At 38.8% G+C, this 72,089-nt stretch overlaps 3 long non-coding RNA genes across 5 annotated transcripts; all 3 read right to left on the reverse strand.

Annotated features, from left to right (window-relative positions):
• Positions 1 to 42: 42 nt before the first annotated feature.
• LOC126989086 (uncharacterized) lies at positions 43 to 5,624 on the reverse strand. The gene is made up of 2 exons (XR_007742862.1): positions 4,770 to 5,624; positions 43 to 231 (listed from the first exon to the last, which is right to left on the reverse strand). It is a non-coding gene; the product is annotated as an uncharacterized LOC126989086 (long non-coding RNA).
• Positions 5,625 to 5,870: 246 nt separating this feature from the next.
• Positions 5,871 to 12,732, reverse strand: LOC126989087 (uncharacterized). 2 transcript variants are annotated; one of them, XR_007742863.1, is made up of 3 exons: positions 12,303 to 12,732; positions 11,033 to 11,105; positions 5,871 to 5,926 (listed from the first exon to the last, which is right to left on the reverse strand). It is a non-coding gene; the product is annotated as an uncharacterized LOC126989087 (long non-coding RNA). The 2 variants fall into 2 exon arrangements; XR_007742864.1 differs by lacking the exon at positions 12,303 to 12,732 and adding an exon at positions 11,543 to 12,137 and having other exon boundaries at positions 5,875 to 5,926.
• Positions 12,733 to 19,846: 7,114 nt separating this feature from the next.
• On the reverse strand, positions 19,847 to 28,284 carry LOC126989085 (uncharacterized). 2 transcript variants are annotated; one of them, XR_007742860.1, is made up of 5 exons: positions 27,592 to 28,284; positions 26,161 to 26,243; positions 24,692 to 24,775; positions 21,741 to 21,801; positions 19,847 to 20,494 (listed from the first exon to the last, which is right to left on the reverse strand). It is a non-coding gene; the product is annotated as an uncharacterized LOC126989085 (long non-coding RNA). The 2 variants fall into 2 exon arrangements; XR_007742861.1 differs by lacking the exon at positions 27,592 to 28,284 and adding an exon at positions 27,300 to 27,387.
• Between the last annotated feature and the right edge of the window lie 43,805 nt (positions 28,285 to 72,089).

Below are 72,089 nucleotides of genomic sequence, written 5' to 3' on the forward strand. Positions count from 1 at the left end.
GGATATTAGCTAAATGGGTTTGGGGCAAGATAAAGTCATAGGTGTAGCTCTTAACTTTATTTATAAGACTTCATAGTACAGATACAGTTCACATCTTCTGTGACTGGCTTACAGAACAGTCCCTTGCAGAGAAAAGTACAAGTCATCAGAGTTGACTAACACGACTTCCTTCCCTCGGCAGAATTGAATGGCTGGCGTCTCGGTCTGCCTGCCTGCGGGACACCGCACACTCTGGAAGAAGAAAGAACACCAAGATGTCAAGTTCCTGCATAATCAGCCTCTTAGTGAAGGAAATGTGCTCTATTTATTTAATAAATGATTGACAAAAAAATAATTTTGTATTTATTTTAGAAAAATTATATGGCTCACTTTTTGCATATGTTGCAATACTATGCAATAAGTATATCATGCAATAAGTTAGCCATAAATATGCCCTATATATATATATATATATATATATATATATATATATATATATATATATATATATATATATATATATATATATATATATATATATATATATATATATATATATATATATATATATATATATATATATATATAATATATATATATATATATATATATATATATATATATATATATATATATATATATATATATATATATATATATATATATATATATATATATATATATATATACTATAACATATCAATATAGAAGAGGAATGGAAAATGAGATGAGTAAAAGAAGGGAGAGTAAAAGATGAGTCAAAATGAGGGAGAAAATGAGTTAAAAGTAGAATCAAAAACAAGGAAAAGTTGAGAGGAGGAGCTTGGAGAGAGAGCAGAAGAGAGGAGTGGTAATGAGAGCATAGACGTATAAACAATTACCAAAACGCCAAATGAAATTAAACAAATATGTCAGCAAGAGAAGCCTGAACCACACACAGAAAGAGAACAGAGGTGAAATCTGTGACAGCCGAAGCAAATTTTACATAAACTACAAGACGTCCAGCTAAGATAGGCAGAGAGAGAGAGAGAGGATTTATTGAGAAGGGAGAGGATTTATTGAGGAGAGAGAGAGAGAGAGAATTTATTGAGGATTTATTGAGGAGAGGGGATTTATTGAGAAGAGGATTTATTGAGGAGGGGATTTATTGAGAAGAGAGGATTTATTGAGGAGAGAGAGAGAGAGAGAATTTATTGAGGAGAGGATTTATTGAGAAGAGAGGATTTATTGAGGAGAGAGAGGAGATTTATTGAGAAAATTTATTGAGGAGAGAGAGAGAGAGAGAGAGAGAGAGAGAGAGAGAGAGAGAGAGAGAGAGAGAGAGAGAGAGAGAGGATTTATTGAGTAGAGAGAGAGGGGATTTATTGAGGAGAGAGAGAGAGGATTTATTGAGAAGGGAGAGGATTTATTGAGGAGAGAGAGAGAGAGAGAGAGAGAGAGAGAGAGAGAGAGAGAGAGAGAGAGAGAGAGAGAGAGAGAGAGAGAGAGAGAGAGAGAGAGAGAATTTATTGAGGAAAGAGGATTTATTGAGAGGGGATTTATTGAGAAGAGGATTTATTGAGGAGAGAGAGGAGATTTATTGAGAGGATTTATTGAGTAGAGAGAGAGGGGATTTATTGAGGAGAGAGAGAGAGAGAGAGAGAGAGAGAGAGAGAGAGAGAGAGAGAGAGAGAGAGAGAGAGAGATTTATTTAGAGAGGGGATTTATTGATTAGAGGAGAGTTATAGAGTAGAGAGAGAGAGAGAGAGAGAGAGAGAGAGAGAGAGAGAGAGAGAGAGAGAGAGAGAGAGAGAATTTATTGAGGAGAGAGGATTTATTGAGAGGGGATTTATTGAGAAGAGAGGATTTATTGAGGAGAGAGAGGAGATTTATTGAGAGGATTTATTGAGGAGAGAGAGAGAGAGAGAGAGAGAGAGAGAGAGAGAGAGAGAGAGAGAATTTATTGAGGAAAGAGGATTTATTGAGAGGGGATTTATTGAGGAGAGGAGATTTATTGAGAGGATTTATTGAGTAGAGAGAGAGGGGATTTATTGAGGAGAGAGGGGATTTATTGAGGAGAGAGAGAGAGAGAGAGAGAGAGAGAGAGAGAGAGAGAGAGAGAGAGAGAGAGAGAGAGAGAGAGAGAGAGAGAGAGAGAGAGAGAGAATTTATTAAGGAGAGAGGATTTATTGAGTAGAAAGAGAGGGGATTTATTGAGGAGAGAGAGAGAGAGGATTTATTGAGGAGAGAGAGAGAGGATTTATTGAGGAGAGAGAGAGAGAGAGAGAGAGAGAGAGAGAGAGAGAGAGAGAGAGAGAGAGAGAGAGAGAGAGAGAATTTATTGTGGAGAGAGGATTTATTGAGGATAGAAAGGATTTATTGAGAAGAGAGGATTTATTGAGGAGAGAGAGGAGATTTATTGAGGAGAGAGAATTTATTGAGAGGATTTATTGAGGAGGGGATTTATTGAGAAGAGAGGATTATTGAGGAGAGAGAGGAGATTTATTGAGGAGAGAGAGAGAGAGAGAGAGAGAGAGAGAGAGAGAGAGAGAGAGAGAGAGAGAGAGGATTTATTGAGGAGAGTGGATTTATTGAGAGAGAGAGAGGATTTATAGAGGAGAGAGAGAGAGAGAGAGAGAGAGAGAGAGAGAGAGAGAGAGAGAGAGAGAGAGAGAGAGAGAGAGAGAGAGAGAGAGAGAGAGAGAGAGGATTTATTGAGAGAGGAGATTTATTGAGAGAGAGGATTATTGAGAGAGAGAGGAGAGAGGAGAGAGAGAGAGAGAGAGAGAGAGAGAGAGAGAGAGAGAGAGAGAGAGAGAGAGAGAGAGAGAGAGAGAGAGAGAGAGATATGATGAGAGAGAACATTTATAATCTTAATTACCAGGCACACCATGAGGCACTCAACAGGAGAGAGGAAGTCCTCCACCTCTTCAAGCTAACCTCCACAATGGGTTGAGTAGCTCACTCCTTCAGACACTTCCCTAAGGTATAAAATCTCCTTCAACGAATGTATTTTCCTCCCTTACTGACGTACAGAATCTTCATCCTAAGAGCTGCTAAAGAAAGGTTACTAAGGTAGGTATACTTAGATGCCTCACTCCCTCACATCAGATATTTCCAAAGGCCAAAAATGAGGTCAGTTAAGTCTTATTGAATGTTTTGGCAAGTTCATGGTTCAGAAGAATGGTCACACTACCACCAGGGTCATTAAACTACCCCTGGAAATGCCCCAAACTCCTCCGAAAGCCTTTTCAAATATGTGTTTTTCAGGTTCATGGTACAGAAGAAGGGTCACACTACCACCAGGGTCATTAAACTACCCCTGGAAATGCGCAAAACTCATCCGAAAGCCTTCTCAAATGTGCATTTCTTCTGTTCATGGTACAGAAGTCACATTACCAGAAGGGTCATTAAACTACCCCTGGAAATGCCCCAGACTCCTCCGAAAGCCTTGCCATGTATGTGCTGCTGGGTGCAATACAGGCTTTGGAGGGACCCAAAACTTCTCGGGTTTAACTCATAATACTTTGCACAGTCCCAACACTTATTTTTCCCTCTCATGTATTACCTATAGATAACATAGGAGAGGGAGGGAATCCAACACCCAAACAGACTATTTGAAATGGTTATACTGAAGTCGTTTGATCCTAATTCTGTCCTTTCATGGGTTTTTTCTTTATTTCCAGGGGTAGATTTGTGACCTCGATGGTAGTTTGATCCTTCCTTTGTATCATGAACCTAAAAACACAGATTTGCCAAGGTTTTCGTAGGAGTTTTGAACATTTCCAGGAGCAGTTTTGTGGCCCTGGTGGTAGTGTGACCTTTCCTCTGTACCATGAACCTATAGAAACACACATTTGTCAAGGATTTCCTAGGAGTTGTGGGCATTTCCAGGGGTAGTTTTGTGGCCCTTGTGGTAGTGTGACCCTTCCTCTGTACCATGACCCTGAAGAAACACACATCTGGCAAGGCCTTCCTAGGAATTGTGGGCATTTCCAGGGGTAGTTTTATAACCCTGGTGCTGGCCTAACCCTTCTTCAGTTGCATGAACCCAAAAAACACTCATTGCAACCCAACTGATCCCCTCTTTGGCCCTTAGAAATAGCTGATGTAAGAAGCAAAACTGTCTTACTATACTGTCCAAAGTCATGCTCAAGTTGGTGGCAATGCAGACCCCACAAGACCGGCACAAAGTCATCATTATCCTTGACGGTGAAGGCCTCAGTCATCGTCAAATAGCACAGCCGATTAGTGTGTCCATCTCTAACGTATGAATGGGTCTGCAGACATGTGGCCACAGGCTCCACTAGTGACAGGCCTCAAAGCCTTGCAGCAGATTTTTAACAGTGTAATCACAGCATGGGTGCATTATTAAATAAATACCTATCATCGTCCTATATCGTATAGCTATGGTGCAGTATGTGCTTTACGTATTAATTTTGGCAGATATTATAATTCTGTATACTTTTACTGGCAATGAATAGGGACCATTAAGAAACATGATCCCCGCTGCTACCACTGGGTTAACCCTTCAACTAACACGCTGTATGTATCCCACCATTGCCTGAGTGTAATGGGGGAGGAATGGGTACCTTGGGGAGGGCCTGGACCCCATTAGAGTAAACCCCATTGATTCTACTGTTTGGCAAGTGCAATTTAGCTTCTCCTAAGGGTTTGGCGGCCCCAGTCAAGTGCGATATATGAGGTACAGTCAACGTTGAAATGTTTAATAATCAGCCCCTTTAACCTAACCTATCCAAGAGCCAGGAAGGAAGGAAGGAAGGAAGGAAGGAAAATTATTTAACACTCACCAATGGAATGTCTGTCTGTCAGTCTTCCTCTTCCTCTTCTTCTTCTTGTCTCTAAAGATAAGTAAAGATATTAGTACAGTTGATAATTCATTTTTTGAGGTCATTATAAATTCTTTTCAGGCTAAAATTATAGAAAGAGAGAGAGAGAGAGAGAGAGAGAGAGAGAGAGAGAGAGAGAGAGAGAGAGAGAGAGAGAGAGAGAGAGAGAGAGAGAATCAAAACAATTCACACATACAATAGCCCTACAATAATAAAAAAATTTAATCATAACTTTAGTAAAACAATCTTTGAATGCATAATATATAACCTAACCTTTGAATATAGTGCATAATAATAATAATAATAATAGTAATAATAATAATAATAATAATAATAATAATAATAATAATAATAATAATAATAGTGTTAATGAAAAATTATGCTGGGCTTATGAACATACATGTACAGGTGCAGAAAATATTAGCAGAATTCTGTACCGTCCTGAAACCCTCACTTAAGGGTAAGGTCAGGATAAGTTAAGGTAAGGTTAGGATATTAAGGTAAGGTCAGGATAGGTCAGATTCAGGTTACCTTGGAGTGAATTACGTTTAGGGGATTATTTTAAGGCAAGTTTAGGGTAATTCAACTGTAGTTTTAGGTAAGATGAGAGTGAATTACATTAGTTTAGGGTCATTCAAGACAGAGTAAGGTTACTTTAGGGTGAATTAGTAAATTCAGGCTGCTTATGACAGACTTTCGGCACTTAGGGATCCTTTGTTTTGATCGTTACCAATGGCGCCGATCGATGCTATAGTTTTCCATGTGAAACTGGCCTATGGGGTGGTGGCGGCTGCAGAGGAAGCGAGAGGGGTTGAGAGTGTGGCTAATATATTGCTCACATAATTAATGGAAGCTGAGATTCCGGTGATGTGGACTCCAGCAGCCATTATACCTCCATGGGAGGAACCAACAGACGGAGAGAAGAAACAACTGTGGAAAGGAGAGGAGGAAGAGGAAGGGGATCAGAGAATGAAGGGAGGATTAGGCAGAGAACAGATGTAATTAAGAGGAGGTAGTATAACGATAAAGGGAGGAGGAGAAACAGGAAAGAATTATTGACACTCACCAACTGATTCCTCTGTATCCTCTTCCTCCTCCTCTTCTTCTTCTGGCAGTATCTGCAGATCAAGTGAGGGATTAATAGGCTGTATAAACATTAACATGCTTTTGGAAATAATAAATTCTCTTCACTGTCTAAATTCAACACAACAATAGTTCGCATGCATAAAGTTCATACACAATTGTTTGTAAGCAAATGTTTGTAAGGGATAAAGTTCGTCTGAAAAAAGTACGTACGCTGAGGTTCGTATGGTATAAAGTATGTATGTAAATTATTCGTAACGACAAAAGTTCGTATGGAAAAGTTTTGTATGAAATTGTTCGTAAGCAAAAAGTTTGTACGCAAATTTGCATCAGGGATTAAGTTCATCTGACAAAAATACTTAAGTAAAAGTTCGTTCGCTAAAGTTCGTATGCAGATATTCGTATGGTATAAAGTACGTATGTAAAATATTCGTAACGACAAAAGTTAGCATAGAAAAAAAAATCATGTGCAATTATCCGTGCAAATGTTCGTCAGGGATAAAATTCTTGTGTGTAAAGTAGTACGGACGGAAAAAGTTTGTGAGCATGTTTGTATGGCAATAAGGGCCGCTTTCAGTCGTTTTGTTTGTTTTGATCGTTACCTACGGCGCCGATCGACGCTATAGTTTTCCATGTGAAACTGGCCTATGGGGTAGTGGCGGCTGCAGAGGAAGCAAGGTGTTGAGAGTGTGTGGTAGGGTGCGGGGCTGGGCTAACCCCGCAGCCGCCACTTCCCCATCGGCCAGTTTTGAGTGGAAATTCTAAAGCGGCGATCATTGGTAACGATCAAAACAAACAAAACGACTGTGAAAGCGGCCCTGAGTTGCTATGGATACTTGCGACACGAAGCTTTTCTATACGAATTTTTGTCCGAAACCCATGAAAAATGGGGGTGTCGCTAAGAGCCGACCCTGCTGACAACCACCATCACCTCCGCTACCAACAACCAACATCATAACCTTGCACTCTGCCGCCACCGCCCTCATTAACGCAAAATAATACACACTGACAAGATGAGCCACTGCCTCCAGGAATTATTTCAAGACTAAAGATCTTGTCGCCCAGTACCTTAAAAAGTTTCTTACTGGACCAGTTTTTCACCACGGGGAGACCTTTTGGTCCCCCAGTTATGTTAAAAAAATGCACACACACACACACACATTTCTCTCTCTCTCTCTCTCTCTCTGTACAAACTATTTCCATGCGTACTTTGGTCCTAGAATCAAACGAACTTTACCATACGAATTATTGCCATACAAAGTTTTTTTCTATTCCATACGAACTTTATCTCTGACGGATATTTGCGTACGAACAGTTGCGTACGAACATTTGCATACGAACGTTTTCCATACAAACTTTTACGTGTACGAACGTCTTTCTACCGAACATTTGCACGACGAACATTTAAGCTTACGATTTTTTTCCTTTACGATTTTTTCCCATTACAAACTTTTGACATGACGAACTTTATACTCTACGTACTTATGGCAAACGAACTTTATCCTTCGAATTATTGCCAGATGAAGTTTTTCTATACGAACTTTTGTCCGGAACCCGTGTCAGACACAGGAGTAATGCTTCCCTTTTTTGGGGAGGCATAACAGCTCAAGTATTAATGGTGACAGCTACTGAAGGGAAGATAGATAGATAGATAAAGGATGACAGATAAATATAAATAGATGGCTTTTTTGGGTGTTTGCAGGGGTCACTGTCCCTTTGTGGAACAGAGGAAGGGTCATACCACCACCAGGCTCATAAGACTACCCCTGGAAATGGCCTAAATTCCTACAAAAAATGTGTCACGTGTGTTTTTAGCTTCACGGCACGGAGGAAGGGTCACACTACCACCTGGGTCATAAAACTACCCCTGAAAATGCCCTAAACTCAAAGGAACACAAAGGAACACAAAGGAAGAACAAACAACAGCAGACCTGCTGGTCCTTACGAGGCTGTTTGTGACAAGCTACACTAACTATCTAATCAAAGGTGGAAGATGAAGGACAGCAAAGGCGAAGGCTCCTCCCCACCCCCCATCCCTCCAGCCAAAGCTGGCAGGAAAGGAAAGAGAACCATGCAGCATGGAAAAACTGCATGGAAATTATGTAGGAAAGAGGAAAGAACTACCATTACTGCTACCACAAACCGGGCGATAAAAGCGGACAAAGACACCAGTATTTGAAAGAACTTAACGTTATTACGACAATGAGTAATATCTTAGTTGCTGGTTGGATTCAAAATACTTGTCTAATCTATTCTTGAAGGCCGTAACTGTTGTACTATCAACGGCATCACAGGGAAGAGAGTTCCAAACATTAACAACTCGATTGAAGAAGAAGTGTTTAGCTTCATGCGTCGAGAATCTTTTACCACTTATCTTCAAATTGTGATTTCTTCTTGTTCTATTTGATCGATCAATTGTGAAGTAATCTTCCGCATTAATATCACTGAATCCTTTAAACATTTTAAACACTTCTATTAGATCGCCTCGCATTCTTCGTTTTGATAGGCTGAATAAATTTACTTCTTTAAGCCTTTGTTCATATGACAAATTTCTCAACCTAGGAATCATCTTTGTTACTCTTCGTTGGACCCGTTCCAGCTTTACTATGTCTTTTCTGTAGTAGGGAGACCAAAACTGTACACAGTACTCTAGACGGGGTCAAACCAACGAATTATATAGTTTTAATATTACTTTTTCCGATTTATTATTAAAGACTCGTCCGATGAAGCCAACCAATTTGTTTGCAGTTTTAGCTACCTCTGAACAATGCTGACCGGGCTTTAAATCGCTTGATATAGTGATTCCAAGATCCTTTTCTTTACTTACTGCAGAAAGTTGTTGGCCATTCATTACGTACCGAACGCGATTGTTATTTTTTCCGATGTGCAACACTTTACATTTGTCAACGTTAAATTTCATTTGCCATTGACTGGCCCAACGTGCAAGTCGATCTCAATCTGATTGTTATGCTTCTTCGTCGAGTGTCGCAGTTACTTTACTAGCAATTTTTGTGTCATCAGCAAATTTTGATACTTTGCAAGTGAGCCCATCATCGATATCATTAACATAAATTAAGCAGAGCATGGGGCCAAGCACTGATCCTTGAGGTATGCCGCTTCTGACGTCGAGCCAGTTAGATGTAACACCATTTAGAACTACTCTCTGTTTCCGCTCAGAGAGCCAGTCCACAAGCCAATTGTGAATGTTACCCGAGATACCATGCGCCAATAGTTTGCTGAGCAATCGTTGGTGGGGGACCTTATCAAATGCCTTTTGAAAATCCAGATATATGATATCAACTGATCTGCTTTCATCGAACACCTCAAAATATAATGAAAAAAATCAAGTAAGTTAGTTAAACACGAACGTTTAGTACGGAAGCAATGTTGCGAATTATTTATCATATTATTTTCTTCGAAAAATTTCACCATATTGTCGCGAATGATAGTCTCCATTAACTTACAAATAATCGATGTCAGGCTAATTGGTCGATAGTTTCCTGGATGAGACTTGTCCCCCTTTTTGAAAATTGGTGTGACATTTGCAAGTTTCCAATCTGACGGAACTTTTCCAGCTGTTAAAGATTTATTGAATATGATGGAATAGATGGGAATGGAATGGAATGGAAGGGAAGAGAAGGGACAGGAAGGGATGGGAATGGAAGGGAAGGGAAGGGATGGGAATGGAAGGGATGAGAAGGAAAGGATTGGATGGGATGGGATGAGAAGGTAAGGGATGGGAAGGAAGGAAGGGATGGGAAGGTAAGAGAAGGATGGGAAGGGAAGAGAAGGGATGGGACGGGAAGCGAAGGGAGGGGAAGGGACGGGTAGGGAAGGAATGGGAAGGAAAAGGAAGGGATGGAAAGGGAAGGGTTGGGAAAGGAAGGGAAAGGAAGGGAAAGGATTGGATGGGATGGGATGAGAAGGTAAGGGATGGGAAGGGAAGGGAAGGGATGGGAAGGGATGAGAAGGATGGGAAGGGAAGAGAAGGGATGGGAAGGGAAGAGAAGGGATGGGACGGGAAGAGAGGGGTAGGGAAGGGGAGGGAGGGAAGGGAAGGAAGGAAGGAAGGAAGTTAAGGAAGAAAGGTTAGGAAGGGAAGGGATGGAAGGGAAGAGAAGGGATAGGACGGGAAGGGATGGAAAGGAAGGCATGGGAAGGGATGGGATGGGAAGAAATGGAGTATGATATTCCCAAACACACACACACACACACACACATATACACTCACTCACCCACCCAGATACATACATATTCAAAGTGTGTGTGTGTGTGTGTGTGTGTGTGTGTGTTATGCTCCTGAGACTTCCATATAGTTGTGTGTCACTTTCATGAGGTGCTTTTCCTACTAGTGTTTTTAGGGCGAGTCCATTCAAGGCACCTGTGTACCACCCCATACAAGCTCGAAGTCTTGACAAATGTGTGTTTCTTTAGCTTCATGGTACAGAGGAAGGGTCACACTACCACCAGGGTCATAAACTACCCAAGGAGATGCCCCAAACTCCTATGAAAGTCTTGACAAATGTGTGTTTCTTTAGGTTCATGGTACAGAGGAAGGGTCACACTACCTCCAGGGTCATAAAACTACCCAAGGAGATGCCCCAAACTCCTATGAAAGTCTTGACAAATGTGTGTTTCTTTAGCTTCATGGTACAGAGGAAGGGTCACACTACCACCAGGGTCATAAAACTACCCCAGGAAATGCCCACAACTCCTACGAAAGCCTTGTCAAATATGTGTTCTTGGGCGGCGAAATGTCTCATAATACGACCCTAAGAGCCACCTTGCCACCAGGGTCTGACCACCAACTGACTCCAAACCAACCTCCTCTCTTTGAACCCAGTCATGATTAGGACCACCCTATATATGGCAGGGACTTCACTATTCTGTACAACCGCTCCCACAACATGTCACGCTTGATGGCAGAGTCCCTTTTCATATGACAACTCTGCCCCGCACTGTGACCTGACATTGTACCGAGGGCAGCTGTGTGGCAGGAACTAACAGGAAGGAGAGAAGACTGAGAGCTGGAAATGGAAATAAAAAAGACCGAGAATTTTGCACAAATGGAACAATTGCAGGAAGAAAATTGGTGCAAGAAGATGAACAAGGAAAATAGTTATAAAGTTAACAACACTCACCATTTGATTCCTGTGTGTCCCCTTCATCCTCCTCCTCCTCCTCCTCTTGTTCTTCCTCCTCTTCTTCTTATGTCTGCAAATTAAGTTAGGAATGAGAACTGTATAAACACTGAGTCAGGCAGAAGTATGGGGCCATCCAGTCCCCATTAAAGCTAATGATACATATATGGAAAAAATTAACATCTATATATAGTGAGAGTTATCACCTTCATATCACAGGTAAAACTCCAGAAATACACCCACCAACTACCAGTGACAATGGAGCTGTGCAAAGCCTGCCCCATTTTTACCAAGGCAACCTGACCAAATCTAACCTAACCATTGAGTAAATAGAACGTTAAATGGTAAAAAGCGCTCAAAATAACGGAAAAGATGAGTAAAAAGATGAATTAATCTAACCTAACCACATCTGATTTCTGGAATAACACCCAAATAGTTAGGGATAAATGTCAAAATAATTAGGCTACCCTTTCTTCAATAATCCCTTAATGATAACAGAAATACTCTAACCTATCACTGCCGCTGCCGATGTCAATGGAGGTGGAATTGGTGGAGTGGACATGGCGGCTGACCCCAATCACTGCTGAGGGTCTAACACCATCATCACCACCACCACCATCAACACTGCCATCACCACCACCACCACCATCACTGCCATCACCACCATCAACTCACCACCACCACCATCACCACCACCATCATCACCACCACCACCATCAACACTGCCATCACCATCACCACCACCACCATCACTGCCATCACCACCATCAACTCACCACCACCACCGTCATCACCACCAACACCTGTCACCACCGCTGTCATCACCACCATCAACTCACCACCACCACCGTCATCACCACCAACACCTGTCACCACCGCCTTCATCACCACAAACACCTGTCACCACTGCCGTCATCACCACCGCCGTCATCACCACCACCACCATCACCACCGCCGTCATCACCACCGCCGTCACCACCACCGCCGTCACCACCACCACCACCATCACCACCGCCGTCATCACCACCACCACCATCACCGCCGCCATCACCACCACCACCATCACCACCGCCGTCATCACCACCACCACCATCACCACCGCCGTCATCACCACCACCACCATCACCGCCGTCATCACCACCGCCGTCACCACCACCATCACCGCCGCCATCACCACCACCACATGAAACAGATTTTCCAATTTTCCCCTCTTTCCACGCCCTGATTTCCTGTCCCTCCACACCAAAATAAGGGCAAAGGATCCACCTACCTTCCCACAGCATGGCGCTTCCTGGCACTTTATAATAACCTGAAAAACAATGAAAATATATCCCTGTCTCGGCAGCCTTCCCAGACGACAGGGAAGATGGAGGCCGTGACGTCATCATAGTGTTGGAACTTTAACACACGACTACCTTAGAACTTGACGACGGATAAATAGAGCAAGTTCACTGGTAAAAACACGCTCAAAATAACAGATAAGGGGAGACAAATAAGATCAGGGTATGCTATTAAGTATTAACGAAAGAACAAAACGATACACGAAGGGAAGGTTTGCATCAGTTAAGTCTTCAGAACACTTGAACTCGGGGCATAATAACGTGTTTAAGTGTGCAAGGTGACGTGGATAAGTGTGGAAAAGTGTACAAAAGTGTGCAGAAGGATATGAGAAGCGAGACAGAGCGGGGAAGGTCAAAATATTAATAATTTTCTCCTCTCTCTCTCTCTCTCTCTCTCTCTCTCTCTCTCTCTCTCTCTCTCTCTTGTCTATTTCTTTCTCGTAGTAGTAGTAGTAGTAGTAGACTGGACCAATTTTTTCTTCATCAACGTTGTAGTGCGAGGATGGACTAAGCTTAATTAAGGTGACCTTTCTGAGACAAAATCCGGGGACATTTTCGGTGGATCCGAGGCTTAAAAACTTCCAAATGTAGCGTTTTTGTCACTGAAAAACCAAAACGGGGACACTGCCGGGCTTAGTACCATTCATGGAGCAGCATTCAAAAGTCTCTCACCCTATTTGGTTGATTGATTGATAGTTTATTGTTGCAAGTAAAAAAATAAAGGAGAAGGGAGTTCCTTAGCTATATACACTGCGCCGAGGTCCACAACTATATATACGTAGAGTTTGCTCAACATTTTCGTGTTCTTTTTTTATCTTTGAGTCACAGTGAAAACCGGGGACAGGTCACTGAAAACGGGAACGTCTGGTCACCCTAAATAAGCTTCCTGCCTTCCTTCAGTGGTCCAGTGTTACACGACTGACTCCTTGAAAAACAAGCTCGGCCGTGTATTTCCCTCAACTCAATATTAACTATATAGAAATGCAACGTTCTGGAGCCATCGGATTAACGTAGAATCACTTAGGTTTAAGGACAGACCACCTATGTCTGGACCATGGGGTCTGTGTGGTCTGATTTTCTATGTAAATCTATGTAAATTTAAATCCACACAGCTCCGGTAGCTATGACGTAATGTTTAAATCTCCGCTTACCCAATCAGCTGATCGGTCACCTCAGCGCGTACACTACTGATATATCGTTTCCGGAGTCATCACACTCGTACAGAACATGTTTATTGCATGACTTGACCTGACCTAGCATACCGAGACACAGGGATGGATGAAATTCTCTAATATATAAACTTACGAGAAAATAACAAGTTTTTTTCTCTCAGAATGGCAACACCCCCGCCAATAGACTCGATCGCTCGCCATATATAATTCTTCCGCCTCGTCATTTTTTTTCTTTTTTCAGCTTTCTCGTCCCCTGCATGCATAATATTTAATGCTATACTTAACGGCAACATCAATTAAGGGCTGATATCGAATTAAGCCGTGCTGGGAAGAGAGAGAGAGAGAGAGAGAGAGAGAGAGAGAGAGAGAGAGAGAGAGAGAGAGAGAGAGAGAGAGAGAGAGAGAGAGAGAGAGAGATGCTGACTTTAAATGCTGACTTCAAATATCACTTCTTCATCGAGTCCGAGCCATGCTGAATGCTGAGAGCCGAGATGCTGACCTTAAATGCTGACTTGAGGATATGTTAGCTGACTTCAGATATCACTTTTCTTCATCGAGTGAGCCATGCTGAATACCGAGAGCCGAGATGCTGACTTTAAATGCTGACTTGAGGATATGCTGATCGACTTCAGAGATCACATGCTAAACTCAAAGCAAAGTCAGCATATTATATTTATAGCATATAATTGGTATAGAAAAATCAGTCATGCTGAGTACAGACTGACACATCATTGAATGTTTAATGCTGTCATGCTGATAACTTGACCATCCTGAGTTCAAAATAGTCAGCATTGATACACAGACTATGCTGAGTGGGAATTAACAATAATGACTTAATAAACCCCTATATGCTGAGCTCAGATGCATGGAAACTAACACATGCTGACTTAAATGCTGACTGATTCTGAGCCATGAGTTTATTGACCTTATAACACAAATGCATGCTGACTTGAGGTACGTGTTGGCCGATCGATCGACATCAAGGATACTCAGCACTCAGCATAAAACTGATTTTCACTGCTGAACTAATTAACTATAAGAGATGAAGAACCCTTAGAATATATATCATTCTAGATCTCTTCCTTTCCTCTATGAAACACATAGGAATGTATAACTATCTCCTATAAGTCACCCTAAGGCCCTTGCTCATGGTACAAGATACAGTAATGTCTTTGATAAACTAACTCAAAAGATGGACAATTGTAACCTATATGAGTGATAATATATACTGAACAAGCCCTCTTTCCATTATTTTTGCAGTATTAAGGAATATATATCAAGCTGCTAACTCATCCCTTGCTCATGGTAGAAGATTGTGATATGTCTTTGATAAACTAACTCAAAAGATGGACAATTGTGCCTGATATATATATACTGAACAAGACCTCGATCCATTGTCTATGTAGTATTAAGGAATATAATTTATGTCAAGCTGCTAACTCATCCCTTGCTCATGGTAGAAGATTGTGATGTCTTTGATAAACTAACTCAAAAGATGGACAATTGTGCCTGATATATATACTGAACAAGACCTCGATCCATTGTTTATGCAGTATTGAGGGATAGGTATATCAGTTTCCTAACTCACCCCTTGCTCATGGTATCTTCCTAAGGCATTGCTAGACTTGTTTTTATATGCCAAAGATTGAGTACATTAAGACCTTCTCAAAGTCTTACCCAAGAGTTAGTGCTTGATATAAAACTATGCTCATGATAATTAAGGCTTCACAGATGTCGACACTGACCACACCCCATGGTAAGACACTTAATGTTAGGTAATTATCAAAACTAACACATAATTAATGGTTTTGATCCCCCAGAAAATAAGGTAGCTACTGGGGGGGGGTCTGGAAGAGGCTGATCGAGGGTCTGAGGGCTTGAGCTAGGGGGCTTCAGGTAAGAGAAAATACATATAATTAATAGCTTGGACATCAATAATCTAGACCAACCCTTGCTTATGGTAGCTTTCCAAGGCATCGCTTATAGACTTTTTATAATATAGCAAAAATAGAGTACCATCAAGGCTTTCTCAGTCCAATTACTCAAGAATTAGTTCAGTGCTTGTTATAATATTGTTTTCTCGGCCAACCCTTGACAAGGCTATTAAAACTGTTCTTGACAATGCTAGTAATTATCTAACATATACTGGAACCCTTACTAATGTTACATAACAAAGTGGAGACTTAATTGCTGGGGATATTTGATTCAGTTCCATATTAATTCTTTTTGCTCATTGGAAAGGTTAATTAAAATGTTACCACCAGTATTATGCTAACACACTTGCTAGGTTAGGTTAGGTGACCAATTACTGGGGGCCTGAGGGTCTTAGGGCTGACATGGGAAGGGAAAACACTTATATTTAATGTCTTTGACCCCCAGAATAAAGGTCATTGGGAGCTGAGACTGGGGGTGGGACTGCACAGGGGACTTGAGGGGGCTGGGTACATACTGTTTGGCCAGGTAAATCATTCTTCTACATCAATCCTCTGTTATTTTTAAGCTTAAGAACTTTGACTAAAAGCAGCTATGGACCTTCAACTGTAAGGACGTGGCAAATTCTATGAGTCTGAGGCCTCTTCAAGCACTCAAAATCTCTCTTTAAATAGTTTGGGGGAGATAATTCATTCCTTTACATCAAGCGTGTTATTTTTTAAGCTTGAGAACTTTGACTAAAAGCGGTGCTGGACCTTCAACTGTAGTGACATGGCAAATTCTGTGTTTGAGGCCTTTTTAAATAGTCAAATCCCTTCTTATATGTTGTTTGAGGAGATAATTAATTCTCCTATGAACTTACATGGCAAATTCTGAGTGTACGAAGCCTTTCCAAATAGTCAGTCTCTTTAAATACTGTATGGGGAAATAATTGATTCTCCTACATCAACCCTTGCTCAATGTGATGCTTTAAAGCTTGATATCTAGCCAGAACTAAGCTTTCAAGGGTTAAACATGGCAAATTCTGAGTGTACGAAGCCTTTCCAAATAGTCAGTCTCTTTAAATACTGTATGGGGAAATAATTGATTCTCCTACATCAACCCTTGCTCAATGAAGATCTCACTCACTTTAAAATATTCCGCCCCCCAAAATATACATACTGGGATCAGAAATCTATGTGGTTGCAGCTATCCACTGGCTATGAAGGGTAAATTTCACTCACCAAAGGCCGCCGAGTGGCTTAACCCGGTAGCAGGGACGGGCCAAATTTGTGGCTTTACCGTGTAGCAGCGATGGGCCAAATTTGTGCCATGATTTGAACCCCCCAAAATAGATGATACATAAACTTGTCACAAATGCTGATATATATTATTATGAAATGGTTTGCGTGAGTGATGATTTTTTCCCATTTTTCCCGCTTAGAGGGACCATTAAGAAACATGATCCCCGCTGCTACCGGGTTAAAACTACCCACATGCTGTCCAGAAGACCACCTACCAACCCGGACTCTAGATTCTAGGATTAAAGATGAGCTCCGGGAGGGCAGCATGAGCCAATGCAAGATGGCACCACTATAAACACTTGCCTGCACCAGAACGGGCTGGGCCGACCATCAGGCCCCACCGGGAAGAAGCCTTGGGCCGACCATCAGGATCCACTGGGAAGAAGCTTACCGGAGCAATAGGCCATGACGTAGAAAAACAAACAAACAAACAAACAAACATATTTGACAAGGCTTTCAGGGGAGTTACAGACAAGGGTGCTTTTATGACCCTTCCTCTGTACCATCAACCTAAAAAAACATCATTGAGAACCCAATTACTGACCTTTTTGGCCTTGGAAATATACAACAGAAAATACAAGACCCAAACAGTCCCCTCAATAAACAGACATACAACTGAAATTTGTGCCATGATATAACCCCCCAAAATAGATGATGCATAATGTGATCACAAATGCTTTGATATATAGTATGAAATGGTTTGTGTGAGGGTGATTTTTTCTCATTTTTCTCGCTTAGAGGGACCGTTAAGAAACATGATCCCTACCACCACCACCACTGGGTGAAATATGTTAGGTTGCAAATATTTCCACGAGTCACTACATCACTTGAAGGCTTTCCATATACGCTGTGTTGCTAGTATTTCCAAGGGTGGTTTTACGAGCCTTGACACCGTGAGAAGGCTAACGTAACAGCCACCCATGACAGCCTGACCCATACCCTTAACCCCTTCAACACGAGAACGCGTATACTGCGTCCTTGCGTGCCCCGTACCATATCCGAGGACGCGCAACCTGCATTCTGGCGCACTTGACCCAATATACAAGTTATTTTATCTCTTTATTTATACTTACATCTCAACATTATCAATTAATTTATGCTTCTCTATGTGCACCATTTAATTCTGCATGTTTTCATATATTATACATGATGATTGTGTTGAGTTTATGGCTGAAAACTTGTTATATTCAATAGCGACATTTGAAATTTGGCGTGCAAGGCGAACTCGGATATGGCGCGGGGAGCTGGTTTGGCCCAGCCGTAGTGAAGGGGTTAACAGCCGTGGGAAATTGCCGTCTTGAGATCTCAAAACAGTGCCCGCCAGACTCAACGTCATATGGTGGTGAAGATTTTAACGCAGGTACACAAAGACGCAGAGACGGACACTCAACCCTAAGGTGGAGACGTCAGCCGAAGATGTTGACGTAGCGATCCCAGACGCAGGGACGAACGGTCAACCGTGGGGTCAAACATCAGATATCAACCCGTTTTTTCAACCTGTACATATCTGCTGCCGAATATGGATGAGGGAAATATATTTTAAACCAATTTATTTTTTTCCTGTTACGTATATTTATTTCATAGAGGTCAGAGTTCACCACCCGTACTGCACGCATGGGTGGGTAAAAGACATGTATATATATAACCGTACGTGTTTGAGGATAATCTCCCTCCATAGTCAGGATTCACACATGACTAGGTTACGTATGGTCATTGTTTAACACTTTCCAACTTTTTTCTAGTTATTTATTGAGGTACAGGGTGGGGCAAATCAAATGCCCGAGTTTTGAAAGGCGCGAGCAACGGCTGTAGTGATGATGGTAAGATGTGTGTGGTCTCGTTGCGACCAACAAACACCGCCGTTTTCAGAAGCAGCCATGCCTTGGTCGGGAGAACATCGCGGCTTTGCAGTGCGCACGTTTCTCGAAAATGGCCGTTCTGTCGTCGCCACTCAGCGCTCCTTCCGCCTGCACTTCAACATTCCACGTCATGGTCCCATCCCTGATGGCAAGGCAATCAGGCGTTGGATTGAAGCATTGGAAGAAACTGGTTCCACAAGAAGACCTAGGGGTAATGGAAGACCAAAAACGGTAAGAACGCCAGAAAATGTGGCCTTAGTTAAAGCAGCTGTGGAACAGTCACCAACACGCTCTGCCCGGAAGCATTCACTTGCATTGGCCATATCTAACCGATCTTTCAGGCGGATATTGCGTTACGATTTATCGTTCCATCCATACAAAATAATGATTGTTCAAGAATTGAAGCCTACTGACTTTGAAAATCGCAGGAATTGCTGCCAGGAAATGTTGAACCGCATCCCCGAACCGTCAACTTTTTTCAGCAGTGACGAGGCCCACTTCCACCTTTCTGGAAACGTGAATAAGCAAAATTATCGCTATTGGGCTGAAAACAACCCAAGAGAACTTCACCAGAGACCGCTCCATGCCCCTAAAGTTACTGTTTGGTGTGCAGTTTCCAAATTTGGGGTAATTGGGCCTTATTTCTTTGAGGAGGATGGAAGATCTGTCACCATCAACTCTGAACGTTATCTTGCGATGTTGGAAGACTTTTTTGAACCGAAATTGGAAGAATTAAGTGAGGAAACAAATTTGGGAGACATCTGGTTCCAACAAGATGGAGCAACAGCCCACACTGCTCAAGTTGTAATGGTCAAATTGCGACAGATGTTCCCGGCACGCCTGGTCTCTCGGAGGGGTGATGTCGAGTGGCCCCCACGCTCACCTGATTTGAGCATTTGCGACTTCTTCCTGTGGGGATATCTGAAGGAGAAAGTGTTCAGAAGTCGGCCACACAATTTGGAAGAACTGAAGATGCGAATTCGGGAGGAAATAGCGGCAATACCACTTGAGATGTGCCGAAGAGCAGCAGAAAACTTCAGACATCGCCTTCAACAGTGCATCGCTACAGATGGCCACCATCTTCCTGATGCCATCTTCAAAAAGTGATCACACAAACGGCATTGTATACTGATTCGAATAAAACAAAAAATAATTCTGTAAGTATTGTTTTACTTTTCCTAATAGCCTATCAAAACTCGGGCATTTGATTTGCCCCACCCTGTACAAGCCTAACAGAGGTGTCCCCATATAGGCCTGAACCCCTCTCTGATACCTGGCCTGTACTGCTGCTCTCAAATATGTCAAACTATATTTTTTAAGGTGAAGGGAGACAGCTCTAGCAGGGAACGGAACCTGACGGAACCTCCCTCGCTAGACGCCGATCCGACAGGCTTGTTAGGGGTCACCTGGAGCACTGGGCGGCAGCTTACAGAATGGGTTAGGTCGTTAGGATACTCAAGCCAGCAGTGTGGGTTAGTGAGCAGCAGAAATGAAATGCGTTCACATGCAAAAGCCATACGTGCTGTTATGGAAGCCAGAGAGAATTGTCATACGTAAGCAGGAGTAGCTGTTATGCGAAATTTTGCCGTAAGCAGCTGGAGTTGTCATGCAGAGAAGCCGTGGGATTAGTTACGAAGGAAGGCGCAGAATGTGTTGATAGGTACGAAAGCCAGAAGCAGAGAGAAGTGTAAATCCATGCGGGTTATGCGAGCAGGAGTTAGTATACAGAAGCCATGCCCTGTTACGACAGCAGACGCAGAACGGGGTGTTATGAATAGCAGAAGCAGAGTGAGTTGTTACAAGGGCATGCAGATGTTATGCCAGTCCCAGGAGTGCAGGAGTTGATACCCGGAGCAGCAGAGGTTGTCCTTGGTAGCTGAAATTAAAAGGTTTTGTTAATACTCCTAGTACGGAAGTGTTGTAAGTTATGGACAGCACCAGTAGTAGTAGTAGCTATTGCAGAAGGGGTTGTTAAGTTAAGACAAATCCCTACAGACATTATCATATTACCCCAACATAAATACCCTTCCATCCAGTATCTTAACCTTCAAATACATATCTCCAATACATAATTAAATCTATACACAAGCACCAGTAGGAGTTGTTGCAGGAGAGGTTGTTAGTTACGACACCCCCACTACAGACCTTTCCCCTACATAAATTCCCCTCCATTCAGTACTTTAACCTTGAAATAAATACCCCCAATACACAATATATACCCCAATACATTGAATGCACATACACATGCAACTCAGTAACACGCACATTTAAATCCATACCAAGTTCCTTATACGTACTGGGATAGGAAATACCTTATGAAGAAATAACCACAGACTTTGTATATAAATAACCCCAGTGCATAACATTCTTTCCCAACAAAACACCATTCTTAGGATATATATATATATAAAACACAGAAGATGAAAATCCCAAATACACATTTTAGTATACATGCAACTCAGTAACTCACACATAAATCCATACCCAAGTTTCTTATACGTGCTGGGATAGGAAATACCTTAACCTAAAGAAACACTAAAGGCTGTATATGTAAAATCATGCGTAGTACCTTATAAGAAATAACCCCGGCCCTTTACGTAAATACTCTCAGTGCATGACATTTCAATACATGCCAAGTAACTTTCTAACCCCGTACACATGCTGAAAGAGAGATTGTTGTTAATAGCCATAACACACTTCCATACTTATTGATATAGCCTTCATAGATAACATGCACCCTTTCACTACTTTCTGAGCCAGTACACAAGCTGAAAGAAAGAGGTTTTTGTTAATTAATAGCCATAGTAGAAAGGCTTTGTAGGAGGTACCCACAGCCACAGAACTTATAAGTAAAATCCTGAGTACAACCTTATAAGTAAAAAAAACACCACAGACCTTGTAAGTAAATCCCATAGCCATATACATACAAACATCCAAGTTCATACCATTTCAATACATGCATAATACAAATCATTTAAATATTTTCCTTGGCACATAAACTTCTGCCTATATTTACAAGTTAACCTTCTCCTCCCTCTTATCCTCTTTAATACATAGAATGACATATTTCCTCTACTCCATAAGCTTCTATATATTGATCTGCCTTTATGTATAGAACTCACATCCTCCTCTTCTTCTTCCTCCTTCTTCTCCTCCTCCTCCTTCTCCTCTGCACTGCTTGGCCTGTAAGAAGATGGGATTGTCAGATGTTTCCGACTCTAACATTAACTACTTGCAAAGGCTAAAAAAAGAGATCAATTTGGTTCTAATGAGTGCTTCTGTAGCACCATGTAATTCTGCATGTTTTCATATATAATACATGATGATTATGTTGAGTTTATGGCTGAAAGCTTGTTATATTCAATAGCGACATTTGAAATTTAGCGCGCGTGGCGATCTCGGATACGGTGCGGGGTGTTGTTTTGGCCCAGCCGTAGTGAGTTTCTTTATGTGCACCATGTAATTCTGCATGTTTTCATATATAATACATGATGATTATGTTGAGTTTATCATGTAATTCTGCATGTTTTCATATATAATACATGATGATTATGTTGAGTTTATGGCTGAAAGCTTGTTATATTCAATAGCGACATTTGAAATTTAGCGCTGTGGCTATCTCGTATACGGTGCGTGGTTTTGTTTTGGCCCAGCCGTAGTGAGTTTCTTTATGTGCACCATGTAATTCTGCATGTTTTCATATATAATACATGATGATTATGTTGAGTTTATGGCTGAAAGCTTGTTATATTCAATAGCGACATTTGAAATTTAGCGCGTGGCATCTCGGATACGGTGCGGGGTGTTGTTTTGGCCCAGCCGTAGTGAGTTTCTTTATGTGCACCATGTAATTCTGCATGTTTTCATATATAATACATGATGATTATGTTGAGTTTATGGCTGAAAGCTTGTTATATTCAATAGCGACATTTGAAATTTAGCGCATGGCGATCTCGGATACGGTGCGGGTGTTGTTTGGCCCAGCCGTAGTGAGTTTCTTTATGTGCACCATGTAATTCTGCATGTTTTCATATATAATACATGATGATTATGTTGAGTTTATGGCTGAAAGCTTGTTATATTCAATAGCGACATTTGAAATTTAGCGCGCGTGGCGATCTCGGATACAGCGCGGGGTGTTGTTTTGGCCCGGCCGTAGTGAGTTTCTCTATGTGCACCATTTAATTCTGCATGTTTTCATATATAATGCATGATCTCTCTCTCTCTCTCTCTCTCTCTTGCACGCATGCACACACACACACACATCTTTATTTTCTGGAAAAGAAGCAAAATGAAGTCTTATAAGCAGGCAAGAAAGACAATGAAAATCCTAATCCTTGAAGGTAGGACTTAATAGTTGTCTGAAATTTGGGGTTCAAGAAAATTAAGGGTTGACTGGAGATCCGGACGGCATGTGATGACCTTCAGTGTTTCGGTGCGAACCTACGTCCCTGGGCTAAACACACTTACCACCGACCCACTACTCATACAGTCGCCTCTCGATTAACATGAGTTTAAATAAAGCGTTTTTGACTTAACACAAGTTGATATTCAACCCTTTCTTTGCTAAACGCTCGCAGCGAGGGTTAGGCGTATTTGCTGGTGGTGCTAAACGCTCCCTGCGAGCTCCACCCGCACTCAAATCTCCCGTGTATGAGAGTGTTCCAACACTAATTCTCACAACACAGGATTCACTAAATTTGGTGGAAAATCATGTCAGCCCAGCGCGGAAAATCTATGGACGAGCAACTGGTGGATGTTGTTGTCCAATATAGCGACATTTTTGCATAGGTTCACATGACTGATATTTTGACCAAATAGTTGTAAATATTGCAGTTGGCAATACTGCCCTGCCAGCACCCCATCATCAAGAGATCTACAGTAGTTGCCTTGCGGCTGACCGTCGCGCATGTATAAATGTACGTCTTCACAGGCAACACCCCCTCAACGTGCCTGTACTTTCGCAGGAGGGGTTTACATTACTGAATCGTATAGATCTTGGCCTCCTCTTTCCAATGGTGGTTTTGTTTTGTAGCTGTGATGAATAGTTTTTGAGACACAGCGGTTAAAAGAGATTCCCTTCCCCCGCTGGGGTGCCCGAGCGCGCCTGAGGGGATAGTCTAACTGTGAGCACTTAGCAATGAAAGGGTTAAGTAGATACATTTGACTAATGCAATATGTTTGATTTAACTGTCTTTCTCCTCAGTCTGAAGCTAGCCAGCACTGTGAGTGGAACGTTTCTCTGGAATACATACACCGCATTTTGACCCCTACTATGGCACCCAGGCGTCCTTCCACCTCGTCCAGTGACATAAGAACATAGGAGTCTGCAAGAGGCCAGTAGGCCTGCACGAGGCAGCTCCTCTGAACCTTGGCTCCCGTGTATCTAACCCTACCTAATATCGCTGTCCATGACGCATCAACAAAGTGATGGTGGTGAGTGTTTTTGTTGTGTCAGTGACTTACAAATGTAATGTAGCAATTCTTTCTTTAGAAAACTTTAACTTAACCCGGTGGTGGCAGGGATCATGTTTCTTAATGGTCCCTCCAAGCAAAAAAAATGAGAAAAAATCACCCCTCACACAAACCATTTCATAATGTATATCAAAGCATTTGTGATCAGTTTATGCATCATCTATTTTTGGGGGGTTTATATCATGGCACAAATTTGGTCCGTCGCTGCTACAAGGTAAGGCCACAAATTTGGCCCGTCACTGCTACACGGTAAAGCCACAAATTTGGCCCGTCGCCGCTACACGGTAAAGCCACAAATTTGGCCCGTCACTGCTACACGGTAAAGCCACAAATTTGGCCCGTCACTGCTACACGGTAAAGCCACAAATTTGGCCCGTCACTGCTACACAGTAAGGCCACAAATTTGGCCCGTCACTGCTACACGGTAAAGCCACAAATTTGGCCCGTCGCAGCTACACGGTAAAGCCACAAATTTGGCCTGCCACTGCTACCGGGTTAGTAATAGAGGAAGCAGTTCAAGGGTAACTATGCATGAACACAACAAAGCCCACACAGCTATGGGCTTGTGTAACCATCAACAGTGGTATGCATTTCTTACCAATGTATGCCGGGAGGTCATGACGCAGGGCAGGGCGGGTCATCTCAGGCATGGAAGAGTCGGTCATTTAGGGGTTTCTGGAAACTATAACCTTATAAATAATAACAGGCATCATATATTTATTAGAAATGAACAGTCAGTGTCTCAAAATTGGTATGCAAAGCTAATATGCTACCTAACTACTACTCCCAAGGTTAGGTTAGAATTGTTTTGAATCATACAGTAAAGGGATGCAAGTCAAAGGCATAGCTAGGCACGATAACAGAAAACCTTATTCCCGATAACCGATAACTGATAATGAAAAACCTTAACGGCGATAACCGATATTCGTTAACTAGAGACACAAATATACGCGATAACCGATAACCGATATAAATCCACAATTCTGATACTAGCTAGCGATAAGTCCAATAGGCGAAAACGATACTATATTGATATTTCAGATAGAACAACATTGATGAATTCAAATTTTCGTTATCTGTAATTTAGGAAACTTACAAAACCTTAAAACCACACGTTGACACGTACATATGGACGTTAATACTAGAAATGCCTGAACCGGTGTTGTGTTATTTGGCGTCCCCACCGTCAAAAATTGTTTACAAACACTGGTCTCTCGTGAACGGTGCATGCTCAGACCAGCAAGCGTAGACCTGTACAGTCTCACAAAGCTTTTAAACCACAATTAAGAGTTGCTGGAAGGCTGAATCAAACATATAGTACAACTACCACCATCCTCACTGTTTCTAGAACGACACTCTGTACGAGTTGTATTTATATGTACAGAGTGTACGTCGTTCTAGAAACAGCAAGGATGGTGGTACTGTATGTTTGATTCAGCTTTCCAGCAGCTCTTAATGTGTTAAAAATACATTGTGAGACTGTACAGGTCTACACTTAATGGTCTGAGCATGCGCAGTTCACGAGAGACCAGTGTTTGTACACAAAAGCGCCAGCTTTTGAGGATGGGACACCAAATAACACAACACCGGGTGCCTTCAATACCATGACATGCTCACCAATGAATATGGAATATCAAATTTGAGGCAGTGAATAATCATTTTTGGGGCAAAGTTAAATGATTTTTCTCTATGATATATTGATTTTTGATTAGCATAAAAAAAATACCCAAGTGTATTAATTTTCATGACCTAAGTATGAAATCTCATCACCGAAGATATTTCATACCCCGAAGTTTTTTCATACAACACCGGGCCACGCATGCGCAGTAAGGAGACAACATTTTTTTTCTGAGAGGCGGAAAAAAAGTAGCGATTATCGCAAGTTTGGTTACAAAAGTAACGAGGATACCAATATATATTTAAATAAGTAGCGGATGGTTGATAATCCGATTTTGTTATCAGCGATAAAGTATCGTGATAACGCCCAGCTATGGTCAAAGGTATATATAACAACACACCCCACATAGCTATGGACTGGAATATCCATTAACAGCAGGCATTTCTTACCAATTTATGCCAGGGGGCGGGCAGGCCAGGAAGGTGGGGGCGGGGCGAGGTGTTAACGGGGCATCTCAAGCATGTAGTGGTTTCTGTAAAATACAAGGAATTACCAGACCTAAACCACTATTACACCAGCCCACTACACACCACAAAAAATGTCCACATATGCAAACTAACCCCCCCCCCCCCCCAACCCAGCAGGGGGCTTCGTGGTGCAGTGGTTAGCACACTCGGCTCACAAACGAGAGAGCTCGAGTTCGATTCATACGACAGCCTTCCACGCCCGTGCACACGTGGATACATGAGATTAGTGCAGGAAAGATGTATTTTACCCGTGAAAACAAAAAATGTTACGGGTTAGGTTTCTGCCCAAGCCCGCCACGAAAAATATATATGCTTATTTTCTCAAAAAGGAAGACACTAAAGATCACGCCCGTACACCCACGTCAGCCTTCCACCCCCGTGCACACGTGGATATATGAGAGTAGTGCAGGAAAGATGTATTTTAGCCGTGAAAACAAAAAATGTTACGGGTTAGGTTTCTGCCCAAGCCCGCCACGAAAAATATATATCCTTATTTTCTCAAAAAGGAAGCAACTTAAGATCACGCCCGTACGCCCATGTCAGTCTTCCACGCCTGTGCACACGTGGATATATGAGATTAGTGCAGGAAAGATGTATTTTAGCCGTGAAAACAAAAAATGTTACGGGCTAGGTTACTGTCCCAGCCCGCCACGAAAAATATATATCCTTATTTTCTCAAAAAGGAAGACACTTAAGATCACGCCCGTACGCCCACATCAGCCTTCCACGCTCGTGCACACGTGGATATATGAGACTAGTGCAGGAAAGATGTATTTTAGCCGTGAAGACGAAAAAAATATGTTACGGGCTAGGTTACTGTCCCAGCCCGCCACGAAAAATATATATCCTTATTTTCTCAAAAAGGAAGACACTTAAGATCACGCCCGTACGCCCACGTCAGCCTTCCACGCCCGTGCACACGTGGATATATGAGACCAGTGCAGGAAAGATGTATTTTAGCCGTGAAGACGAAAATTTTGTTACGAGGTGAATGTCAAACTGCCCCGCCCCGCCCCGCTCCGCCCGCCGAGAACATTTGAGCTTGTTTTCTGCAATATTACATCATCTACGCTAACGCCAGTGTAGGAAAGCCTTTCCCCATCGACAGTGAATGCGTGGGGCGTTGTGGCGACTCTTGCAAACGATAATTAGTGACACAACGTAAGAAAAACTGTCTGTACAGGGCTGGGCTCAGGTCCGGCGGCCCCCGATGACGCGGGTGTTAGAATCGCTCCTAACGGGGTAACTAACGCTGGCACACCTGACCTGGCACCTCACACACCTGCCGGCACACCTCTAAATTATGTTGTAATAGTCCACGCCCCCCAGTGGTCAGTATTTAGGCCACATTACCTGATATTGCACGAGGCAACTCGAAGCCGTTCGTCCATAATTAAGCAAACGTTTGTGTTTTTTCCAAGTCAATGAAAAAAATGCATAAACGTCCCTTATTTCTAAACGTACACCAATTCTGATACACCACTGGAATACAACAGAATAGACAACAGAATACATTAAAATACAACAGAATACAACAAAAAACAACGGAATAGAACATAATACATTAAAATACAACAGAATACAACAGAATACAACAAAAAACAACGGAATAGAACATAATACATTAAAATACAACAGAATACAACAGAATACAACAAAAAACAACGGAATAGAACATAATACATTAAAATACAACAGAATACAACAGAATAGAACAGAAAACAGCAGGAAACAACAGAAAACAACAGAAAAAACGGGAAACAACAGAAAAACAACAAGAAACAACAGGAAACAACAGAAAAACAACGGAATAGAACAGAATACATTAAAATACAACAGAATACAACAGAATAGAACAGAAAACAACAGGAAACAACAGAGAACAACAGAAAAAACAACAGAAAACAACGGGAAACAACAGAAAAACAACAAGAAACAACAGGAAACAACAGAAAAACAACAGGAAACAAAAGAAAAACAACAGGAAACAACAGAAAAACAAAAGAAAAGAACAGAAAACAACAGAAAAACAACAGAAAACATTAGAAAACAACAGAAAAATAACGGAAAACAACAGAAAAACAACAGAAAAATAACGGAAAACAACAGAAAAACAACAGAAAAGATTAGAAAACAACAGAAAAACAACAGAAAAATAACGGAAAACAACAGAAAAACAACAGAAAGCAAAAGAAAAACAACACAAAACAAAAGAAAACAACCGAAAACAACAGAAAAACAACATAAAACAAAAGAAAACAACAGAAAAACAACAGAAAGCAAAAGAAAAACAACAGAAAACATAAGAAAACAACAGAAAAACAAAGAGAATACAACAGAATACAACAGAATAAAAGAGAATACAACAGAATAAAAGATAATACAACAGAATACAACAGAATAAAAGAGAATACAACAGAAAAAAAGATAATACAACAGAATACAACAGAATAGAAGAGAACACAACAGAATACAACAGAATACAACAGAATAAAAGAGAATACAACAGAATAAAAGAGAATACAACAGAATACAACAGAATAAAAGAGAATACAACAGAATACAACAGAATAAAAGATAATACAACAGAATACAACAGAATAAAAGATAATACAACAGAATACAACAGAATACAACAGAATAAAAGAGAATACAACAGAATACAACAGAATAAAAGATAATACAACAGAATACAACAGAATAAAAGATAATACAACAGAATACAACAGAATAAAAGAGAATACAACAGAATACAACAGAATACAACAGAATAAAAGATAATACAACAGAATACAACAGAATACAACAGAATACAACAGAATAAAAGAGAATACAACAGAATACAACAGAATAAAAGAGAATACAACAGAATAAAAGAGAATACAACAGAATAAAAGAGAATACAACAGAATACAACAGAATAAAAGAGAATACAACAGAATACAACAGAATAAAAGAGAATACAACAGAATAAAAGAGAATACAACAGAATACAACAGAATAAAAGAGAATACAACAGAATAAAAGAGAATACAACAGAATACAACAGAATAAAAGAGAATACAACAGAATACAACAGAATAAAAGATAATACAACAGAATACAACAGAATAAAAGAGAATACAACAGAATACAACAGAATAAAAGAGAATACAACAGAATACAACAGAATAAAAGAGAATACAACAGAATACAACAGAATAAAAGAGAATACAACAGAATAAAAGATAATACAACAGAATACAACAGAATACAACAGAATAAAAGATAATACAACAGAATACAACAGAATAAAAGAGAATACAACAGAATACAACAGAATAAAAGAGAATACAACAGAATAAAAGAGAATACAACAGAATAAAAGAGAATACAACAGAATAAAAGAGAATACAACAGAATACAACAGAATAAAAGAGAATACAACAGAATACAACAGAATAAAAGAGAATACAACAGAATACAACAGAATAAAAGAGAATACAACAGAATACAACAGAATAAAAGAGAATACAACAGAATACAACAGAATAAAGAGAATACAACAGAATACAACAGAATAAAAGAGAATACAACAGAATAAAAGAGAATACAACAGAATACAACAGAATAAAAGAGAATACAACAGAATAAAAGAGAATACAACAGAATACAACAGAATAAAAGAGAATACAACAGAATACAACAGAATAAAAGAGAATACAACAGAATAAAAGAGAATACAACAGAATACAACAGAATAAAAGAGAATACAACAGAATACAACAGAATAAAAGAGAATACAACAGAATACAACAGAATAAAAGAGAATACAACAGAATAAAAGAGAATACAACAGAATACAACAGAATAAAAGAGAATACAACAGAATACAACAGAATAAAAGAGAATACAACAGAATACAACAGAATAAAAGAATACAACAGAATACAACAGAATAAAAGAGAATACAACAGAATACAACAGAATAAAAGAGAATACAACAGAATACAACAGAATAAAAGAGAATACAACAGAATAAAAGAGAATACAACAGAATACAACAGAATAAAAGAGAATACAACAGAATAAAAGAGAATACAACAGAATAAAAGATAATACAACAGAATACAACAGAATAAAAGAGAATACAACAGAATACAACAGAATAAAAGATAATACAACAGAATACAACAGAATAAAAGAGAATACAACAGAATACAACAGAATAAAAGAGAATACAACAGAATACAACAGAATAAAAGAGAATACAACAGAATACAACAGAATAAAAGAGAATACAACAGAATACAACAGAATAAAGAGAATACAACAGAATAAAAGATAATACAACAGAATACAACAGAATAAAAGAGAATACAACAGAATACAACAGAATAAAAGAGAATACAACAGAATACAACAGAATAAAAGAGAATACAACAGAATACAACAGAATAAAAGAGAATACAACAGAATACAAAAGAAAACAACAGAATAAAATAGTATACAACAGAATACAACAGATTAAAGAGAATACAACAGAATACAACAGAATAAAAGAGAATACAACAGAATAAAAGAGAATACAACAGAATACAACAGAATAAAAGAGAATACAACAGAATACAACAGAATAAAAGAGAATACAACAGAATACAACAGAATAAAAGAGAATACAACAGAATACAACAGAATACAACAGAATAAAAGAGAATACAACAGAATACAACAGAATAAAAGAGAATACAACAGAATACAACAGAATAAAAGAGAATACAACAGAATAAAAGAGAATACAACAGAATACAACAGAATAAAAGAGAATACAACAGAATAAAAGATAATACAACAGAATACAACAGAATAAAAGAGAATACAACAGAATACAAGAGAATACAACAGAATAAAAGAGAATACAACAGAATACAACAGAATAAAAGAGAATACAACAGAATACAACAGAATAAAAGAGAATACAACAGAATACAACAGAATAAAAGAGAATACAACAGAATACAACAGAATAAAAGATAATACAACAGAATACAACAGAATAAAAGAGAATACAACAGAATAAAAGAGAATACAACAGAATAAAAGATAATACAACAGAATACAACAGAATAAAAGAGAATACAACAGAATACAACAGAATACAACAGAATAAAAGAGAATACAACAGAATACAACAGAATAAAAGAGAATACAACAGAATACAACAGAATAAAAAGAGAATACAACAGAATACAACAGAATAAAAAGAATACAACAGAATAAAACAGAAAAAAAGAGAATACAACAGAATACAACAGAATAAAAGAGAATACAACAGAATACAACAGAATAAAAGAGAATACAACAGAATACAACAGAATAAAAGCGAATACAACAGAATAAAAGAGAATACAACAGAATACAACAGAATAAAAGTGAATACATATCATGAGTCCAGCACATGATCAGGCCGTGGTAATTACGAATTACACCTACTCCCATTAGCCCCCCCCCCATTACCGTTAACCCCCGCCCCTTTTAATTATCAGCACGCAATTTACTGACCCTATTTACCCTTATTCGCCACCGAACATGACCTAATTACGATTTCCACCTACTCCCAATGGCCCCCCATTACCATTAACCCCGCCTTTTTAATTATCACCACGCAATTTACTGACCCCATTTACCCATCATTCGACACCGAACATGACCTATTTTCGAGTTTCACTTGCACCCATTGGGCCCCCTCCATTACCATAAATCCCCACCCTTTATTTATCACCACGCAATTTACTGACCCCATTTACCCATTACTCGACACCGAACATGACGTAATTATGAATTCCACATACTCCCATTAGCCCCCCCATTACCATTAACCCCCGCCCCCTTTAATTATCACCACGCAATTTACTGTCCCCATCTACCCATTATTCGACACCGAACATGACCAAATTGCGAATTCCACCTACTCCCATTAGCCCCCTCCATTACTATCAACCCTGCCCCCTCTGATTATCACCATGCAATTTACTGACCCCATTAACCCAGTATTTGACACCTCACATGACCCATTTTAGAGTTTCACGTACTCCATTAGCCCCTCCATTAACATTAGCCCCACCCCTTTAATTATCACCACGCAATTTACTGACCCCATTTACCCATTATTCGACACCGAACATGACCAAATTACGAATTCCACCTACTCCCAATGAGCCCCCATTACCATTAACCCCGCCCCTTTAATTGTCACCACGCAATTTACTGACCCCATTTACCCATTATTCGACACCGAACATGACCAAATTACGAATTCCATCTACACCCAATGGCACCCCCATTACCATTCACCCCCGCCCCGTCTGATTATCACCACGCAATTTACTGACCCCATTTACCCAGTATTTGACACCTCACATGACCTATTTTCGAGTTTCACCTACTCACATTAGCCCCCCAATTACCATTAACCCCGCCCCTTTAATTATCACCACGCAATTTACTGACCCCATTATTCCAGTATTTGACACCTCACATGATCCATTTTCGAGTTTCACCTACACCCATTAGCCCCCCCTCCATTACCGTTAGCCCCCGCCCCCTTTAATTATCACCACGCAATTTACTGACCCCATTTACCCATTCTTCGACATCGAACATGACCTAATTACGAATTCCACCTACTCCCATTAGCCTTCCACGCCCGTGCACACGTGGGTACATGAGACTAGTGCAGGAAAGATCTATTTTAGCCGTGAAAACGAAAACTATGTTACGGGCTAAGTATCTGCCCCAAGCCCGCCATGAAAAATATATATCCTTATTTTCTCACAAAGGAAGACACTTAAGATCACGCCCGTACGCCCACGTCAGGGGCTTCCACATGCCGGGCAAGCCATCCATCACGGACATCAGATCGTGGTATGGCTTCATAAACCAGCTCGCCCCCTTCCTCGCCACCGCCGATCATGAACGCCTTCCGGGAGTTACTGAAGAAACCAACCGGAAGACACGTGTACTGGGACGACCAGCTTCAGTAGAAATTCCGCCAAGCCCAGGACACTATATGCCAGCTGGCCAAGGACGGTCTGACGTATTACGATAAAACCCGCCCCACCGCTGCCATCACCGACTGGAGCCGAGAGGGCATCGGATTCGTCATCCTCCAGCAGTACTGCAGTTGTGCATCGGCCTCCGCCCCATACTGCTGCTGACGTGACACTGAGGCAACAAGTGTACCAGGCGTGTGACTCAATCGGCAGTGTCGACGCCCTGAGGGCCATGTGTTGTGCTCACGAGGCCGCCCGTCGCGACACCACAGGTGGTGGAGGCCCGGGGCGGGAGGCTGCTCGTGCGGCTGGCACCGCGCAAAGTGAGGAGACCGAGTGCGAGGAAGAGTAGCTGTAATTTGAACTGAGCTATAAGATTAACAGTATTTATAACTGTTGGTGGAATTGAGGTTTTAAATCTAATAATTGTAATTCAGCTTAAGAGTTGTAAAAAGTAAACTAACTCATGTAAACAATATTCTCATGAGTAAATACACTCATCATATATATAAGGAAAAAAGTGCCCACCACCTCAGACAATTTGGTGGAAGACACTTAAAAATCCCTCCCTGACACTTACCCTGACGGTGGTAAGGGTATACAATATACATATTAGCGACGTTTCACAGGAGGTTTAATACATTATGTTAGTATCTTAATGTAGTGACACGACTTGCCTGATGGGCGAGCCTCGCATAACCCACTTAGCCAGGGGGGTACCTCTTTGGCCGACTGGTAAAGGTAGCTCTCCCGTTACGCTGGTCGCGGGTTCGATCCCGGCGCCGGCAAACCTTTCCTTGTCTGGATTAATTTCTCGTGTGTTTCGTTACACGCGGTTTGTCGTGGGAGTGTTGTGAAGAAAATTCTGGCATTTCATTAATACTAACTAACAGCTTACAGAATATTGAAAACTTCTGAAAAAAAAAAACCGAAAAATTTTATAACAGCCATTGTATTCTGGCAGAGACACAGGTCAGTCAGGTGTCATGTTAGGTCTTGTTCATTAGGTTAGGTTAGAATTAATTAACACTAAACTTCCTAGCGATCCGATCACACCTCGGACAATGTATTGCATCAGCGGCACGTTAGGTTTTATGAGGTAATAATTCTTGCTTTAAACAGAACCAGCTCATGGGTAATATATATGACAACAATAATGCCCACCTAGCTGTGTGCTGGATAACCATTAACAGTACTATGCATTACTTACCAACTGACGCAGGGGCAGGTCGTGACATGCGAGGCGGGGCAGGGCGGGGGGTCAGGGAGTGGACCTCCAGCATTGAAAAGTCACCCATTCAGCGCACGGTTTCTGTAAAATAGCAGCATCCCCATAATAAAGAGCATCATATACTGACCAAAGCAGAAATAAGTAGTACCAAGGAATCAAGGTACAAATGGAATACGAGAAATTTTCAGAGTAAATTCTCAGACGGGGTTAGATTAGGTTAGTTTTCTTTTTTTATTGACCCGGCGGTAGCAGCGAGGGATCATGTTTCGTAATGGTCCCTCTAAGCAAGAAAAATGAGAAAAAATCACCCCTCACACAGCTATGGGCTTGTGTAACCATCAACAGTGGTATGCATTTCTTACCAATGTATGCCGGAGGTCATGACGCAGGGCAGGGCGGGTCATCTCAGGCATGGAAGAGTCGGTCATTTAGGGGTTTCTGGAAACTATAACCTTATAAATAATAGCAGGCATCATATATTTATCAGAAATGAACAGTCAGTGTCTCAAAATTGGTATGCAAAGCTAATATGCTACCTAACTCCTACTCCCAAGGTTAGGTTAGAATTGTTTTGAATCTTACAGTACAGGGATGCAAGTCAAGGGTATTTATAACAACACACCCCACATAGCTATGGACTGGAATATCCATTAACAGCAGGCATTTCTTACCAATTTATGCCAGGGGGCGGGCAGGCCAGGAAGGTGGGGCAGGGCAGGGGCAGGTCAGGTCATCTCCGGCATGTAGTGGTTTCTGTAAAATACAAGGAATTACCAGACCTAAACCACTATTACACAAGCCCACTACACACCACAAAAAATGTACATATATGCAAACTAACCGCCCCCTCCCAACCCAGCAGGGGCTTCGTGGTGCAGTGGTTAGCACACTCGGCTCACAAACGAGAGAGCCCGAGTTCAATTCCCACGACAGCCTTCCACGCCCGTGCATACGTGGATACATGAGATTAGTGCAGGAAAGATGTATTTTAGCCGTGAAAAAGAAAAAATATGTTACGGGGTAGGTTACTGTCCCAGCCCGCCACGAAAAATATATATCCTTATTTTCTCAAAAAGGAAGACACTTAAGATCACGCCCGTACACCCACGTCAGCCTTCCACGCCCGTGCACACGTGGATATATGAGACCAGTGCAGGAAAGATGTATTTTAGCCGTGAAGACGAAAATTTTGTTACGAGGTGAATGTCAAACTGCCCCGCCCCGCTCCGCCCGCCGAGAACATTTGAGCTTGTTTTCTGCAATATTACATCATCTACGCTAACGGCAGTGTTGGAACGCCTTTCCCCATCTCCAGTGAATGCGTGGGGCGTTGTGGCGACTCTTGCAAACGATAATTAGTGACACAGCGTAAGAAAAACTGTCTGTACGGGGCTGGGCTCAGGTCCGGCGGGCCCCGATGACGCGGGTGTTAGAATCGCTCCTAACGGGGTAACTAACGCTGGCACACCTGACCTGGCACCTCACACACCTGCCGGCACACCTCTAAATTATGTTGTAATAGTCCACGCCCCCCAGTGGTCAGTATTTAGGCCACATTACCTGATATTGCACGAGGCAACTCGAAGCCGTTCGTCCATAATTAAGCAAACGTTTGTGTTTTTTCCAAGTCAATGAAAAAATGCATAAACGTTCCTTATTTCTAAACGTACACCAATTCTGATACACCACTGGAATACAACAGAATAGACAACAGAATACATTAAAATACAACAGAATACAACAAAAAACAACGGAATAGAACATAATACATTAAAATACAACAGAATACAACAAAAAACAACGGAATAGAACATAATACATTAAAATACAACAGAATACAACAGAATACAACAAAAAACAACGGAATAGAACATAATACATTAAAATACAACAGAATACAACAGAATAGAACAGAAAACAGCAGGAAACAACAGAAAACAACAGAAAAAACGGGAAACAACAGAAAAACAACAAGAAACAACAGAAAAACAACGGAATAGAACAGAATACATTAAAATACAACAGAATACAACAGAATAGAACAGAAAACAACAGGAAACAACAGAGAACAACAGAAAAAACAACAGAAAACAACGGGAAACAACAGAAAAACAACAAGAAACAACAGGAAACAACAGAAAAACAACAGGAAACAAAAGAAAAACAACAGGAAACAACAGAAAAACAAAAGAAAAGAACAGAAAACAACAGAAAAACAACAGAAAACATTAGAAAACAACAGAAAAACAACAGAAAAATAACGGAAAACAACAGAAAAACAACAGAAAAATAACGGAAAACAACAGAAAAACAACAGAAAAGATTAGAAAACAACAGAAAAACAACAGAAAAATAACGGAAAACAACAGAAAAACAACAGAAAGCAAAAGAAAAACAACACAAAACAAAAGAAAACAACAGAAAAACAACAGAAAATAACAGAAAAACAACATAAAACAAAAGAAAACAACAGAAAAACAACAGAAAGCAAAAGAAAAACAACAGAAAACATAAGAAAACAACAGAAAAACAAAGAGAATACAACAGAATACAACAGAATAAAAGAGAATACAACAGAATAAAAGATAATACAACAGAATACAACAGAATAAAAGAGAATACAACAGAAAAAAAGATAATACAACAGAATACAACAGAATAAAAGAGAATACAACAGAATACAACAGAATAAAAGAGAATACAACAGAATAAAAGAGAATACAACAGAATACAACAGAATAAAAGAGAATACAACAGAATACAACAGAATAAAAGATAATACAACAGAATACAACAGAATAAAAGATAATACAACAGAATACAACAGAATAAAAGAGAATACAACAGAATACAACAGAATAAAAGATAATACAACAGAATACAACAGAATAAAAGATAATACAACAGAATACAACAGAATAAAAGAGAATACAACAGAATACAACATAATAAGAGAATACAACAGAATACAACAGAATAAAAGAGAATACAACAGAATACAACAGAATACAACAGAATAAAAGAGAATACAACAGAATACAACAGAATAAAAGAGAATACAACAGAATACAACAGAATAAAAGAGAATACAACAGAATACAACAGAATAAAAGAGAATACAACAGAATAAAAGAGAATACAACAGAATAAAAGAGAATACAACAGAATACAACAGAATAAAAGAGAATACAACAGAATACAACAGAATAAACATAATACAACAGAATACAACAGAATAAAGAGAATACAACAGAATACAACAGATTAAAAGATAATACAACAGAATACAACAGAATACAACAGAATAAAAGAATACAACAGAATACAGAATAAAGAATACAACAGAATACAACAGAATAAAAGAGAATACAACAGAATACAACAGAATAATACAACAGAATACAACAGAATAAAGAGAATACAACAGAATACAACAGAATAAAAGATAATACAACAGAATACAACAGAATAAAAGAGAATAAAACAGAATACAACAGAATAAAAGAATACAACAGAATACAACAGAATAAAGAGAATACAACAGAATACAACAGAATAAAAGAATACAACAGAATACAACAGAATAAAAGAGAATACAACAGAATACAACAGAATAAAAGAGAATACAACCGAATAAAAGAGAATACAACAGAATACAACAGAATAAAGAGAATACAACAGAATAAAAGAGAATACAACAGAATACAACAGAATAAAAGAGAATACAACAGAATACAACAGAATAAAAGAGAATACAACAGAATACAACAGAATACAACAGAATAAAAGAGAATACAACAGAATACAACAGAATAAAAGAGAATACAACAGAATAAAAGAGAATACAACAGAATACAACAGAATAAAAGAGAATACAACAGAATACAACAGAATAAAAGAGAATACAACAGAATAAAAGATAATAAAACAGAATACAACAGAATACAACAGAATAAAAGAGAATACAACAGAATAAAAGAGAAAACAACAGAATACAACAGAATAAAAGAGAATACAACAGAATACAACAGAATAAAAGAGAATACAACAGAATAAAAGATAATACAACAGAATAAAAGAGAATACAACAGAATACAACAGAATAAAAGAGAATACAACAGAATACAACAGAATAAAAGAGAATACAACAGAATACAACAGAATAAAAGAGAATACAACAGAATACAACAGAATACAACAGAATACAACAGAATAAAAGAGAATACAACAGAATACAACAGAATAAAAGAGAATACAACAGAATACAACAGAATAAAAGAGAATACAACAGAATACAACAGAATAAAAGAGAATACAACAGAATACAACAGAATACAACAGAATAAAAGAGAATACAACAGAATAAAAGAGAATACAACAGAATACAACAGAATAAAAGAGAATACAACAGAATACAACAGAATAAAGAGAATACAACAGAATACAACAGAATAAAAGAGAATACAACAGAATAAAAAGAATACAACAGAATACAACAGAATACAACAGAATAAAAGAGAATACAACAGAATACAACAGAAAAGAGAATACAACAGAATACAACAGAATAAAAGAGAATACAACAGAATACAACAGAATAAAAGAGAATACAACAGAATACAACAGAATAAAAGAGAATACAACAGAATACAACAGAATAAAAGAGAATACAACAGAAAAAAAGAGAATACAACAGAATAAAAGAGAATACAACAGAATACAACAGAATAAAAGAGAATACAACAGAATAAAAGAGAATACAACAGAATACAACAGAATAAAAGAGAATACAACAGAATACAACAGAATAAAAGAGAATACAACAGAATACAACAGAATAAAAGAGAATACAACAGAATACAACAGAATAAAAGAGAATACAACAGAATACAACAGAATAAAAGAGAATACAACAGAATACAACAGAATAAAAGAGAATACAACAGAATACAACAGAATAAAAGAGAATACAACAGAATACAACAGAATAAAAGAGAATACAACAGAATACAACAGAATAAAAGAGAATACAACAGAATACAACAGAATAAAAGAGAATACAACAGAATACAACAGAATAAAAGAGAATACAACAGAATACAACAGAATAAAAGAGAATACAACAGAATACAACAGAATACAACAGAAAAAAAGAGAATACAACAGAATACAACAGAATAAAAGAGAATACAACAGAATACAACAGAATACAACAGAATAAAAGAGAATACAACAGAATACAGAATAAAGAATACAACAGAATACAACAGAATAAAAAGAGAATACAACAGAATAAAAGAGAATACAACAGAATAAACAGAATCCAACAGAAGTAAAGACAATACAACAGAATACAACAGAATAAAAGAGAATACAACAGAATACAACAGAATAAGAGAATACAACAGAATAAAAGAGAATACAACAGAATACAACAGAATACAACAGAATACAACAGAATAAAAGAGAATACAACAGAATACAACAGAATAAAAGATAATACAACAGAATACAACAGAATAAAGAGAACAGAATACAACAGAATAAAAGAGAATACAACAGAATACAACAGAATAAAAGAGAATACAACAGAATACAACAGAATACAACAGAATAAAAGAGAATACAACAGAATAAAAGAGAATACAACAGAATACAACAGAATAAAAGAGAATACAACAGAATACAACAGAATAAAAGAGAATACAACAGAATACAACAGAATAAAAGAGAATACAACAGAATAAAAGAGAATACAACAGAATACAACAGAATACAACAGAATAAAAGAGAATACAACAGAATACAACAGAATAAAAGAGAATACAACAGAATACAACAGAATAAAAGAGAATACAACAGAATACAACAGAATAAAAGAGAATACAACAGAATACAACAGAATACAACAGAATAAAAGAGAATACAACAGAATACAACAGAATAAAAGAGAATACAACAGAATACAACAGAATAAAAGAGAATACAACAGAATACAACAGAATACGACAGAATACAACAGAATAAAAGAGAATACAACAGAATACAACAGAATAAAAGAGAATACAACAGAATACAACAGAAAAAAAGAGAATACAACAGAATACAACAGAATAAAAGATAATACAACAGAATACAACAGAATAAAAGAGAATACAACAGAATACAACAGAATACAACAGAATACAACAGAATAAAAGAATAAAAGAGAATACAACAGAATACAACAGAATGAAAGAGAATACAACAGAATACAACAGAATAAAAGAGAATACAACAGAATACAACAGAATACAACAGAATAAAAGAGAATACAACAGAATACAACAGAAAAGAGAATACAACAGAATACAACAGAATAAAAAAGAATACAACAGAATAAAAGAGAATACAACAGAATACAACAGAATAAAAGAGAATACAACAGAATAAAAGAGAATACAACAGAATACAACATAATAAAACAGAATAAAAGATAATACAACAGAATACAACAGAATAAAAGATAATACAACAGAATACAACAGAATAAAAGAGAATACAACAGAATACAACAGAATAAAAGAGAATACAACAGAATACAACAGAATAAAAGAGAATACAACAGAATAAAAGAGAATACAACAGAATACAACAGAATAAAAGAGAATACAACAGAATACAACAGAATAAAAGAGTCCAGCACATGATCAGGCCATGGTGAACTCATACCACGAGTCTAGCACATGATCGGGCCATGGTGAATCCATATCACGAGTCTAGTACATGATCAGGCCTTGGTGAATACATATCATGAGTCTAGCACATGATCAGGCCGTGGTAATTACGAATTACACCTACTCCCATTAGCCCCCATTACCGTTAACCCCGCCCTTTTAATTATCAGCACGCAATTTACTGACCCTATTTACCCTTATTCGCCACCGAACATGACCTAATTACGATTTCCACCTACTCCCAATGGCCCCCCATTACCATTAACCCCGCCTTTTTAATTATCACCACGCAATTTACTGACCCCATTTACCCATCATTCGACACCGAACATGACCTATTTTCGAGTTTCACTTGCACCCATTGGGCCCCCCTCCATTACCATAAATCCCCGCACCCTTTAATTATCACCACGCAATTTACTGACCCCATTTACCCATTACTCGACACCGAACATGACGTAATTATGAATTCCACATACTCCCATTAGCCCCCATATTACCATTAACCCCCGCCCCCTTTAATTATCACCACGCAATTTACTGTCCCCATCTACCCATTATTCGACACCGAACATGACCAAATTGCGAATTCCACCTACTCCCATTAGCCCCCTCCATTACTATCAACCCCTGCCCCCTCTGATTATCACCATGCAATTTACTGACCCCATTAACCCAGTATTTGACACCTCACATGACCCATTTTCGAGTTTCACGTACTCCATTAGCCCCCCTCCATTAACATTAGCCCCCACCCCCTTTAATTATCACCACGCAATTTACTGACCCCATTTACCCATTATTCGACACCGAACATGACCAAATTACGAATTCCACCTACTCCCAATGAGCCCCCCCCCCATTACCATTAACCCCCGCCCCCTTTAATTATCACCACGCAATTTACTGACCCCATTTACCCATTATTCGACACCGAACATGACCAAATTACGAATTCCATCTACACCCAATGGCACCCCCATTACCATTCACCCCGCCCTCTGATTATCACCATGCAATTTACTGACCCCATTTACCCAGTATTTGACACCTCACATGACCTATTTTCGAGTTTCACCTACTCATTAGCCCCCCAATTACCATTAACCCCGCCCCTTTAATTATCACCAAGCAATTTAATGACCGCATTATTACAGTATTTGACTCCTAACATGATCCATTTTCGTGTTTCACCTACACCCATTAGCCCCCTCCATTACCGTTAGCCTCCGCCCCCTTTAATTATCACCACGCAATTTACTGACCCCATTTACCCATTCTTCGACATCGAACATGACCTAATTACGAATTCCACCTACTCCCATTAGCCTTCCACGCCCGTGCACACGTGGGTACATGAGACTAGTGCAGGAAAGATCTATTTTAGCCGTGAAAACGAAAACTATGTTACGGGCTAAGTATCTGCCCAAGCCCGCCATGAAAAATATATATCCTTATTTTCTCACAAAGGAAGACACTTAAGATCACGCCCGTACGCCCACGTCAGCCTTCCACATGCCGGGCAAGCCATCCATCACGGACATCAGATCGTGGTATGGCTTCATAAACCAGCTCGCCCCCTTCCTCGCCACCGCGCCGATCATGAACGCCTTCCGGGAGTTACTGAAGAAACCAACCGGAAGACACGTGTACTGGGACGACCAGCTTCAGTAGAAATTCCGCCAAGCCCAGGACACTATATGCCAGCTGGCCAAGGACGGTCTGACGTATTACGATAAAACCCGCCCCACCGCTGCCATCACCGACTGGAGCCGAGAGGGCATCGGATTCGTCATCCTCCAGCAGTACTGCAGTTGTGCATCGGCCTCCGCCCCATACTGCTGCTGACGTGACACTGAGGCAACAAGTGTACCAGGCGTGTGACTCAATCGGCAGTGTCGACGCCCTGAGGGCCATGTGTTGTGCTCACGAGGCCGCCCGTCGCGACACCACAGGTGGTGGAGGCCCGGGGCGGGAGGCTGCTCGTGCGGCTGGCACCGCGCAAAGTGAGGAGACCGAGTGCGAGGAAGAGTAGCTGTAATTTGAACTGAGCTATAAGATTAACAGTATTTATAACTGTTGGTGGAATTGAGGTTTTAAATCTAATAATTGTAATTCAGCTTAAGAGTTGTAAAAAGTAAACTAACTCATGTAAACAATATTCTCATGAGTAAATACACTCATCATATATATAAGGAAAAAAGTGCCCACCACCTCAGACAATTTGGTGGAAGACACTTAAAAATCCCTCCCTGACACTTACCCTGACGGTGGTAAGGGTATACAATATACATATTAGCGACGTTTCACAGGAGGTTTAATACATTATGTTAGTATCTTAATGTAGTGACACGACTTGCCTGATGGGCGAGCCTCGCATAACCCACTTAGCCAGGGGGGTACCTCTTTGGCCGACTGGTAAAGGAGTAGCTCTCCCGTTACGCTGGTCGCGGGTTCGATCCCCGGCGCCGGCAAACCTTTCCTTGTCTGGATTAATTTCTCGTGTGTTTCGTTACACGCGGTTTGTCGTGTGGGAGTGTTGTGAAGAGAAAATTCTGGCATTTCATTAATACTAACTAACAGCTTACAGAATATTGAAAACTTCTGAAAAAAAAAACCGAAAAGTTTTATAACAGCCATTGTATTCTGGCAGAGACACAGGTCAGTCAGGTGTCATGTTAGGTCTTGTTCATTAGGTTAGGTTAGAATTAAATAACACTAAACTTCCTAGCGATCCGATCACACCTCGGACAATGTATTGCATCAGCGGCACACGTTAGGTTTTATGAGGTAATAATTCTTGCTTTAAACAGAACCAGCTCATGGGTAATATATATGACAACAATAATGCCCACCTAGCTGTGTGCTGGATAACCATTAACAGTACTATGCATTACTTACCAACTGACGCAGGGGCAGGTCGTGACATGCGAGGCGGGGCAGGGCGGGGGGTCAGGGAGTGGACCTCCAGCATTGAAAAGTCACCCATTCAGCGCACGGTTTCTGTAAAATAGCAGCATCCCCATAATAAAGAGCATCATATACTGACCAAAGCAGAAATAAGTAGTACCAAGGAATCAAGGTACAAATGGAATACGAGAAATTTTCAGAGTAAATTCTCAGACGGGGTTAGATTAGGTTAGTTTTTTTTTTTTATTGACCCGGCGGTAGCAGCGAGGGATCATGTTTCGTAATGGTCCCTCTAAGCAAGAAAAATGAGAAAAATCACCCTCACACAGCTATGGGCTTGTGTAACCATCAACAGTGGTATGCATTTCTTACCAATGTATGCCGGGAGGTCATGACGCAGGGCAGGGCGGGTCATCTCAGGCATGGAAGAGTCGGTCATTTAGGGGTTTCTGGAAACTATAACCTTATAAATAATAGCAGGCATCATATATTTATCAGAAATGAACAGTCAGTGTCTCAAAATTGGTATGCAAAGCTAATATGCTACCTAACTCCTACTCCCAAGGTTAGGTTAGAATTGTTTTGAATCTTACAGTACAGGGATGCAAGTCAAGGGTATTTATAACAACACACCCCACATAGCTATGGACTGGAATATCCATTAACAGCAGGCATTTCTTACCAATTTATGCCAGGGGGCGGGCAGGCCAGGAAGGTGGGGCGGGGCGGGGCGGGTCGGGTCATCTCCGGCATGTAGTGGTTTCTGTAAAATACAAGGAATTACCAGACCTAAACCACTATTACACAAGCCCACTACACACCACAAAAAATGTCCACATATGCAAACTAACTGCCCCCTCCCAACCCAGCAGGGGGCTTCGTGGTGCAGTGGTTAGCACACTCGGCTCACAAACGAGAGAGCCCGAGTTCAATTCCCACGACAGCCTTCCACGCCCGTGCATACGTGGATACATGAGATTAGTGCAGGAAAGATGTATTTTAGCCGTGAAAAAGAAAAAAATATGTTACGGGGTAGGTTACTGTCCCAGCCCGCCACGAAAAATATATATCCTTATTTTCTCAAAAAGGAAGACACTTAAGATCACGCCCGTACACCCACGTCAGCCTTCCACGCCCGTGCACACGTGGATATATGAGACCAGTGCAGGAAAGATGTATTTTAGCCGTGAAGACGAAAATTTTGTTACGAGGTGAATGTCAAACTGCCCCGCCCCGCCCCGCTCCGCCCGCCGAGAACATTTGAGCTTGTTTTCTGCAATATTACATCATCTACGCTAACGCCAGTGTAGGGAAAGCCTTCCCCATCGACAGTGAATGCGTGGGGCGTTGTGGCGACTCTTGCAAACGACAATTAGTGACACAACGTAAGAAAAACTGTCTGTGGGGCTGGGCTCAGGTCCGGCGGCCCGAGATGACGCGGGTGTTAGAATCGCTCCTAACGGGGTAACTAACGCTGGCACACCTGACCTGGCACCTCACACACCTGCCGGCACACCTCTAAATTATGTTGTAATAGTCCACGCCCCCCAGTGGTCAGTATTTAGGCCACATTACCTGATATTGCACGAGGCAACTCGAAGCCGTTCGTCCATAATTAAGCAAACGTTTGTGTTTTTTCCAAGTCAATGAAAAAAATGCATAAACGTCCCTTATTTCTAAACGTACACCAATTCTGATACACCACTGGAATACAACAGAATAGACAACAGAATACATTAAAATACAACAGAATACAACAAAAAACAACGGAATAGAACATAATACATTAAAATACAACAGAATACAAATAGAATACAACAAAAACAACGGAATAGAACATAATACATTAAAATACAACAGAATACAACAGAATACAACAAAAAACAACGGAATAGAACATAATACATTAAAATACAACAGAATACAACAGAATAGAACAGAAAACAGCAGGAAACAACAGAAAACAACAGAAAAAACGGGAAACAACAGAAAAACAACAAGAAACAACAGGAAACAACAGAAAAACAACGGAATAGAACAGAATACATTAAAATACAACAGAATACAACAGAATAGAACAGAAAACAACAGGAAACAACAGAGAACAACAGAAAAAACAACAGAAAACAACGGGAAACAACAGAAAAACAACAAGAAACAACAGGAAACAACAGAAAAACAACAGGAAACAAAAGAAAAACAACAGGAAACAACAGAAAAACAAAAGAAAAGAACAGAAAACAACAGAAAAACAACAGAAAACATTAGAAAACAACAGAAAAACAACAGAAAAATAACGGAAAACAACAGAAAAATAACGGAAAACAACAGAAAAACAACAGAAACCAACAGAAAACAATAAACAGGAAACTACAGGAAAACAACGTAAAACAACAGAAAAACAAAAAACAACAGAAAACAGTAACACAACAGAAAACAATAGAAAAATAACAGAAAACAACAGGAAAACAACAGAAAACAAAAGAAAACAACAGAAAAACATCAGTAAACAACATTAAAAAACAGAAAACAAAACAGAAAAAATAAGAGAATACAACAGAATAAAAGAGAATACAACAGAATACAACAGAATAAAAGAGAATACAACAGAATAAAAGAGAATACAACAGAATAAAACAGAATACAACAGAATACAACAGAATAAAAGAGAATACAACAGAATAAAAGAGAATACAACAGAATACAACAGAATAAAAGAGAATACAACAGAATAAAAGATAATACAACAGAATACAACAGAATAAAAGAGAATACAACAGAATACAACAGAATACAACAGAATAAAAGAGAATACAACAGAATAAAAGAGAATACAACAGAATACAACAGAATAAAAGAGAATACAACAGAATACAACAGAATAAAAGATAATACAACAGAATACAACAGAATAAAAGATAATACAACAGAATACAACAGAATAAAAGAGAATACAACAGAATACAACAGAATAAAAGAGAATACAACAGAATAAAAGAGAATACAACAGAATAAAAGATAATACAACAGAATACAACAGAATAAAAGAGAATACAACAGAATACAACAGAATACAACAGAATAAAAGAGAATACAACAGAATACAACAGAATACAACAGAATAAAAGAGAATACAACAGAATACAACAGAATAAAAGAGAATACAACAGAATACAACAGAATAAAAGAGAATACAACAGAATAAAAGAGAATACAACAGAATACAACAGAATAAAAGAGAATACAACAGAATAAAAGAGAATACAACAGAATAAAAGAGAATACAACAGAATACAACAGAATAAAAGAGAATACAACAGAATAAAAGAGAATACAACAGAATACAACAGAATAAAAGAGAATACAACAGAATACAACAGAATAAAAGAGAATACAACAGAATACAAAAGAATAAAAGATAATACAACAGAATACAACAGAATAAAAGAGAATACAACAGAATACAACAGAATAAAAGAGAATACAACAGAATACAACAGAATAAAAGAGAATACAACAGAATAAAAGATAATACAACAGAATAAAAGAGAATACAACAGAATAAAAGAGAATACAACAGAATACAACAGAATAAAAGAGAATACAACAGAATAAAAGAGAATACAACAGAATACAACAGAATAAAAGAGAATACAACAGAATAAAAGAGAATACAACAGAATAAAAGAGAATACAACAGAATACAACAGAATAAAAGAGAATACAACAGAATACAACAGAATAAAAGAGAATACAACAGAATAAAAGAGAATACAACAGAATACAACAGAATAAAAGAGAATACAACAGAATACAACAGAATAAAAGAGAATACAACAGAATAAAAGAGAATACAACAGAATACAACAGAATAAAAGAGAATACAACAGAATAAAAGAGAATACAACAGAATACAACAGAATAAAAGAGAATACAACAGAATACAACAGAATAAAAGAGAATACAACAGAATAAAAGAGAATACAACAGAATACAACAGAATAAAAGAGAATACAACAGAATACAACAGAATAAAAGATAATACAACAGAATACAACAGAATAAAAGAGAATACAACAGAATACAACAGAATAAAAGATAATACAACAGAATACAAAAGAATAAAAGAGAATACAACAGAATACAACAGAATAAAAGAGAATACAACAGAATACAACAGAATAAAAGAGAATACAACAGAATAAAACATAATAAAAGAGAATACAACAGAATACAACAGAATAAAAGAGAATACAACAGAATACAACAGAATAAAAGAGAATACAACAGAATACAACAGAATAAAAGAGAATACAACAGAATAAAAGAGAATACAACAGAATACAACAGAATAAAAGAGAATACAACAGAATACAACAGAATAAAAGAGAATACAACAGAATACAACAGAATAAAAGAGAATACAACAGAATAAAAGAGAATACAACAGAATACAACAGAATACAACAGAATAAAAGAGAATACAACAGAATACAACAGAATAAAAGAGAATACAACAGAATACAAATGAAAAAAAGAGAATACAACAGAATAAAAGAGAATACAACAGAATACAACAGAATAAAAGAGAATAAAACAGAATACAACAGAATACAACAGAATAAAAGAGAATACAACAGAATACAACAGAATAAAAGAGAATACAACAGAATACAACAGAATACAACAGAATAAAAGAGAATACAACAGAATACAAATGAAAAAAAGAGAATACAACAGAATAAAAGAGAATACAACAGAATACAACAGAATAAAAGAGAATACAACAGAATAAAAGAGAATACAACAGAATACAACAGAATAAAAGAGAATACAACAGAATACAACAGAATAAAAGAGAATACAACAGAATACAACAGAATAAAAGAGAATACAACAGAATACAACAGAATAAAAGAGAATACAACAGAATACAACAGAATAAAAGAGAATACAACAGAATACAACAGAATAAAAGAGAATACAACAGAATAAAAGAGAATACAACAGAATACAACAGAATAAAAGAGAATACAACAGAATACAACAGAATAAAAGAGAATACAACAGAATACAACAGAATAAAAGAGAATACAACAGAATACAACAGAATAAAAGAGAATACAACAGAATACAACAGAATAAAAGAGAATACAACAGAATACAACAGAATAAAAGAGAATACAACAGAATAAAAGAGAATACAACAGAATAAAAGAGAATACAACAGAATAAAAGAGAATACAACAGAATAAAAGAGAATACAACAGAATACAACAGAATAAAAGAGAATACAACAGAATACAACAGAATAAAAGAGAATACAACAGAATACAACAGAATAAAAGAGAATACAACAGAATAAAAGAGAATACAACAGAATAAAAGATAATACAACAGAATACAACAGAATAAAAGAGAATACAACAGAATAAAAGAGAATACAACAGAATACAACAGAATAAAAGAGAATACAACAGAATACAACAGAATAAAAGAGAATACAACAGAATACAACAGAATAAAAGAGAATACAACAGAATACAACAGAATAAAAGAGAATACAACAGAATAAAAGAGAATACAACAGAATACAACAGAATAAAAGAGAATACAACAGAATACAACAGAATAAAAGAGAATACAACAGAATACAACAGAATAAAAGAGAATACAACAGAATACAACAGAATAAAAGAGAAAACAAATAGAATACAACAGAATAAAAGAGAATACAACAGAATACAACAGAATACAAATAGAATAAAAGAGAATACAAATAGAATAAAAGAGAATACAACAGAATACAACAGAATAAAAGAGAATACAACAGAATACAACAGAATAAAAGAGAATACAACAGAATACAACAGAATAAAAGAGAATACAACAGAATACAACAGAATAAAAGAGAATACAAATAGAATACAAGTTAATAAAAGAGAATACAACAGAATAGAACAGAATAAAAGAGAATACAACAGAATACAACAGAATAAAAGAGAATACAACAGAATACAAATAGAATAAAAGAGAATACAACAGAATACAACAGAATAAAAGAGAATACAACAGAATACAAAATAAAAAAAGAGAATACAACATAATACAACAGAATAAAAGAGAATACAACAGAATACAACAGAATAAAAGAGAATACAACAGAATAAAAGAGAATACAACAGAATAAAAGAGAATACAACAGAATACAAAAGAATAAAAGAGAATACAACAGAATACAACAGAATAAAAGAGAATACAACAGAATAAAAGAGAATACAACAGAATACAACAGAATACAACAGAATAAAAGAGAATACAACAGAATACAACAGAATAAAAGAGAATACAACAGAATACAACAGAATAAAAGAGAATACAACAGAATACAAATAGAATACAACAGAATACAACAGAATAAAAGAGAATACAACAGAATACAACAGAATAAAAGAGAATACAACAGAATACAACAGAATAAAAGAGAATACAACAGAATAAAAGAGAATACAACAGAATAAAAGAGAATACAACAGAATAAAAGAGAATACAACAGAATACAACAGAATACAACAGAATAAAAGAGAATACAACAGAATAAAAGAGAATACAACAGAATAAAAGAGAATACAACAGAATACAACAGAATAAAAGAGAATACAACAGAATACAACAGAATAAAAGAGAATACAACAGAATAAAAGAGAATACAACAGAATACAACAGAATAAAAGAGAATACAACAGAATACAACAGAATAAAAGAGAATACAACAGAATACAAATAGAATAAAAGAGAGAATACAACAGAATAAAAGAGAATACAACAGAATACAACAGAATAAAAGAGAATACAACAGAATACAACAGAATAAAAGAGAATACAACAGAATACAACAGAATAAAAGAGAATACAACAGAATAAAAGAGAATACAACAGAATACAACAGAATAAAAGAGAATACAACAGAATACAAATAGAATAAAAGAGAATACAACAGAATACAACAGAATAATAGAGAATACCACAGAATACAAAAGAATAAAAGAGAATACAACAGAATACAACAGAATAAAAGAGAATACAAATAGAATACAACAGAATAAAAGAGAATACAACAGAATAAAAGAGAATACAACAGAATACAACAGAATAAAAGAGAATACAACAGAATACAACAGAATAAAAGAGAATACAACAGAATAAAAGAGAATACAACAGAATACAACAGAATAAAAGAGAATACAACAGAATACAACAGAATAAAAGAGAATACAACAGAATAAAAGAGAATACAACAGAATACAACAGAATAAAAGAGAATACAACAGAATACAACAGAATACAACAGAATAAAAGAGAATACAAGAGAATACAACAGAATACAAATAGAATAAAACAGAATAAAAGATAATACAACAGAATAAAAGAGAATACAACAAAATACAAAAAATAAAATAAAAGAGAATACAACAGAATACAACAGAATAAAAGAGAATACAACAGAATACAACAGAATAAAAGAGAATACAACAGAATACAACAGAATAAAAGAGAATACAACAGAATACAACAGAATAAAAGAGAATACAACAGAATAAAAGAGAATACAACAGAATACAACAGAATAAAAGAGAATACAAAAGAAAAAAATAGAATACAACAGAATACAAAAGAATAAAAGAAAATACAACAGAATACAACAGAATAAAAGAGAATACAACAGAATAAAAGAGAATACAACAGAATACAACAGAATAAAAGAGAATACAACAGAATACAACAGAATAAAAGAGAATACAACAGAATACAACAGAATAAAAGAGAATACAACAGAATACAACAGAATAAAAGAGAATACAACAGAATAAAAGAGAATACAACAGAATACAACAGAATAAAAGAGAATACAACAGAATACAACAGAATAAAAGAGAATACAACAGAATAAAAGAATACAACAGAATAAAAGAGAATACAACAGAATACAAATAGAATAAAAGAGAATACAACAGAATACAACAGAATAAAAGAGAATACAACAGAATACAAATAGAATAAAAGAGAATACAACAGAATACAACAGAATAAAAGAGAATACAACAGAATACAACAGAATAAAAGAGAATACAACAGAATAAAAGAGAATACAACAGAATACAACAGAATAAAAGAGAATACAACAGAATACAACAGAATACAACAGAATAAAAGAGAATACAACAGAATACAACAGAATAAAAGAGAATACAACAGAATACAACAGAATAAAAGAGAATACAACAGAATACAAATAGAATAAAAGAGAATACAACAGAATAAAAGAGAATACAACAGAATACAACAGAATAAAAGAGAATACAACAGAATAAAAGAGAATACAACAAATAGAATAAAACAGAATAAAATAGAATAAAAGAGAATACAACAGAATACAACAGAATAAAAGAGAATACAACAGAATACAACAGAATAAAAGAGAATACAACAGAATACAACAGAATAAAAGAGAATACAACAGAATAAAAGAGAATACAACAGAATAAAAGAGAATACAACAGAATACAAAAGAATAAAAGAGAATACAACAGAATAAAAGAGAATACAACAGAATACAACAGAATAAAAGAGAATACCAACAGAATACAACAGAATACAACAGAATAAAAGAGAATACAACAGAATACAAATAGAATAAAATAGAATACAACAGAATAAAAGAGAATACAACAGAATACAACAGAATAAAAGAGAATACAACAGAATACAACAGAATAAAAGAGAATACAACAGAATAAAAGATAATACAACAGAATACAACAGAATAAAAGAGAATACAACAGAATACAACAGAATAAAAGAGAATACAACAGAATACAACAGAATAAAAGAGAATACAACAGAATACAACAGAATAAAAGAGAATACAACAGAATAAAAGATAATACAACAGAATACAACAGAATAAAAGAGAATACAACAGAATACAAGAGAATACAACAGAATAAAAGAGAATACAACAGAATAAAAGAGAATACAACAGAATACAACAGAATAAAAGAGAATACAAAATAATAATATAGATTACAACAGAATACAAAAGAATAACAGAGAATACAACAGAATACAACAGAATACAACATAATAAAAGAGAATACAACAGAATACAACAGAATAAAAGAGAATACAAAAGTATAAAACAGAATACAACAGAATAAAAGAGATTTGAAAAGAATACAACAGAATACAACAGAATAAAAGAGAATACAACAGAATACAACAGAATAAAAGAGAATACAACAGAATACAACAGAATAAAAGAGAATACAACAGAATACAACAGAATAAAAGAGAATACAACAGAATAAAAGAGAATACAACAGAATACAACAGAATAAAAGAGAATACAACAGAATACAACAGAATAAAAGAGTCCAGCACATGATCAGGCCATGGTGAACTCATACCACGAGTCTAGCACATGATCGGGCCATGGTGAATCCATATCACGAGTCTAGTACATGATCAGGCCTTGGTGAATACATATCATGAGTCTAGCACATGATCAGGCCGTGGTAATTACGAATTACACCTACTCCCATTAGCCCCCCCCCATTACCGTTAACCCCCGCCCCTTTTAATTATCAGCACGCAATTTACTGACCCTATTTACCCCTTATTCGCCACCGAACATGACCTAATTACGATTTCCACCTACTCCCAATGGCCCCCCCCCCATTACCATTAACCCCCGCCTTTTTTAATTATCACCACGCAATTTACTGACCCCATTTACCCATCATTCGACACCGAACATGACCTATTTTCGAGTTTCACTTGCACCCATTGGGCCCCCCTCCATTACCATAAATCCCCGCACCCTTTAATTATCACCACGCAATTTACTGACCCCATTTACCCATTACTCGACACCGAACATGACGTAATTATGAATTCCACATACCCCATTAGCCCCCATTACCATTAACCCCGCCCCTTTAATTATCACCACGCAATTTACTGTCCCCATCTACCCATTATTCGACACCGAACATGACCAAATTGCGAATTCCACCTACTCCCATTAGCCCCCTCCATTACTATCAACCCCTGCCCCCTCTGATTATCACCATGCAATTTACTGACCCCATTAACCCAGTATTTGACACCTCACATGACCCATTTTCGAGTTTCACCTACCCATTAGCCCCCTCAATTGACATTAGCCCCAACCCACTTTAATTATCACCACGCAATTTACTGACCCCATTTACCCATTATTCGACACCGAACATGACCAAATTACGAATTCCACCTACTCCCAATGAGCCCCCCCCCATTACCATTAACCCCCGCCCCCTTTAATTATCACCACGCAATTTACTGACCCCATTTACCCATTATTCGACACCGAACATGACCAAATTACGAATTCCATCTACACCCAATGGCACCCCCCCCCCCCCCATTACCATTCACCCCCGCCCCCTCTGATTATCACCACGCAATTTACTGACCCCATTTACCCAGTATTTGACACCTCACATGACCTATTTTCGAGTTTCACCTACTCACATTAGCCCCCCCCCCCCAATTACCATTAACCCCCGCCCCCTTTAATTATCACCACGCAATTTACTGACCCCATTATTCCAGTATTTGACACCTCACATGATCCATTTTCGAGTTTCACCTACACCCATTAGCCCCCTCCATTACCTTTACCCCCCGCCCCCTTTAATTATCACCACGCAATTTACTGACCCCATTTACCCATTCTTCGACATCGAACATGACCTAATTACGAATTCCACCTACTCCCATTAGCCTTCCACGCCCGTGCACACGTGGGTACATGAGACTAGTGCAGGAAAGATCTATTTTAGCCGTGAAAACGAAAACTATGTTACGGGCTAAGTATCTGCCCCAAGCCCGCCATGAAAAATATATATCCTTATTTTCTCACAAAGGAAGACACTTAAGATCACGCCCGTACGCCCACGTCAGGGGCTTCCACATGCCGGGCAAGCCATCCATCACGGACATCAGATCGTGGTATGGCTTCATAAACCAGCTCGCCCCCTTCCTCGCCACCGCGCCGATCATGAACGCCTTCCGGGAGTTACTGAAGAAACCAACCGGAAGACACGTGTACTGGGACGACCAGCTTCAGTAGAAATTCCGCCAAGCCCAGGACACTATATGCCAGCTGGCCAAGGACGGTCTGACGTATTACGATAAAACCCGCCCCACCGCTGCCATCACCGACTGGAGCCGAGAGGGCATCGGATTCGTCATCCTCCAGCAGTACTGCAGTTGTGCATCGGCCTCCGCCCCATACTGCTGCTGACGTGACACTGAGGCAACAAGTGTACCAGGCGTGTGACTCAATCGGCAGTGTCGACGCCCTGAGGGCCATGTGTTGTGCTCACGAGGCCGCCTGTCGCGACACCACAGGTGGTGGAGGCCCGGGCGGAGGTTGCCTGCAGGGCTGGCACCGCGCAAAGTGAGGAGACCGAGTGCGAGGAAGAGTAGCTGTAATTTGAACTGAGCTATAAGATTAACAGTATTTATAACTGTTGGTGGAATTGAGGTTTTAAATCTAATAATTGTAATTCAGCTTAAGAGTTGAAAAAGTAAACTAACTCATGTAAACAATATTCTCATGAGTAAATACACTCATCATATATATAGGAAAAAGTGCCCACCACCTCAGACAATTTGGTGGAAGACACTTAAAATCCCTCCCTGACACTTACCCTGACGGTGGTAAGGGTATACAATATACATATTAGCGACGTTTCACAGGAGGTTTAATACATTATGTTAGTATCTTAATGTAGTGACACGACTTGCCTGATGGGCGAGCCTCGCATAACCCACTTAGCCAGGGGGGTACCTCTTGGCCGACTGGTAAAGGAGTAGCTCCGTTACGCTGGTCGCGGGTTCGATCCCCGGCGCCGGCAAACCTTTCCTTGTCTGGATTAATTTCGTGTTTCGTTACACGCGGTTTGTCGTGGGAGTGTTGTGAAGAGACAATTCTGGCATTTCATTAATACTAACTAACAGCTTACAGAATATTGAAAACTTCTGAAAAAAACCCGAAAAGTTTTATAACAGCCATTGTATTCTGGCAGAGACACAGGTCAGTCAGGTGTCATGTTAGGTCTTGTTCATTAGGTTAGGTTAGAATTAAATAACACTAAACTTCCTAGCGATCCGATCACACCTCGGACAATGTATTGCATCAGCGGCACACGTTAGGTTTTATGAGGTAATAATTTTGCTTTAAACAGAACCAGCTCATGGGTAATATATATGACAACAATAATGCCCACCTAGCTGTGTGCTGGATAACCATTAACAGTACTATGCATTACTTACCAACTGACGCAGGGGCAGGTCGTGACATGCGAGGCGGGGCAGGGCGGGGTCAGGGAGTGGACCTCCAGCATTGAAAAGTCACCCATTCAGCGCACGGTTTCTGTAAAATAGCAGCATCCCCATAATAAAGAGCATCATATACTGACCAAAGCAGAAATAAGTAGTACCAAGGAATCAAGGTACAAATGGAATACGAGAAATTTTCAGAGTAAATTCTCAGACGGGGTTAGATTAGGTTAGTTTTCTTTTATTGACCTGGCGGTAGCAGCGAGGGATCATGTTTCGTAATGGTCCTCTAAGCAAGAAAATGAGAAAAAATCACCCCTCACACAGCTATGGGCTTGTGTAACCATCAACAGTGGTATGCATTTCTTACCAATGTATGCCGGGAGGTCATGACGCAGGGCAGGGCGGGTCATCTCAGGCATGGAAGAGTCGGTCATTTAGGGGTTTCTGGAAACTATAACCTTATAAATAATAGCAGGCATCATATATTTATCAGAAATGAACAGTCAGTGTCTCAAAATTGGTATGCAAAGCTAATATGCTACCTAACTCCTACTCCCAAGGTTAGGTTAGAATTGTTTTGAATCTTACAGTACAGGGATGCAAGTCAAGGGTATTTATAACAACACACCCCACATAGCTATGGACTGAATATCCATTAACAGCAGGCATTTCTTACCAATTTATGCCAGGGGCGGGCAGGCCAGGAAGGTGGGGGGGCGGGCGGGTCGGGTCATCTCCGGCATGTAGTGGTTTCTGTAAAATACAAGGAATTACCAGACCTAAACCACTATTACACAAGCCCACTACACACCACAAAAATGTCCACATATGCAAACCAACTGCCCCCCTCCCAACCCAGCAGGGGCTTCTGTGGTGCAGTGGTTAGCACACTCGGCTCACAAACGAGAGAGCCCGAGTTCAATTCCCACGACAGCCTTCCACGCCCGTGCATACGTGGATACATGAGATTAGTGCAGGAAAGATGTATTTTAGCCGTGAAAAAGAAAAAATATGTTACGGGGTAGGTTACTGTCCCAGCCCGCCACGAAAAATATACATCCTTATTTTCTCAAAAGGAAGACACTTAAGATCACTCAAGTACACCCACGTCAGCCTTCCACGCCCGTGCAAACGTGGATATATGAGACCAGTGCAGGAAAGATGTATTTTAGCCGTGAAGACGAAAATTTTGTTACGAGGTGAATGTCAAACTGCCCCGCCCCGCCCTGCCCGCCTGCCGAGAACATTTGAGCTTGTTTTCTGCAATATTACATCATCTACGCTAACGCCAGTGTAGGAAAGCCTTTCCCCATCGACAGTGAATGCGTGGGGCGTTGTGGCGACTCTGCAAACGATAATTAGTGACACAACGTAAGAAAAACTGTCTGTACGGGCTGGGCTCAGGTCCGGCGGCCCCTGATGACGCGGGTGTTAGAATCGCCCTAACGGGGTAACTAACGCTGGCACACCTGACCTGGCACCTCACACACCTGCCGGCACACCTCTAAATTATGTTGTAATAGTCCACGCCCCCAGTGGTCAGTATTTAGGCCACATTACCTGATATTGCACGAGGCAACTCGAAGCCGTTCGTCCATAATTACAAACGTTTGTGTTTTTCCAAGTCAATGAAAAAATGCATAAACGTCCCTTATTTCTAAACGTACACCAATTCTGATACACCACTGAATACAACAGAATAGACAACAGAATACATTAAAATACAACAGAATACAACAAAAACAACGGAATAGAATATAATACATTAAAATACAACAGAATACAAACAAAAAACAACGGAATAGAACATAATACATTAAAATACAACAGAATACAACAAAAAACAATGGAATAGAACATAATACATTAAAATACAACAGAATACAACAGAATAAAACAGAAAACAGCAGGAAACAACAGAAAACAACAGAAAAAATGGGAAACAACAGAAAAACAACAAGAAACAACAGGAAACAACAGAAAACAACGGAATAGAACAGAATACATTAAAATACAACAGAATAGAACAGAAAACAACAGGAAACAACAGTAACACAACAGAAAAAACAACAGAAAACAAAGGTAAAACAACAGAAAAACAACAAGAAACAACAGGAAACAACAGAAAAACAACAGGAAACAAAAGAAACACAACAGGAAAAAACAGAAAAACAAAAGAAAAGAACAGAAAACAACAGAAAACAACAGAAAACATTAGAAAACAACAGAAAACAACAGAAAAATAACGAAAACAACAGAAAAACAACAGAAAATAACGGAAAACAACAGAAAAACAACAGAAAAGATTAGAAAACAACAGAAAAACAACAGAAAATAAAGGAAAACAACAGAAAACAACAGAAAGCAAAAGAAAAACAACTCAAAACAAAAGAAAACCAAAAAACAGAAAACAACAGAAAAAACAAATATAAAACAAAAGAAAACAACAGAAAAACAACAGAAAGCAAAAGAAAAGAAAACAACAGAAAACATAAGAAACAACAGAAAAACAAAGAGAATACAACAGAATACAACAGAATAAAAGAGAATACAACAGAATAAAAGATAATACAACAGAATACAACAGAATAAAAGAGAATACAACAGAAAAAAAGATAATACAACAGAATATAACAGAATAAAAGAGAATACAACAGAATACAACAGAATACAACAGAATAAAAGAGAATACAACAGAATACAACAGAATAAAAGAGAATACAACAGAATACAACAGAAAAAAAGAGAATACAACAGAATACAACAGAATAAAAGATAATACAACAGAATACAACAGAATAAAAGATAATACAACAGAATACAACAGAATACAACAGAATAAAAGAGAATACAACAGAATACAACAGAATAAAAGATAATACAACAGAATACAACAGAATAAAAGATAATACAACAGAATACAAAAGAATAAAAGAGAATACAACAGAATACAACAGAATAAAAGAGAATACAACAGAATACAACAGAATAAAAGAGAATACAACAGAATACAACAGAATAAAAGAGAATACAACAGAATACAACAGAATAAAAGAGAATACAACAGAATAAAAGAGAATACAACAGAATACAACAGAATAAAAGAGAATACAACAGAATACAACAGAATAAAAGAGAATACAACAGAATAAAAGAGAATACAACAGAATACAACAGAATAAAAGAGAATACAACAGAATAAAAGAGAATACAACAGAATAAAAGAGAATACAACAGAATAAAAGAGAATACAACAGAATACAACAGAATAAAAGAGAATACAACAGAATACAAAAGATTAAAAGAGAATACAACAGAATAAAAGAGAATACAACAGAATACAACAGAATAAAAGATAATACAACAGAATAAAATAGAATACAACAGAATAAAAGAGAATACAACAGAATAAAAGAGAATACAACAGAATACAACAGAATAAAAGAGAATACAACAGAATACAACAGAATAAAAGATAATACAACAGAATACAACAGAATAAAAGAGAATACAACAGAATACAACAGAATAAAAGAGAATACAACAGAATACAACAGAATAAAAGAGAATACAAATGAATACAACAGAATAAAAGAGAATACAACAGAATACAACAGAATAAAAGAGAATACAACAGAATACAACAGAATAAAAGAGAATACAACAGAATACAACAGAATACAACAGAATAAAAGAGAATACAACAGAATACAACAGAATAAAAGAGAATACAACAGAATACAAAAGAATAAAACATAATAAAAGAGAATACAACAGAATAAAACAGAATAAAAGATAATACAACAGAATACAACAGAATAAAAGATAATACAACAGAATACAACAGAATAAAAGAGAATACAACAGAATACAACAGAATAAAAGAGAATACAACAGAATAAAAGAGAATACAATAGAATACAACAGAATAAAAGAGAATACAACAGAATACAACAGAATAAAAGATAATACAACAGAATACAACAGAATAAAAGATAATACAACAGAATACAACAGAATAAAAGATAATACAACAGAATACAACAGAATAAAAGATAATACAACAGAATACAACAGAATAAAAGATAATACAACAGAATACAACAGAATAAAAGAGAATACAACAGAATACAACAGAATAAAAGAGAATACAACAGAATACAACAGAATAAAAGAGAATACAACAGAATACAATAGAATAAAAGAGAATACAACAGAATACAAATAGAATAAAAGATAATACAACAGAATACAACAGAATAAAAAAGAATACAACAGAATAAAAGAGAATACAACAGAATACAACAGAATACAACAGAATAAAAGAGAATACAACAGAATACAACAGAATAAAAGAGAATACAACAGAATACAACAGAATAAAAGAGAATACAACAGAATACAACAGAATAAAAGAGAATACAACAGAATAAAAGAGAATACAATAGAATAAAAGAGAATACAACAGAATAAAAGAGAATACAACAGAATACAACAGAATAAAAGAGAATACAACAGAATACAACAGAATAAAAGAGAATACAACAGAATACAACAGAATAAAAGAGAATACAAATAGAATACAACAGAATAAAAGAGAATACAACAGAATACAACAGAATAAAAGAGAATACAACAGAATACAAAAGAATAAAAGAGAATACAACAGAATACAACAGAATAAAAGAGAATACAACAGAATACAACAGAATACAACAGAATAAAAGAGAATACAACAGAATAAAAGAGAATACAACAGAATACAACAGAATAAAAGAGAATACAACAGAATACAACAGAATAAAAGAGAATACAACAGAATACAACAGAATAATACACCAGAATACAACAGAATAAAAGAGAATACAACAGAATAAAAGAGAATACCAACAGAATACAACAGAATAAAAGAGAATACAACAGAATACAACAGAATACAACAGAATAAAAGAGAAAACAACAGAATACAACAGAATAAAAGAGAATACAACAGAATACAACAGAATAAAAGAGAATACAACAGAATAAAAGAGAATACAACAGAATAAAAGAGAATACAACAGAATACAACAGAATAAAAGAGAATACAACAGAATACAACAGAATAAAAGAGAATACAACAGAATACAAAAGAATACAACAGAATAAAAGAGAATACAACAGAATACAACAGAATAAAAGAGAATACAACAGAATACAACAGAATAAAAGAGAATACAACAGAATACAACAGAATAAAAGTGAATACAAATAGAATACAACAGAATAAAAGAGAATACAACAGAATAAAAGAGAATACAACAGAATACAACAGAATACAACAGAATAAAAGAGAATACAACAGAATAAAAGAGAATACAACAGAATAAAAGATAATACAACAGAATACAACAGAATAAAAGAGAATACAACAGAATACAACAGAATAAAAGAGAATACAACAGAATACAACAGAATAAAAGAGAATACAACAGAATACAACAGAATAAAAGAGAATACAACAGAATACAACAGAATAAAAGAGAATACAACAGAATAAAAGAGAATACAACAGAATACAACAGAATAAAAGAGAATACAACAGAATACAACAGAATAAAAGAGAATACAACAGAATACAACAGAATAAAAGAGAATACAACAGAATACAACAGAATAAAAGAGAATACAACAGAATACAACAGAATAAAAGAGAATACAACAGAATACAACAGAATAAAAGAGAATACAACAGAATACAACAGAATAAAAGAGAATACAACAGAATACAACAGAATAAAAGAGTCCAGCACATGATCTGGCCGTGGTGAACTTATACCACGAGTTTAGCACATGATCGGGTCATGGTGAATCCATATCACGAGTCTAGCACATGATCAGGCCGTGGTGAACACATCACGAGTCCAGCACATGATCAGGCCATGGTGAACTCATACCACGAGTCTAGCACATGATCGGGCCATGGTGAATCCATATCACGAGTCTAGTACATGATCAGGCCTTGGTGAATACATATCATGAGTCTAGCACATGATCAGGCCGTGGTAATTACGAATTACACCTACTCCCATTAGCCCCCCCCCATTACCGTTAACCCCCGCCCTTTTAATTATCAGCACGCAATTTACTGACCCTATTTACCCCTTTATTCGTCACCGAACATGACCTAATTACGAATTCCACCTACTCCCAATGGCCCCCCCCCCATTACCATTAACCCCCGCCTTTTTTAATTATCACCACGCAATTTACTGACCCCATTTACCCATCATTCGACACCGAACATGACCTATTTTCGAGTTTCACTTGCACCCATTGGGCCCCCCTCCATTACCATAAATCCCCGCACCCTTTAATTATCACCACGCAATTTACTGACCCCATTTACCCATTACTCGACACCGAACATGACCTAATTATGAATTCCACATACCCCATTAGCCCCCATTACCATTAACCCCCGCCCCCTTTAATTATCACCACGCAATTTACTGTCCCCATCTACCCATTATTCGACACCGAACATGACCAAATTGCGAATTCCACCTACTCCCATTAGCCCTCCATTACTATCAGCCCTGCCCTCTGATCATCACCATGCAATTTACTGACCCCATTAACCCAGTATTTGACACCTCACATGACCCATTTTCGAGTTTCACGTACTCCATTAGCCCCCACCTCCTTTAATTATCACCACGCAATTTACTGACCCCATTTACCCATAATTCGACACCAAACATGACCAAATTACGAATTCCACCTACTCCCAATGACCCCCCATTACCATTAACCCCGCCCCTTTCATTATCACCACGCAATTTACTGACCCCATTTACCCATTATTCGACACCGAACATGAACAAATTACGAATTCCACCTACACCCAATGGCACCCCCATTACCATTCACCCGCCCTCTGATTATCACCACGCAATTTACTGACCCCATTTACCCAGTATTTGACACCTCACATGACCTATTTCCAAGTTTCATCTACTCCCATTAGCCTTCCCCAATTACCATTAACCCCTGCCCCCTTTAATTATCACCACGCAATTTATTGACCCCATTTACCCATTATTCGACACCGAACATCACCTAATTACGAAATCCACCTACTCCCATTAGCCCCCACACCCCAATTACCATTAACCCTCGCCCCATCTCATTATCACCACGCAATTTAATGACCCCATTAACCCAGTATTTGACACCTCACATGATCCATTTTCGAGTTTCACCTACACCCATTAGCCCCCCCCCCCCATTACCATTAACCCCCGCCCCCTCTCATTATCACCACGCAATTTACTGACCCCATTATTCCAGTATTTGACACCTCACATGATCCATTTTCGAGTTTCACCTACACCCATTAGCCCCCCCTCCATTACCGTTAGCCCCTGCCCCCTTTAATTATCACCACGCAATTTACTGACCCCATTTACCCATGATTCGACATCGAACATGACCTAATTACGAATTCCACCTACTCCCATTAGCCTTCCACGCCCGTGCACACGTGGGTACATGAGACTAGTGCAGGAAAGATCTATTTTAGCCGTGAAAACGAAAACTATGTTACGGGCTAAGTATCTGCCCCAAGCCCGCCATGAAAATATATAACCTTAATAACTCACAAAGGAACACACTAAACAACACGCAAGTACGCCCAACTCAGCCTTCAACGTCAGGGGCTACCACATCCCGGGCAAGCCCACCATCACGGACATCAGATCGTGGTATGGCTTCGAAACCAGCTCGCCCCCTTCCTCGCCACCGCGCCGATCATGAACGCCTTCCGGGAGTTACTGAAGAAACCAACCGGAAGACACGTGTACTGGGACGACCAGCTTCAGTAGAAATTCCGCCAAGCCCAGGACACTATATGCCAGCTGGCCAAGGACGGACTGACGACACGATAAAACCCGCCCCGCCGCTGCCATCACCGACTGGAGCCGAGAGGGCATCGGATTCGTCATCCTCCAGCAGTACTGCAGTTGTGCATCGGCCTCCGCCCCATACTGCTGTAAGGGCGGGTGGCACCTGGCCCTGTGCGGCAGCCGGCACCTCACCACCGCCGAGGCTGGATACGCAGCTGTGGAAGGGAGGCTCTGGCGGTGGCGTGGTTACTCCAAAAGGCGAGGTTGTTCCTGCTGGGATGCCCAAACCTCACCATCGTGACCGACCACCGCCCCCTTGTGAAGCTCCTAGGAGACAGCTCTGACGAGCGTTGTCAACCCCAGGCTCTTCAGGCTCAAGGAACGAACACTACAGTTCCGATTCCAAATCAAATACCTCCCTGGGAAGAGCAACACCGCCGCCGACTTTCTGTCCCGCTACCCAGCTCTCAGGGCACCCCGACAACAGCGGACCTCGACTCGGACGAGGATATCATCGGGGCAGTCGCCGCCGCAGTCACAGCCTGCACCGATCGGGAGGGACGCGTGGTGGACGAAGAGGAGGTCAAGCGGAAGGCCGCCGACGACCCGACGTACCAGATGTTAGTCGCCAGGGTCATGGCGGGTGACTGGCACCAGCATAAAGCACAAGAAGTGGCATCCCTGCGTCCCTTCTATGGGGCGAGGGACAGGCTGGCAGTGATGCACGACGTAGTGACATACATGTTTGACCAGGGGTACGTGCGCCTCGTCATCCCCGAAGCTCTCCGACAGCAGGTAGCAGCAAACCTACACGCCAGCCACCAGGGCCTCGGTTCCATGCTGCGGAGGGCGAGGCAGTGTGTATACTGGCCGGGGATTGAGGGGGACCTGCGGCACCACCGCTCCGCATGCACAGAATGCGAAACGCGCCCCATCGCAGCCCGCAGAAACACTGGCGATGACGCCGCCCCCTGAGTACCCGTTCCAGCAGACGGTGGCCGACATGTTCCAGCACGAAGGACACATGTACATGGCCTACGCCGACAGGCTTGCCAGCTGGCTGGAAATAGCTCACTTCCCACACGGGAGCACACACGCCCTGCGTTTCCTTAGCCGGACATCTTACACTCACCAAGAAGCAGCAGACTGTCACACCAGCCAGTCAGGGGCAGGAGAGCCTTCTGAGGAAGTGTCGGGCAGTGCCACCGCTCTGAAAAACCAACATTACAATGAGTGGATGAGCCCAGAACACTGCTGCTGCCCAGACTGACAACACAGTGCAGCCCGGCACACTACACGTGCTGCTATAAGCCACCTCAGGAGGAGGAGGAGGAGGTGGAGGACTGGTTCACAGAGCCATCACATTCTTCTTCCAAACAACAAAACTGTTTCCTCAAAAACTTTTCTTACAAATTTCTGGTTCTTATAATTCCAATCTAACACTGACAGGTGTAGCCAGAACACTCTTCTGACGACAAGGAAAAAAAGCTGCATGTCCCGGCCCCTGACCTGACCTGACCTGACCAAAGAAAAAGCCACCAAAAGCTGTCCACTCACTTCCTTCCTTTCTCTTCTTTCCTTCGTCTGGACACTCTGTTGACAGGAAAACAGTTAGGAAGAAAAAATAAAAGAAAATAAGAGTCAACACAACACACACACACACACACACACACACACACAAGAAGAGGAAGGCTGTGAAAGGCAGGCAGGCACTTGTGGTGCCCCGCAGGGCACTACATCTACCAACACAGATGCAGTAACACCTCCTGACCCAGTACGAGCACCACAAATAAACAAAGAAGAAGAAAGCGATGATGAACGGTAGAATTCATCTAATAACAAGAACAATTTGAAGAACACAGCACAGCGAGGCGACAGTGTGAAGAACAAACCATTATGGAAACACACAGGAAGTAAAAAGGGGCGTCTCAGGCCACCACATAGCTCTGCCGGAAACCACCCACTTCACCCAACGACAGCACTATGCTAAAGGACGAGAATCATGTAAACCCAAGCCATGTAGACTACTCATGAATATTCACTCTTATGTACTTATGAGGATGTGACCACATCATAGAGTGCACCCTCAGTGCCTTATGTGTAAAGTCAATGGTTATGACGCAGTAACGACGTATAGTGACGTAGGCAACCGCCCATATAAGGGGGTTCCTGTTGGATGTACGAGATGTTTTCTGCCTGCGCCCGCACCCGCGAGGAGAACCTCTGTCAGTTATTGACTCACTCAGTAAACGGGAGCACACACGCCCTGCATTTCCTTAGCCAGACATCTTACATGGCACAGTGAACGGAAGTCTGGACCTACTACTGACCACTCCTCCCCGGCCGTCACCAGCCTCCGCTCCAGAGAAGTGCGAGCTGGAGATGTCGCCAGCCGCCTTTAAGTCACGGAGGAGGTCCATGGAGTGCTGGCTGCTTCTGTGCAGGTGGCTGCCACAGGAGGCAGTGCAACACATCAGGCTCCAATGCGTCCCTGCCCTGCAGTGGACCCTGGACGCACGCTTCACTATGGACCGGTGGAGCACCCTGACTCCACCCACGGCCTTGGACGCCATCGGCAAGCTTGTCCTTTGGCCATATACACAGGCAGTGCAGTGGGCAGAGTTCTTTGGAGCGAGGCAGGAGCAGGAGTGTGTCAGTGAGTACATAACCAAGTGCACACAGAAAGCGACAGACTGTGCCTTTAAGTGCCAACAGCGTAGCACAGATTTGTCGGAGTACTTGTCGCTTAGAAAGTTAATGGGAGTCCTCCGTGACGTGACACTGAGGCAACAAGTGTACCAGGCGTGTGACTCAATCGGCAGTGTCGACGCCCTGAGGGCCATGTGTTGTGCTCACGAGGCCGCCCGTCGCGAAGCCACAGGTGGTGGAGGCCCGGGGCGGGAGGCTGCTCGTGCGGCTGGCACCGCGCAAAGCGAGGAGACCGAGTGCGAGGAAGAGTAGCTGTAATTTGAACTGAGCTATAAGATTAACAGTATTTATAACTGTTGGTGGAATTGAGGTTTTAAATCTAATAATTGTAATTCAGCTTAAGAGTTGTAAAAAGTAAACTAACTCATGTAAACAATATTCTCATGAGTAAATACACTCATCATATATATAAGGAAAAAAGTGCCCACCACCTCAGACAATTTGGTGGAAGACACTTAAAAATCCCTCCCTGACACTTACCCTGACGGTGGTAAGGGTATACAATATACATATTAGCGACGTTTCACAGGAGGTTTAATACATTATGTTAGTATCTTAATGTAGTGACACGACTTGCCTGATGGGCGAGCCTCGCATAACCCACTTAGCCAGGGGGGTACCTCTTTGGCCGACTGGTAAAGGAGTAGCTCTCCCGTTACGCTGGTCGCGGGTTCGATCCCCGGCGCCGGCAAACCTTTCCTTGTCTGGATTAATTTCTCGTGTGTTTCGTTACACGCGGTTTGTCGTGTGGGAGTGTTGTGAAGAGAAAATTCTGGCATTTCATTAATACTAACTAACAGCTTACAGAATATTGAAAACTTCTGAAAAAAAAAAACCGAAAAATTTTATAACAGCCATTGTATTCTGGCAGAGACACAGGTCAGTCAGGTGTCATGTTAGGTCTTGTTCATTAGGTTAGGTTAGAATTAATTAACACTAAACTTCCTAGCGATCCGATCACACCTCGGACAATGTATTGCATCAGCGGCACACGTTAGGTTTTATGAGGTAATAATTCTTGCTTTAAACAGAACCAGCTCATGGGTAATATATATGACAACAATAATGCCCACCTAGCTGTGTGCTGGATAACCATTAACAGTACTATGCATTACTTACCAACTGACGCAGGGGCAGGTCGTGACATGCGAGGCGGGCAGGCGGGGGTCAGGGAGTGGACCTCCAGCATTGAAAAGTCACCCATTCAGCGCACGGTTTCTGTAAAATAGCAGCATCCCCATAATAAAGAGCATCATATACTGACCAAAGCAGAAATAAGTAGTACCAAGGAATCAAGGTACAAATGGAATACGAGAAATTTTCAGAGTAAATTCTCAGACGGGGTTAGATTAGGTTAGTTTTCTTTTTTTATTGACCTGGCGGTAGCAGCGAGGATCATGTTTCGTAATGGTCCTCTAAGCAAGAAAATGAGAAAAATCACCCTCACACAGCTATGGGCTTGTGTAACCATCAACAGTGGTATGCATTTCTTACCAATGTATGCCGGGAGGTCATGACGCAGGGCAGGGCGGGTCATCTCAGGCAATGAAGAGTCGGTCATTTAGGGGTTTCTGGAAACTATAACCTTATAAATAATAGCAGGCATCATATATTTATCAGAAATGAACAGTCAGTGTCTCAAAATTGGTATGCAAAGCTAATATGCTACCTAACTCCTACTCCCAAGGTTAGGTTAGAATTGTTTTGAATCTTACAGTACAGGGATGCAAGTCAAGGGTATTTATAACAACACACCCCACATAGCTATGGACTGGAATATCCATTAACAGCAGGCATTTCTTACCAATTTATGCCAGGGGGCGGGCAGGCCAGGAAGGTGGGGCGGGGCGGGGCGGGTCGGGTCATCTCCGGCATGTAGTGGTTTCTGTAAAATACAAGGAATTACCAGACCTAAACCACTATTACACAAGCCCACTACACACCACAAAAATGTCCATATGCAAACTAACTGCCCCCTCCCAACCCAGCAGGGGCTTCGGTGTGCAGTGGTTAGCACACTCGGCTCACAAACGAGAGAGCCCGAGTTCAATTCCCACGACAGCCTTCCACGCCCGTGCATACGTGGATACATGAGATTAGTGCAGGAAAGATGTATTTTAGCCGTGAAAAAGAAAAAATATGTTACGGGGTAGGTTACTGTCCCAGCCCGCCACGAAAAATATATATCCTTATTTTCAAAAAGGAAGACACTTAAGATCACGCCCGTACACCCACGACAGCCTTCCACGCCCGTGCACACGTGGATACATGAGACCAGTGCAGGAAAGATGTATTTTAGCCGTGAAGACGAAAATTTTGTTACGAGGTGAATGTCAACTGCCCTGCCCCGCCCTGCCCGCCTGCCGAGAACATTTGAGCTTGTTTTCTGCAATATTACATCATCTACGCTAACGCCAGTGTAGGAAAGCCTTCCCCATCGACAGTGAATGCGTGGGGCGTTGTGGCGACTCTTGCAAACGACAATTAGTGACACAACGTAAGAAAAACTGTCTGTAGGGCTGGGCTCAGGTCCGGCGGCCCCGATGACGCGGGTGTTAGAATCACTCCTAACGGGGTAACTAACGCTGGCACACCTGACCTGGCACCTCACACACCTGCCGGCACACCTCTAAATTATGTTGTAATAGTCCACGCCCCCCAGTGGTCAGTATTTAGGCCACATTACCTGATATTGCACGAGGCAACTCGAAGCCGTTCGTCCATAATTACAAACGTTTGTGTTTTTTCCAAGTCAATGAAAAATGCATAAACGTCCTTTATTTCTAAACGTACACCAATTCTGATACACCACTGAATACAAAAGAATAGTCATCAGAATAAATTAAAATAAATCAGAATACAACAAAACAACGGAATAGAAATATAATACATTAAAATACAACAGAATACAACAAAAACAACGGAATAGAAATATAATACATTAAAATACAAATAGAATACAACAGAATACAAATAAAAAAACAATGGAATAGAAATATAATACATTAAAATACAACAGAATACAACAGAATAAAAAGAGAATACAACAGAATACAACAGAATACAACAGAATAAAAGAGAATACAACAGAATACAACAGAAACAAAAGAGAATACAAATAGAATACAACAGAATAAAAGAGAATACAACAGAATACAACAGAATAAAAGAGAATACAACAGAATACAACAGAATACAAGAGAATACAACAGAATACAAAGAGAATACAACAGAATACAACAGAATAAAAGAGAATACAACAGAATACAACAGAATACAACAGAGAATACAAATAGAATAAAAGAGAATACAACAGAATACAACAGAATAAAAGAGAATACAACAGAATACAACAGAATAAAAGAGAATACAAAGAGAATACAACAGAATAAAACAGAATACAAGAAAATACAACAGAATAAAAGAGAATACAACAGAATACAACAGAATAAAAGAGAATACAACAGAATACAACAGAAAAAAAGAGAATACAACAGAATACAACAGAATAAAAGAGAATACAACAGAATAAAAGAGAATACAACAGAATACAACAGAATAAAAGAGAATCAAACAGAATACAACAGAATAAAAGAGAATACAACAGAATACAACAGAATAAAAGAGAATACAACAGAATACAACAGAATAAAAGAGAATACAAATAGAATAAAATAGAATAAAAGAGAATACAACAGAATAAAAGAGAATAAAACAGAATACAACAGAATAAAAGAGAATACAACAGAATAAAAGAGAATACAACAGAATACAACAGAATAAAAGAGAATATAACAGAATACAAAAGAATAAAAGAGAATACAACAGAATACAACAGAATAAAAGAGAATACAACAGAATACAACAGAATAAAAGAAAATACAACAGAATACAACAGAATACAACAGAATAAAAGAGAATACAACAGAATACAAAAGAATAAAAGAGAATACAACAGAATACAAATAGAATACAACAGAATAAAAGAGAATACAACAGAATACAACAGAATAAAAGATAATACAACAGAATACAAATAGAATACAACAGAATAAAAGAGAATACAACAGAATACAACAGAATACAACAGAATAAAAGAGAATACAACAGAATACAACAGAATAAAAGAGAATACAACAGAATACAACAGAATAAAAGAGAATACAACAGAATACAACAGAATAAAAGAGAATACAACAGAATACAAAAGAATAAAAGAGAATACAACAGAATAAAAGAGAATACAACATAATAAAATAGAATAAAACAGAATACAACAGAATACAACAGAATAAAAGAGAATACAACAGAATACAACAGAATAAAAGAGAATACAACAGAATAAAAGAGAATACAACAGAATACAAAAGAATAAAAGAGAATACAACAGAATACAACAGAATAAAAGAGAATACAACAGAATAAAAGAGAATACAACAGAATACTACAACAGAATACAACAGAAAAGAGAATACAACAGAATACAACAGAATAAAAGAGAATACAACAGAATAAAAGTTAATACAACAGAATAAAAGAGAATACAACAGAATACAACAGAATAAAAGAGAATACAACAGAATACAAATAGAATAAAAGAGAATACAAATAGAATACAACAGAATAAAAGAGAATACAACAGAATACAACAGAATACAACAGAATAAAAGAGAATACAACAGAATACAACAGAATAAAAGAGAATACAACAGAATACAAAAGAATAAAAGAGAATACAACAGAATACAACAGAATAAAAGAGAATACAACAGAATACAACAGAATAAAAGAGAATACAACAGAATACAACAGAATAAAAGAGAATACAACAGAATACAACAGAATACAACAGAATAAAAGAGAATACAACAGAATAAAAGAGAATACAACAGAATACAACAGAATAAAAGAGAATACAACAGAATACAACAGAATAAAAGAGAATACAACAGAATACAACAGAATAAAAGATAAT

The sequence above is a fragment of the Eriocheir sinensis genome, unplaced genomic scaffold (assembly GCF_024679095.1).
Source record: "Eriocheir sinensis breed Jianghai 21 unplaced genomic scaffold, ASM2467909v1 Scaffold1047, whole genome shotgun sequence".
Lineage (NCBI taxonomy): Eukaryota > Metazoa > Arthropoda > Malacostraca > Decapoda > Varunidae > Eriocheir > Eriocheir sinensis.